The sequence below is a fragment of the Salvelinus fontinalis genome, chromosome 31, assembly GCF_029448725.1.
Source record: "Salvelinus fontinalis isolate EN_2023a chromosome 31, ASM2944872v1, whole genome shotgun sequence".
Lineage (NCBI taxonomy): Eukaryota > Metazoa > Chordata > Actinopteri > Salmoniformes > Salmonidae > Salvelinus > Salvelinus fontinalis.
In genome coordinates, this window is record NC_074695.1 from 43177650 (window position 1) to 43241910 (window position 64261).

At 42.4% G+C, this 64261-nt stretch overlaps 2 protein-coding genes across 4 annotated transcripts in view; both read left to right on the forward strand.

The window, feature by feature from the left end:
* The window catches only part of LOC129830313 (prestin), a 10738-nt gene extending 1415 nt beyond the window's left edge, over window positions 1–9323 (forward strand). The window contains exons 4-17 of one of the 3 annotated variants that reach the window (XM_055892794.1): window positions 1–36; window positions 208–372; window positions 459–611; window positions 779–861; window positions 1026–1173; window positions 1297–1410; window positions 2795–3241; window positions 3373–3479; window positions 3624–3693; window positions 3798–3887; window positions 5041–5184; window positions 5301–5355; window positions 7644–7762; window positions 7909–9323. The exon at window positions 1–36 is cut by the window's left edge and continues 113 nt beyond it. In XM_055892794.1, coding sequence (XP_055748769.1) covers window positions 1–36; window positions 208–372; window positions 459–611; window positions 779–861; window positions 1026–1173; window positions 1297–1410; window positions 2795–3241; window positions 3373–3479; window positions 3624–3693; window positions 3798–3887; window positions 5041–5184; window positions 5301–5355; window positions 7644–7762; window positions 7909–7938 — 1761 coding nt within the window. In that variant the 3' untranslated portion in view covers window positions 7939–9323. The other 2 variants (XM_055892795.1, XM_055892793.1) reach the window with 2 other exon arrangements.
* Window positions 9324–32664: 23341 nt separating this feature from the next.
* On the forward strand, window positions 32665–59309 carry LOC129830314 (monoglyceride lipase-like). The gene is made up of 8 exons (XM_055892797.1): window positions 32665–32884; window positions 34477–34621; window positions 46859–46965; window positions 48657–48793; window positions 54295–54405; window positions 54658–54747; window positions 57037–57252; window positions 58175–59309. Exons 2-8 carry the CDS (start codon window positions 34497–34499, stop codon window positions 58295–58297), a joined length of 909 nt encoding a protein of 302 aa, XP_055748772.1. The 5' UTR covers window positions 32665–32884; window positions 34477–34496; the 3' UTR covers window positions 58298–59309.
* The last annotated feature ends 4952 nt before the right edge of the window (window positions 59310–64261 follow it).

The following is a 64261-nucleotide window of genomic DNA, read 5'->3' on the forward strand; positions in this document are numbered from 1 at the left end:
GCAGTACAACTTACCTTCCTTTGTGGCCTTATACAGGTGAACACACACACACACACACACACACACACACACACACACACACACACACACACACACACACACACACACACACACACACACACACACACACACACACACACACACACACACACACACACACGTGTCTTAGGATGACAGGCTAGGTATGTTACTTGTCCCTCTCTACAGATAGTGTTGTTCTTGATGAGAGGAGGGGATGTGTGTCGCTGGCTGTCTCAGCCCCTGGTGAGCGGCTATACCACGGCGGCGGCCCTTCATATCACCATCTACCAGCTGCCTCTACTCTTTGGCATCTCAACCAACAGACACAGCGGTTTCCTGGCTGTAGGCTGGGTGAGCTTTGTTTGTGTGCGTGTATAGGAGACAGAGAAAGTGTGTGTGTGTCCCTGTCTTCATCAATGTGCCCTGGTGTGTGTCAGACGCTGGTTGATGTGCTGTCTAGAGTGACTAACGCAACGCCTGGGACGCTGGTTGTCTCCGCCGTCTCCATGGTGATCCTGGTGGGAGGAAAGATGCTGAATAGACTCTTCAAGACCAAGCTACCCATGCCCATTCCATGGGAGCTGGTGCTGGTAGACACACACACACACACACCCACACCCACACCCACACCCACACCCACACACACACACACACACACACAGTCAGACATGAGTCAGAATTGCATAAAGGTCTTTCTGTTGAAGACTGTTCCAGTGTGATGACCTCATCTCCTCTGTCCTCTTCATTTTATCCTCAGATAACTCTGGCCACCTTCCTGTCAGTGCAGTTGGAGTTGTCAGGACAACATAGTGTCCAGGTAGTAGGACACATACCCACTGGGTTAGTCCTACTGTCTCTCTTCATCTGTTTGTGCCATGTCAAATGAATTTACTTGTGACATAAAACTTGAGTTATTACCGTGTTATGTTCACAGGCTACATGGGATGAATACAAAAATATGATGAAACTACCAGTATGTCCCCTCTCTCTTTCCGTGGCTCCAGCCTGTCTCCCCCAGCCCTCCCCTCTCTAGCCCAGGCCAAAGAGCTGTTTGGTCCTGCTCTGTCCCTGGCTGTGGTGGGCTTTGGCTTTACCTCCTCCATGGGCAGAATGTTTGCACACAAACATGATTATGCCATAGACAGCAACCAGGTAACAGAGAAATGAGCTCTCACATTGTCTCCTAACGGACTCACTATATTCACTCCACTGTTGGGAGGACCAGTTTCTCTCTCCCGCTATTTCACTGCTATAATTGGTCTCTTCCTGCTGTAGGACCTGTTGGCGATAGGACTCTGCAACACAATTGGAGGGATGTTCCACTGTTTTGCCGTCAGCGGTTCTTTGTCACGCAGTACGGTCCAAGAAAGTATTGGGGTGAAAACCCAGGTAGAGTTTCCTTTTTTCCTTTTAAAGCTGGAATTTGGAATATTGCTGTGCTTCCATTCCGTCACAAGAGGTGTTGAGCGATTAGGAGTTAGATGGGGTTGAGGTCAGGGCTCTGTGCAAGCCAGTCAAGTTCTTCCACACTGATCTCGACAAACCATTTCTGTATGGACCTCGCTTTGTGCATGGGGGCATTATCATGCTGAAACAAACTGTTGCCACAAAGTTGGAAGCCCAAAATCGTCTAGAATGCGATTGTATACTGTAGCGTTAACATTTCCCTTCACTGGAACTAAGGGGCCCGAACCATGAACAACAGTCCCAGACCATTATTCCTCCTCCACCAAACATTACAGTTGGCACTATGCATTGGAGCAGGTAGCGTTGTCCTGGTATCCACCAAACCCATTCAGACTGCCAGATGGTGACGCGTGATTCATCACTCCAGAGAACGCGTTTCCACTGCTCCAGAGTCCAATGGCGGCGAGCTTTACACCACTCCAGCCGACACTTGGCATTGTGCATGGTGATTTTGGGCTTGTGTAGCCTACCACTTCGCGGCTGAGCTTTTGTTACCCCTAGACGTTTCAACTTCACAATAACAGCCCTTACAGTTGACCGGGGCAGCTCTAGCAGGGTAGAAATTTGATGAACTGACTTGTTGGAAAAGTGGCGTCCTATGATGGTGTCGCGTTGAATGTCACTGAGCTCTTCAGTAAGGCCATTCCACTGCCAATGTTTGTCTATGGAGATTGCATGGTTGTATGCTATATTTTATAAATCTGTCAGTAATGAGTGTGGCTGAAATAGCCAAATCCACTAATTTGAGAGGGGTGTCCACATACTTTTGTATGTCATTCTCATTGAAAGGAAGTCGAAGAAGTGGTAGATCTGTTCAATGTGCACGATGTCTATGCTTCCCGTTTCTATGTTTTTGCATCTTTTACTTTCGATGTTATACACCAGCTTCAAACAGCTGCAGAATACAAATTGTTTTGGTTATGGAAAATATATTTCCCAGCAGTTTAGATGTTAAAATGATTCTCTACACTATATACTTGCTTGTTTTGTCACATAAACTGAAATTGGGCGAAGTATTCACATTTTTGCAACCAGGAAATGGCAGAGATATACACATCTTCAAGGAGAATGGATTTGTTCTTTGTGATAGACATACTGTAGGATTGATACAGATACAGAAATGTAAAGTCTGGCTCTGGAATTGAACCCTGGTCTGCAGTGGGGAATATGTAGTCCATAGTTGGCTGTGTGCTAAACACCGACACGGGGTAAAGTCTTAATCTCACATCTTCCCTCACTTATATGTATCTCCCTCTCTTTTGCTCTCTCTTTTCTAATCTCTCCCCCTCGCTCCTCCTGTCCACAGGTGGCTGGCCTTCTCTCTGCTCTGATGATGCTCACCATCTTGCTGAAGATTGGACATCTCTTTGAGCAGCTGCCAATAGTACTCAAGTCATTTATAACACCTTCTACAATCCCTTCTCTAACACTGAAATCAGATGTTTTGTCTGTGGTTGCGTTCATTTGTTTGTTTTGGTGTTCATATGCTTCTGTTTCATTCTCTGCCTTTGTGTTTGTAAGTGTTTATACTTGTTGCTCTGTCTCTATGTGTGTGTGTGTGTGTGTGTGTGTGTGTGTGTGTGTGTGTGTGTGTGTGTGTGTGTGTGTGTGTGTGTGTGTGTGTGTGTGTGTGTGTGTGTGTGTGTGTGTGTTACAGGCAGTGTTAGCAGTGGTCATTGTGGTAAATCTGCAAGGGATTCTGGGTCAGTTTCGGGAAGTCCCAGTGCTCTGGGCATCTGACCGTTTGGACCTGGTACGTCAGCCTCCATATAACATCATCCATTCCGTATGCCTTCAGTCATTCTGATGATCCATCACTGATCACCCCAGATAGGCCTCTAATCCAGGGCCTTTCCTGTGTCCCTCTCCCCTCTCTCCCTACAGCTGGTGTGGGTGTTCACCCTGATCTTCACCCTGATTTTCAACCTGGATCTTGGCCTGGCTGCTGCTCTGGCCTTCTCTCTGATCACTGTCGTCTACAGGACTCAACTGTGAGTGTGTCGGTCACTCGTTAGGTGGTGTGCATGTTATGGGATTCGCAGAACACCTATGGTAGCCATTCATGTCTGTTCTGTCTCATTTTGTCTTTTTGTATTCACTCTGTCTGTCTGTCTGTCTGTCTGTCTGTCTGTCAGCTCCCACAGTGCAGTGCTGGGTCATATTCCTGGGACGGACTGCTACAGGGACCTACGTCTCTATGCTGAGGTAACCTTTAGGATAGCCATTGAGAAACCTTTCACCTGAACTAACTAACCAGTCCCTGCTGTGCTGCTGATGAACAACACCCTGGCCTGCTCTGTGTTTCACAGGCCAGGCCGATCCCTGGAGTTTCTGTATTCTCCTGCTCCAACCCTCTGTACTTTGCAAATGCTGAGCTGTTCTTCAGCTCTCTCAGAAAGGTAGGTAGGCAGGCTACATGCTATGAGACGTAAACTACAACTCAACCCAGACAATATAGCATGAACTACAACTCAACCCAGACAAGATAGCATAAACTACAACTCAACCCAGACAATATAGCATAAACTACAACTCAACCCAGACAATATAGCATAAACTACAACTCAACCCAGACAATATAGCATAAACTACAACTCAACCCAGACAATATAGCATAAACTACAACTCAACCCAGACAATATAGCATAAACTACACCTAACCCCAGACAAGATAGCATAAACTACAACTCAACCCAGACAATATAGCATAAACTACAACTCAATCCAGACAATATAGCATAAACTACAACTCAACCCAGACAATATAGCATAAACTACAACTCAACCCAGACAATATAGCATAAACTACAACTCAACCCAGACAATATAGCATAAACTACAACTTAACCCAGACAATATAGCATAAACTACAACTCAACCCAGACAATATAGCATAAACTACAACTCAACCCAGACAATATAGCATAAACTACAACTCAACCCAGACAATATAGCATAAACTACAACTCACCCCAGACAATATAGCATAAACTACAACTCACCCCAGACAAGATAGCATAAACTACAACTCACCCCAGACAAGATAGCATAAACTACAACTCAACCCAGACAATATAGCATAAACTACAACTCACCCCAGACAATATAGCATAAACTACAACTCAACCCAGACAATATAGCATAAACTACAACTCACCCCAGACAATATAGCATAAACTACAACTCACCCCAGACAATATAGCATAAACTACAACTTAACCCAGACAATATAGCATAAACTACAACTCAACCCAGACAATATAGCATAAACTACAACTCACCCCAGACAATATAGCATAAACTACAACTCACCCCAGACAATATAGCATAAACTACAACTCACCCCAGACAATATAGCATAAACTACAACTCACCCCAGACAATTTAGCATAAACTACAACTCAACCCAGAACCACCGCATTCCACTGTTTGTTTCTGCATCGTTGTGCATTCCTTCACGTACTTACTGTAGGTTGACAGCTGTAACTCATGCAATGTGAAAGTCTACGAACATTAGCAAGTGTGTGTGGGTGTGTGTTTTTGTGCAAACAGTCTGTGCAGCGTGTCCAACTGGAGAATGCAGCCCTCATTGAGAACCAGCCCTTACCTCAAATGTCAGGCGCAAGGCACTGTCTGGTGCTAGAGTTTAGCTCAGTCATCTTCATGGACTCTATGTCAATCAAAGCACTATGTAAGGTGAGCCCAAACAGTCATTACCTGAACCAAATAACAGCGAGTATGAGACAGGGAAAGGGAACATGAGATACTCCATAATGTGCTGTGTAACACAGTGTGTTTTTCCATTGTGGCAGGTTGTGGAGGAATTGAAGGAGCAGGGGGTCAGTGTGTTTCTGGCTGCTTGCCCAGGTAAATTCCCCTCAAACTTCTTGCTACTGCCATAACAACCTCACCTACTTATGAAACTCCCATGTCTACCCTCAAAACATTGATTGATGTACTCTAACATATACAGTTGAAGTCGGAAGTTTATATACACCTTAGCCAAATACATTTAAACTCAGTTTTTCACAAGTAAAATTCCCTGTCTCAGGTCAGTTAGGATCACCACTTTATTTTAAGAATGTGAAATGTCAGAATAATAGTAGAGAGAATGATTAATTTCAGCTTTTATTTCTTTCATCACATTCCCAGTGGGTCAGAAGTTTACATACACTCAATTAGTATTTGGTAGCATTGCCTTTAAATTGTTTAACTTGGGTCAAACGTTTCGGGTAGCCTTCCACAAGCTTCCCACAATAAGTTGGGTGAATTTTGTCCCATTCCTCCTGACAGAGCTGGTGTAACTGAGTCATGTTTGTAGGCCTCCTTGCTCGCCCACGCTTTTTCAGTTCTGCCCACACATTTTCTATAGGATTGAGGTCAGGGCTTTGTGATGGCCACTCAATACTTTGACTTTGTTGTCCTTAAGCCATTTTGCCACAACTTTGGAAGTATGCTTGGGGTCATTGTCCATTTGGAAGACCCATTTGCGACCAAGCTTTAACTTCCTGACTGATGTCTTGAGATGTTGCTTCAATATATCCACATATTTTCCTGCCTCATGATGCCATCTATTTTGTGAAGTGCACCAGTCCCTCCTGCAGCAAAGCACCCCCACAATATGATGCTGCCACCCCTGTGCTTCACGACTGGGATGATGTTCTTTGGCTTGCAAGCCTTCCCCTTTCTCCTCCAAACATAACGATGGTCATTATGGCCAAACAGTTCTATTTTTGTTTCATCAGACCAGAGGACATTTCTCCAAAAAGTACGATCTTTGTCCCCATGTGCAGTTGCAAACCGTAGTCTGGCTTTTTTATGGCGGTTTTGGAGCAGTGGCTTCTTCCTTGCTGAGCGGCCTTTCAGGTTATGTCGATATAGGACTCGTTTTACTGTGGATATAGATACTTTTGTACCTGTTTCCTCCAGCATCTTCACAAGGTCCTTTGCTGTTGTTCTGGGATTGATTTGCACTTTTCGCACCAAAGTACGTTCATCTCTAAGAGACAGAACGCGTCTCCTTCCTGAGAGGTATGACGGCTGTGTGGTCACATGGTGTTTATACTTGAATACTATTGTTTGTACAGATGAACGTGGACCCTTCAGGCGTTTGGAAATTGCTCCCAAGGATGAACCAGACTTGTGGAGGTCTACAATTTGCTTTCTGAGGTCTTGGCTGATTTCTTTTAAAATTCCCATGATGTCAAGCAAAGAGGCACTGAGTTTTAAAGTAGGCCTTGAAATACATCCACAGGTACACCTCCAATTGACTCAAATTATCAGAAGCTTCTAAAGCCATTACATAATTTTCTGGAATTTTCCAAGCTGTTTAAAGGCACAGTCAACTTAGTGTATGTAAACTTCTGACCCACAGGAATTGTGATACAGTGAATTATAAGTGAAATAATTTGTCTGTAAACAACTGTTGTAAAAATTACTTGTGTCATGCACAAAGTAGATGTTCTAAACGACTTGCCAAAACTATAGTTTGTTAACAAGAAATTTGTGGAGTGTTTGAAAAACAAGTTTTAATGACTCCAACCTAAGTGTACATAAACTTCCGACTTCAACTGTGTATTTCGTATTGTGAAATTCGGCACGGGACATTCGTCTTATACCTCTCAGGACATTGATTGTACTGTTTTTGGTGTAAGATGTGATGGCAGCTGCAGTTGTTTTATAAATCAGTTTCAGATTGTAGGGTAATGTGCTTGTCAGTTTCAGATTGTAGGGTAATGTGCATGTCAGTTTCAGATTGTAGGGTAATGTGCATGTCCATTTCAGATTGTAGGGTAATGTGCATGTCCGTTTAAGATTGTAGGGTAATGTGCATGTCAGTTTCAGATTGTAGTGTAATGTGCTTGTCAGTTTCAGATTGTAGGGTAATGTGCATGTCCATTTCAGATTGTAGGGTAATGTGCATGTCCATTTCAGATTGTAGGGTAATGTGCATGTCCATTTCAGATTGTACGGTAATGTGCATGTCCGTTTAAGATTGTAGGGTAATGTGCATGTCAGTTTCAGACTGTAGGGTAATGTGCATGTCAGTTTCAGAATGTAGGGTAATGTGCATGTCAGTTTCAGATTGTAGGGTAATGTGCTTGACAGTTTCAGATTGTAGGGTAATGTGCTTGTGTGTTACCTGTGTCCTGTAGACAGGCTGGTGATCAAGCTGCAGGCCCAGGGCTTCGTCCCAAACACTCTGCCCAGGTCCTGCCTCTTCCCGTCAGTGCACCACGCTGTCCAACACTGCCAGATATCACCTCCCCTGGCTGTGAATATGTTCACTCTTTCTATATGCGTTGATACTGGCATTGCTACCTCGTGTCCTATGTCTACCAGTGTGTCTGTTAGAATTAGTCTGTCTGCTTTGTGATTGTTGTCTACCTCTGCATTGATGTTGTTCTTTTGCTCCTATAGGACCACAACACAGAGCTGAGTGAGTGTTGATGTGCAGCCTGCAGCTCATGGAGGGGATGGGAAAATGCCACTGTGGAATTCCTGCCTCAATCAGAATATGCAGTAGACTGAACTCCCAGCTCAAGCTGGCGTCGGCGATAGGACTATGAAAATGCTTTCCTTTGAGCTCCATCGCTAACCTTTGTGGTTCAACGTCTTCTTTTGAGCTATGAAAAGACAGCAGAGGGATTGGAGCCAGCCGGAGTCCGTCCGTCTGTCTGTCTGCCTCTGTCGGTCTGTCTGTCTGCCTCTGTGTGCCTGTCTTCCAATCTCTAAAACATGTCCAGGTCTAACCCCCCCTGCTCCATGATTAGAGGTGTCTGTGTGGGTTTAATGGTTGGGTGTCTCTCCTGCACCTCCTCTAATGAGAGCAGACACTCATAGGAAATGGGTGAGCTCGGCTGATGTCAATCAAATCAAATTGTTTTAGTCACATGCGCCAAATACAACAGCTGTAGACCTTACAGTGAAATGCTTGCTTACGAGCCCCTAACCAACAGTGCAGTTTCAGAAAATACGAGATAAAAGTAAAAAATAATTAAAGAGCAGCAGTAAAAAATAACAATATATACAGGGGGGTGCCGGTACAGAGTCAATGTGCGGGGGCACCGGTTAGTTGAGGTAGTATGTACATGTAGGTAAAGTTATTAAAGTGACTATGCATAGATGACAACAGAGAGTGGCAGTGGTGGGGAGAGGCGGGGGGGGGACAATGCAAATAGTCTGGGTAGCCATTTGACTAGATTTTCAGGAGTCTTATGTCTTATGGCTTGGAGGTAGAAGCTGTTTAGAAGCCTCCTGGACCTAGACTTGGCGCTCCGTCACCGCTTGCCGTGTGGCAGCAGCCTTCAGAATTGACTGTCATTCGTTCTTTGTGTCATCGTTTCAATTTCTATTGCAGGCCAACTGTACTACTGGCATTGCCTGGGTGGGGTTGTGCTACACAGAAATAAATCATGACTGACTGACTCGCACTCTTGTGACAATGTAGTTCTGGAGGGCACAAATTAAATGTCATTCAGGAGGGTACATTTGGATGCTTTTCTCAACCTCGGTCAGTGACAGGTTGTACAGGTTAGGACTTCAATCCACATGCTGATAGCCCACTACGGTTCGGTTGTGAACTACGAGACCATACTGCCAGGTCTTTCATTCCGCTGTGTGTTTTAGAAGAAATGGAAACAGAAGTCGTACCCTATAAAAGCTTTCATCGGAGCAATATGACATCTTGGGTTCAATTCTTTGTTGCACACAGAATGGTTTATTCTTTTTCATTATAACCGTACTGTATCGTTGTGTTTCGCCATGTCAAATCTTTGTAAGCTTACTCTGTCTGCAGCTCCACTAAAACATGAAGCTCTTGCAGTTTCCATGGCGATGGATTACATTTGAATGATTGACAGGTACAACACCCCCCTGTTTGAGTACCTATCATTCTTTTCCCAAGAGAAGCTGTGTGGACAACACTTCTATTAAACTCGATGTGATCCCTTGAATACCGAGGAAAGTAATACCGTTAAAACATATATCATCAAGCTTCAGATGAGATTAAATTACTATTAACTATGAATAAATGTTAAATATCTACTGCATATCAGAAGAGGGAAGGAAAAGAGTACAATAGTACAGCCCATAGTTTAACTTAAGTGCAAATGGAGGGACAGAATAACTGCCTATACTGTATATAATAAGTCTAGCAGAGACCATAAATAAAGACATGGTTTATATAACGGGCTCTGCAAGAGGTGTGAACTGGAGGTCAAAGGTCACCCAGGGGTATTTTTTTTGACCCCTATCAAAAAAACCTGTTTCAATGGAAGTTCAGTTCAAAACATTAGAATAACCAACAAACTCCAACACAACAGGTTCATTATTCTTCCCTCATGGTCCCCTAGTATCATTATTGCAGCCATATCTGTTTTTCCACACAACCAGGTCATACACCATTCACGCAGGGTAAGCAAAAACAAGCGTAATATTCCTGACTTAACTGAATTATGTCCTCTCTCTAACCAGGCCCAGATAAAACTCCTCAGACACCTATTTCTAAAGGCCTACTCTCTCACTGACTTGTAGCGTCAACAGCACACCTGTCTGTCCATCTCGACTGGGATAAAGTGATTGATTGGGACTTTGCTCTCCTCCTCCCCACCTGCAAGAGTCTATCTGTGTTTTGTCTTCGTTCAAATTCTGCTGTCAGAAGATACTTGGACAAAAGGGAATACTCCGTGACAGAGGAAGTTAAGGGGGAAACCAGAGGACTTTCTATGAACAGAGGATCTCAACCGGATTAATAACGGAAGAATGACCCCTCTCTAACTCATACAAAGACTCAGACACGTTGGACACAGATTCATCAAGTATTTGGGTTACCATATTTGGACATCCTGAAAACTGATGTACAGACCTGCAGTAGACTGACCTTGAAGGAGAGGAACATCTTTCCACAAGTTGAAGCTACATCAAGTGGGATATTATTGCTGATCATCGAGGATCAACCTGAAGCCAGTTTCTGTTGAGACATAAGACTTTTAAGTCATAAGGTCACAACACATCAGAGCACAGGGAGAGAGTTGGTATCCGACAAGGTTGAAGGAAGTATCAGAGGTGACCTCTACACAGACGGGGACTCTAGCGGGTCACACAGGCCCAACTATGGAGGAGAGAAGGCGTGTGGGCTATCGCACACACAGAGAGGAGCTGGATAAAGGAAAAAAAGTTCCCTGTCTCTGAAAAACTCAGAGAGTCAATGAGGTAAGGTAACGTTAACCTTGAATACAACAAAAATAACCTACAGAACCAGTCAAAAGTTTGGACACACCTACTCATTCAAGGATTATTCTTTATTTGTACTATTTTCTACATTGTAGAATAATAGTAAAGACATCAAAACTATGAAATAACACATATGGAATCATATAGTAACCAACAAAGTGTTAACCTGTCTAGGATCAGCGTGGCGCTAGCGGCACACCCCCCCCCCCCCCCCCCCCCCCCCCACTGAAAAACCAGTGCCGCGAAATTCAAAAAAAATATTTTTTTTAAATATTTAACTTTCACACATTAAAGTCCAATACAGCTAATGAAAGACACAGATCTTGTGAATCCAGTCAACATGTCCGATTTTTAAAATGTTTTACAGGGAAGACACAATATGTAAAGATGTACATCTATTACCTAAAAACACATTAGCATAATCCACCATCTTTTATTTGTCCACCAACACCAGTAGCCATCACCAATTCGGCTAAACTAAGATATTTATAGCCCCTAACCAACAATATCCAACAATATCAGATCCTGTGAATACAGACAATATTTCAGATTTTCTAAGTGTCTTACAGCGAAAACACAATAAATCGTTATATTAGCATAGCACATAGCACATAGCAGCCCAGCATTGATTCTAGCCAAAGTGAGCGATAACGTCAACATCGCCAAAAATATATTAATTTTTTCACTAACCTTCTCAGAATTCTTCAGATGACACTCCTGTAACATCATATTACACAATGCATATAGAGTTTGATCGAAAACGTTTATATTTAGCCACCAAAATCATTGTTAGACAATGTGAAATGTAACTCAGCTGGTCAGAATATGTCCTTGCGCCACTTAGACAGTGATCTACTCTTATACATAAATACTCATAAACGTGACTAAAAAATATAGGGTGGACAGGGATTGATAGACAATTTAATTCTTAATACAATTGCGGAATTACATTTTTTAATTTATCCTTACTTTTCAATACAGTTTGCGCCAAGCAAAACTACGTCACAAAAACAAGGCGTCCTAAGCCACTAAAATGTTTCGACAGAAACACGATTTATCATAATAAAAATGTCCTACCTTGAGCTGTTCTTCCATCAGTATCTTGGGCAAAGGATCCTTTCTTGGGAGTAATCGTCTTTTGGTGGAAAGCTGTCCTCTTGCCATGTGGAAATGCCAACTGCGTTCGGGATGAACTGAAAAGCGTGCCCAACTATTCACATCGTTTCAAAAATAAATGTCCCAAAATCACACTAAACGGATATAAATTGCTATAAAACGCTTTAAATTAACTACCTTATGATGTTTTTAACTCCTATAACGAGTGAAAAGATGACCGGAGAAATATAACAGGCTAAACTAACGCTTGGAACAGGAGGGGGTCGGTGTCCTCCACGCGCGTTACGCAGCAAGAAAAGACTTGCTAGCTACAGGGTTTTTTCATTTATAGGGCCTGTGAACGCGCAATCGACCCCATTGGAATCGTCATCACGTAAAGGCATCCAGGGGAAGACGTAAGAAGTGTCCGTATAGTCATAGCAATAACAGTGCCCTTTTAACTGACTTCAGAACAGTGGCCAACATTTCTGAAATCTGACTCCATGTCAGGGAAATTGCTGTAGAATGGGCTCTGTTCCACTTAGAGACAAAATTTCAACTCCTATAGAAACTATAGACTGTTTTCTATCCAATAATAATAATAATATGCATATTGTACGATCAAGGATTTTGTGGGAAGCCGTTTCAAAAATTACCCAATTAGCATAAATAGTCTCAACAGCGCCCCCATCCCCAACAGGTTAAACAAATCAAAATATATTTTAGATTCTTCAAAGTAGCCACCCTTTGCCTTGATGACAGCTTTGCACACTCTTGGCATTCTCTCAACCAGCTTCACATATGCTGAGCACCTTTGGGCTGCTTTTCATTCACTGCGGTTCAACTCATCCCAAACCATCTCAATTGGGTTGAGGTCGGGTGATTGTGGAGGCCAGGTCATCTGATGCAGCACTCCATCACTCTCCTTTTTGGTCAAATAGCCCTGACACAGCCTAGAGGTGTGTTTTGGGTCATTGTTCTGTTGAAAAACAAATGATAGTTCCACTAAGCCCAAACCAGATGGGATGGCGTATCGCTGCAGAACGCTGTAGCATCCATGCTGGTTAAGTGTGCCTTGAATTCTAAATAAATCAATGACAGTGTCATCAGCAAAGCATCATCCACACCTCCTCCTCCATGCTTCACGGTGGGAACCACACATGTAGAGATCATCCGTTCAGCTACTCTGCGTCTCACAAAGACACGGCAGTTGGAACAAAAAATCTCAAATTTGGACCCATCAGACCAAAGGACAGATTTCCACCAGTCTAATGTCCATTGCTCGTGTTTCTTGGCCCAAGCAAGTATCTTCTTGTTATTGGTGTCCTTTAGTAGTGGTATCTTTGCAGCAAATTGACCGTGCAGGCCTGATTCACGCAGTCTCCTCTGAACAGTTGATGTTGAGATGTGTCTGTTATTTGAACTCTGTGAAGCATTTATTTGGGCTGCAATTTCTGAGGCTGGTAACTCTAATGAACTTACCCTGTGCAGCAGAGGTAACTCTGGGTCTTACTTTCCTGTGGCTGTCCTCATGAGTGCCAGTTTCATCATAGCGCTTTTAGGTTCTAGATAACCTTTTTTGTAGACCATTCATTTCAAACTAACTACTTCATAAATTATAAAACCCTACATGTAGCCTCTCTCTCTTAGGTACATATGCAGTGATGATAACCGGCGTGACAGATCGCTTGGCTACAGATTCTAACTTCACGATGTGGGACAAGTCGCGGAGTCGCGGCGCGGGTAAAAGTGGCAGCGGCCGTGACTTTCATGTTCGGCCTCTTTCAGGTAATTGTAACCGAGCGTCAACTGAATGTCACAAGACTGTGTTTGCCTACTGAGCTAAAGCCTCTGCATTAACTCTGTCAGCCAAGTCTTTAGGTCTCAGGCAAGGTTACTCATCACTACTCATCTCTGAACTACAGTACCTGTGTTACACTAGCAGTGACTGTATGACAGCTACTCCCGTGTGTTTGTGTGTGTGGAGCTGGTTCAGCTTGTGTGTGTAGATGCTCCTGGGGCTGGTTCAGTTCGGCTATGTGGTGACCTACCTGTCTTAGCCCGTGGTCAGAGGGTACACCATCGGAGAAGCCATCCACTTCATCGTCTCTCAGCTCAAGTACACATTTGGTATCAGTCCGAAACGCTACAGCGAACCATTCTCCCTGATCTTTGTACAATAGACACACATAGGAAGACACACATTGTGACCTTGGGTTCTATCTGACATTTTGGTCCAAAGTTAGTTGATCTTTAGGTGGTCATTTACATGTGTCATATGGCAGATGCTTGAAAAAGTACCTTTTACGACGAAGAAAATGAAAAATCGGAACGTTTTGCCTGTGCAGATAGATAACTTTTAACTTGGTGCTATAAAGTTCTATCTGCAATCCAATCACACAATGCTGGGTTGTCAATCAAAAGCAATTGTAAGGTGATATACTTGTTGAGTCATGAAAGAGGAAGACATCACTTAAACTGTTCTGAGACTTGAAAAATACTCAGTATCTTAAAGCTATACATTACGTACGTAGAACCTTATAGACCCAAGCCCTTGATTATTCATGTCATAGGTTCTGGTCCTGTTTTAAACCACTTTTTCAGAAGAATGGCCATAACGTAAGCTCTTTATGGTTAAAACAAATAAATACAGGTGTCTTAGAGCATGTTTAAGGCCCTTAGGAGAGGCATTTCTGTTTTTGTCTTGTTCTATACCAATACGAAAACCTCCATGAAAGGGGATTTTCCCAAAAATTAAAAATTTACCACATGTATTGACAACTGTTACGACTTCCGCCGAAGTCGGTCCCTCTCCTTGTTCGGGCGGCGTTCGGCGATCGACGTCACCGGCCTTCTAGCCATCACCGATCCACTTTTCATTTTCCATTTGTTTTGTCTTTGTTTTCTACACACCTGGTTTCAATTCCCCGCATTACATGTTCATTATTTAACCCTCTGGTTACCCACATGTTTGTGTGCGTGTTTGTTTTATTGTAAGGCTGTATCTGACGGCTGGTATTATTGTTGCCGGGTTTTGTTGTTACGCCCGTTTATTCGTGGTACCGGTATTTTTTCCTGCACCATAGTATTGTGTTTGTACTGGTGTTTTCTTTATTAAATACCTTGTCCACGCATCTCAGCTCTCCTGCGCCTGACTCCTTTCACCAGTTACCCACAGCCTTGACAACAACTAGCAAGTAGTTTACTGACTTTGTGTGTCAGAGACCAGAAAAATACATCAGTTTCTCATCCAGAGCTAAGCTAGTTATGCATAGGATGTACTGTATTTGTCATATATTTGATGATGTGATTCAAAAGAAGGAAGGGTATTCCCTTTATTATAATCATTAAATGTCTGTACTTTTATATTGAAATCATTTTAACATTCTGTGGCAGGTAGGATCTTATGGCTGAACCCAGATTGACATTTCAGAGCCATAAGGTTCTACCTTCAATTGCACCCCTGTGGTTATGAAAGAAGAACTCATTACAAAACAATTCTGATATCTGGGATGTGAAACATGTCATGATCAAAATATCTCAGAACTATGCTTTTTTACACAGATAGAACCTTATAGTCCCAAGGTTTCGACACACTGATGTTGTGCCCTCTATGGGTGAAGGAAATACACCCCCCTCTAGACAGTGATAGAGGTGCGCAATCTATTGCCAGAAACCAACATAGGTACCCTGGTGGTGAGCCTGGTGTCAATCGTTGGCCTCATCATCGTCAAGGAGCTCAACACCTAGCTGGGGAAAAAACTGTCAGTACCCATTCCCTGTAGAGGTGCTAGCGGTGAGTCACAATCCCACTCCTCCTACACCCAACAGAGGACAATAGATTACTATAGTTCCCACCCTGAAATAAATTGGTGTGTGCACAAACAATGGATGACGAAGTGGAGTAGGACAAAACCTTTTTCCGTAAAACAAAGAAATACAGCCCAAACATTATTTTGTCCATTTCTTCTGTGGGTTCAGTCATTGACGTCTGTCTGTCTGTCGGTCGGTCGTCAGATCATCAACGTCACGGTGATCTCCTGGCAGGTCAACCTTGAGGATGAGTATGAAGTGGAAGTGGTGGGAGAGATCCCATCTTGGTGAGGAGAAGAGTATTATACTGCACACACATAGAGATACACAACCACATAGATACGCACCCACATAGATATGTAACCACATAGATATGTAACCACATAGATATGTAACCACATAGATACGTAACCACATAGATACGTAACCACATAGATACGCAACCACATAGATACGCAACCACATAGATACGTAACCACATAGATACGCAACCACATAGATACGCAACCACATACATGCATAACCACAAAGTATCACAGCCATAACATCCCAGATACTCAGTCACATAGTCTAACTACACAACCACTCACACAGAGGACAGTATACCTAGCTACACAATCACCAAACTACAGTACACAACATCATGATCACACAAAGATATCTACAGTTGAAGTCGGAAGTTTACATACACTTAGGTTGGAGTCATTAAAACTCACTTTTCAATCACTCCACAAATTTCTTGTTAATAAACTATAGTTTTGGCAAGTCGGTTAGGGCATCTACTTTGTGCATGACACAAGTAATTTTTCCAACAATTGTTTACAGACATATTATTTCACTTATAATTCACTGTATCACAATTTCAGTGGGTCAGAAGTTTACATACACTAAATTGACTGTGCCTTTAAACAGCTTGGAAAATTCCAGAAAATTATGTCATGGCTTTAGAAGCTTCTGATAGGCTAATTGACATCATACGAGTCAATTTGAGGTGTACCTTTGGATGTATTTCAAGGCCTACCTTCAAACTCAGTGCCTATTTGCTTGACATCATGGGAAAATCAAAAGAAATCAACCAAGACCTCAGAAAAAAAATTGTAGAACTCCACAAGTCTGGCTCATCCTTGGGAGCAATTTTCAAATGCCTGAAGGTACCACGTTCATCTGTACAAACAATAGTACGCAAGTATAAACACCATGGGACCACGCAACCGTCATACCGCTCAGGAAGGAGACGCGTTCTGTCTCCTAGAGATGAACGTACTTTGGTGTGAAAGTGCAAATCAATCCCAGAACAACAGCAAAGGACCTTGTGAAGATGCTGGAGGAAACATGTATCTATATCCACAGTAAAACGAGTCCTATATTGACATAACCTGAAAGGCCGCTCAGCAAGGAAGAAGCCACTGCTCCAAAACCGCCATAAAAAAGACAGACTACGGTTTGCATCTGCAGATGTGGACAAAGATTGTACTTTTTGGAGAAATGTCCTCTGGTCTGATGAAACAAAAATAGAACTGTTTGGCCATAATGACCATGGTTATGTTTGGAGGAAAAAGGGGGAGGCTTGCAAGCCGAAAGTGAAGCAACCGTGAAGCACGAGGGTGGCAGCATCATGTTGTGGGGGTGCTTTGCTGAGGGAGACCAGAAAAATGCTATGCTACCAAATACTAATTGAGTGTATCTGAACTTCTGACCCACTGGGAATGTGATGAAAGAAATAAAAGCTGAAATAAATCATTCTCTCTACTATTATTCTGACATTTCACATTCTTAAAATAAAGTGGTGATCTAACTGACCTAAGACAGATAATTTTTACTTGGATTAAATGTCAGGAATTGTGAAAAACGGAGTTTAAATGTATTTGGCCAAGGTGTATGTTAACTTCCGACTTCAACTGTATGCTTGTTTCTCTTCCCCAGTCTACAGCCCCCTTGTCCTGCCTACAGCCTCTTTGTTTGGTCAGGTTATAAATGATGCCCTCGCTCTGTCTGTGGTTGGCTGCGGCATTGCCATCTCTCTCGGACAAATCTTTGCCCTAAAATATGGCTGCAATGTTGACAGCAACCAGGTGAGAAACACTGTCAATGACCGTGTGATTGGAAATCCTTCTGGGTACCCTGGTGGTGAACCTGGTGTCAATCGTTGGCCTCATCGTCAAGGAGCTCAACACCCAGCTGGGAAAAAAACTGTCAGTACCCATTCCCTGTAGAGCTGCTGGCGGTGAGTCACAATCCCACTCCTCCTACACCCAACAGAGGACAATAGATTACTATAGTTCCCACCCTGAAAATTAGACCAAATGAATGGCAGGGAGAGAAAATTGGTGTGTGCACAAACAATGGATGACGAAGTGGAGTAGGACAAAACCTTTTTCCGTAAAACAAAGAAATACAGCCCAAACATTATTTTGTCCATTTCTTTTGTGGGTTCAGTCATTGACGTCTGTCTGTCTGTCTGTCTGTCTGTCTGTCTGATCATCAACGTCACGGTGTTCTCCTGGCAGGTCAACCTTGAGGGGGAGTATGAAGTGGAAGTGGTGGGAGAGATCCCCTCTTGGTGAGGAGAAGAGTATTATACTGTACACACATTGAGATACACAACCACATAGACCACACCCTCTCTCCCAAACGCCTGGAAGGGATGAGAGAGCCAAGCCTATGGGCAGCACACACACTTACACCAACTGATTAATGGACTGCTGAATGTATATTTTGTATCTTGCTCTGCTTGCTCTTTTCCATATTATGTCTATCTCTAATAAGCTACCCAGGAAAAGGCTGAAAATAGCCCATATTAATTTATGTAGCCTTAGAAATAAGGTTCATGAAATCAATAACTTGCTAACATCAGATAACATTCATATATTAGCCATTTCTGAGACTCACTTAGATCATTCATTTGATGATATAGCAGTCGCAATACAAGGATATAACATATATAGAAGAGACAGAAATGCTTATGGGGGAGGTGCCTAGAAGGTCAGCATCCCGGAGTCGCTCGTCACTGTTGACGTTGAGACTGGTGTTTTGCGGGTACTATTTAATGAAGCTGCCAGTTGAGGACTTGTGAGGTGTCTGTTTCTCAAACTAGATGTACTTGTCTTCTTGCTCAGTTGTGCACCGGGGTCTCCCACTCCTCTTTCCATTCTGGTTAGAGCCAGTTTGCGCTGTTCTGTGAAGGGAGTAGTACACAGCGTTGAACGAAATCTTCAGTTTCTTGGCAATTTTTCGCATGGAATAGCCTTCATTTCTCAGAACAAGAATAGACTGACGAATTTGAGAGGAAAGGTCTTTGTTTCTGGCCATTTTGAGCCTGTAATCGAACCCACAAATGCTGACACTACAGACACTGAACTAGTCTAAAGAAGGCCAGTTCTATTGCTTCTTTAATCAGAACAACAGTTTTCAGCTGTGCTAACATAATTGCAAAAGGGTTTTCTAATGATAAATTAGCCTTTTAATAATGGGCCTCTGAACGCCTATGTAGATATTCCATTAAAACTCTGCCGTTTCCAGCTACAATAGTCATTTACAACAATAACAATGTCTACACTGTATTTCTGATCAATTTCATGTTATTTTAATGGACAAAAACTGTGCTTTTCTTTAAAAACAAGGACATTTCTAAGTGACCCCAAACTTTTGAACGGTAGTGTATGCGTTATGGCTTTTCAGCCATATCGTGGATCAAGAGCTATCTATCTAATAGAACAGAGGGTTTTCTTTAATGATTGTGTGGTGTACCGCAGGTAAGCTTTCTAGGCTCTACTCTTTTTTATTTTTACTAACGACCTGCCATTGGCATTAAAAAAAGCATGTGTGTCCATGTGTGCTGATGAACCAACCATATACGCATCAGCAACCACATCTAATGAAGTCACTGAAACCCTTAACAAAGATTTGCAGTCTGTTTTGGAATGGGTGACCAGTAATAAACTGGTCCTAAACGTCTCTAAAACTAAGAGCATTGTATTTGGTGCAAATCCTTCCGTAAGGTCTAGACCTCAGCTGAATCTAGTAATGAATGGTGTGGCTGTTGAATAAGTTGAGGAGACTAAATTACTTGGTGCTACCTTAGATTGCAAATTGTCATGGTCAAAACATATAGATTCAATGGTTGGTAAGATGGGGAGAGGTCTGTCCGTAATAAAGAGATGCTCTTCTTTTTTTGACACCACACTCCACAAAGCAAGTCCGACAGGCTCTATTTTTTTATCTTATCTTGATTATTGTCTAGTCATATTGTGCTGCAAAGAAATACCTAGTTAAGCTGCAGCTGGCCCAGAACAGAGCCGTACGTTGTAACGTAGATGCAGGGAGTCAGGAAGTAAATGCAGTTGGTGAGTTTAATAACAAAACAGGAGAAGCGTACAGAGTATGAAAAACAAAACCAATACTGCCTGAAGACTGAGGCTACTGAGGGCTAAATAAAGGGGAAGTAATCAAGGTAATGATTAGAGAGAGAGAGAGAGGAAGGGGGAGGAATGGTAGAGAGGGATAGGGGCGAGATGAAGGTGGAGAGGGGTCTTAGATTTGATTTCAAGTTCATATATTGTTTTTTCCTCACAGAGATGATAGGATCCCACACTCTTAGAAAAAAAGGTGCTTTCTAGAACCTAAAAGGGTTCTTCGGATGTCCCTATATGAGAATCCTTTGAAGAACCCTTCTTGGTTCAAGTTAGAACTTTTTGGTGTTCTATATAGAACCCTTTCCAAAAAGGGTTCTACCCGGAACCCTTTTTTCTAAGAGTGCATAGTAGAAACAGAAGTCTCAGGGTTAAAGTGAGAGCGTGTGGTGAGGGAGGAAGATGTGTGTTAACCGGTGTTTGTTTTTCTCTGTCTGTCCCCTTCCCTCTCTCCCTAGCTGGTGTGGATGACCACTCTGGTTCTGACCGTGCTCTTCAAACCTGACCTATGCCTGGCAGCCTCCATTGCCTTCTCGATGCTCACAGTCATTTTCAGGACCCAGCTGTGAGCACACAATCACACACAATCACTCACGCACGTCCGCACGCAGATACAGACAAGCACGCGTGCAGACGCGCTCACGTATTCCCAACCACTATAAACCACAGCCCACATGAACTCCACTCTATCTCTGACAGACTCCACCTGACCACGAACATCCAACACTACTCATTTTAATTCACCCCCCCCCCTCATCATTAAATCATTCATATAGTAATTTTAACAGATTTAAAGGGACTCAATGTCTCATCTGCTCCACTTACTGTGCTAACTTACATGTTAAATCCCTATGCCTGTCTATTTGTCAGTTTCAGGCCAAAGTACTCCTCTTCTAGGGCAGGCCCCTGAGACTGACATCTACAGACCAGTGGAGGATTATAATCAGGTATGCGTCCATGGAAACAAGATAAATATGTAAATATACAATACATATTCAGTTTCTCTCTAATCATACGGCCACTCAATCTATGGGAAATCTTTAACTTGTAGGTACCAGGGCTATGTCTGTGAAGGTGTTTCACTTACATTTTCGGCAGTATATTAAGTGTACTTTAACTCCAGGTTGAAGTATCCCCTAGGTACATATCTAGGATCAGCTTCCCCTCCCCCAATCCTACCATTAGTGGGGATAATGCAAAATTGACCCAAAATCAGCATCTGATGTGTAATGACACAGCAACTCTGTGTAATGATGTATATCATCGTATCTTTAGCCAACTTGGTCTCAGAGCATTTCGTATTATTCTGTATGTAAATCTGAGACACTCCATTTGGTATGATATGTTACGTATCGAATGTATTCATTTGTGGATGTCCATCATCCAAATTTAATTTTTATTTAAACTTTATTTATCTTGGTAAATCAGTTAAGAGCAAATCCTTATTTACAATGACGGCCTACCCCGGCCAAACCCTAACCCGGACGACGCTGGGCCAAGTCCCGCCCTACGGGACTCCCAATCACAGCCGGTTGTGATACAGTCTGGAATCAAACCAGGGTCTGTAGTGACACCTCTAGCACTGAAATGCAGTGCCTTAGACCGCTGCGCCACTCGGGAGCCCTTATATGTTACGAATTGCAAAACGTATGATATGTTACGAATTCCTATTTGTTGTGGCTAACGTTAGCTAGGTGGCAAGGTGGCTAACGCTAACATTATATAGCTGGCTGGTTGCCTGGTATGGCTCTTAATTAGAGGCAGGTGTTTGGCGTTTTCCTCTAATTGAGAGTCATATTTAGGTAGGTTGTTTCACAGTGTTCGTTGTGGGTGGTTGTCTCCTGTGTCAGTGTTTGTCGCACCATACGGGACTGTTCGGTTTGTTTTGTACATCATCATTTTGTGTAGTCTATTTTCCCTGTTCGTGCGTTCTTCGTGTTTAATGTAAGTTCGTCGTCCAGGTCTGTCTACTCCGTTTGTTGTTTTGTTAGTTTATAGTGAAGTTCGTGTTTTCGTCTTTTCTTTAAATAAATTATGTATTCACAACCCGCTGCGCCTTGGTTCAATCACTACTCCTCCTCTTCGGTTGTAGAGGAGGAGAACCGTAACGGATGTAGTGTCTTAGACCGCTGCGCCACTCGGGAGGCTCCATCCACAAGGTTTTGAATGCTTATCAACTGCCTTGCACAAAGTATCAAAATACTACCCAGGACTCTTAAAGAATTTCATTTAAATGTTAATTGTATTTTTTGATCACAGAAACAATAAGAAAATATGGAGATTATTTTTTTGAAATGTTAATTATATAAAATAGCCCATGTAATCATCTGCCAGAGAGCAGCCCCAATCGGCCCGAGCCCCAGGTAATACATTTAGGCCAGATAACTCTCACCGGAATCGGCCCGAGCTCAATCCCCGCATCCTAGCCATAAGTAATACTACCAAAGGCGGCCCAGACTCGGGCCACATGACGTCGGCCAAGTCTGACTCTCAGCCGAGTACCCCGACTCTCAGCCGGAATCGGCCCAGATCCACTGTGCTAGCTGGGAAGGGTTAGCTAACATGCTAAGTCGTTGCAAAGTTGTTTATTAATTAGCTAAAATGCTAAAGTTGTCCTCAATGAGATTCAAACACCTTGGGGTTGCTAGACGTTTGCATTATATGGCCTCCCATCCACCCCGATGAACCACCCTCCTTTCGTTTTTGCCTTAAGTAACCTTCTATCTTATGAAACCATACCAATCGTAACATATCATACTCATTTGAGTGTCCCAGATTTAAGTTTACTATGTTACGTACAGTCTATGAGACCAGTCCGCTTTTTAAGTCTATTATAACAAGGGGTGCGTTTGTAAATTCACTTTGGAGTGACTGAGTGCGATCAGAGTGCGCTCGTAAATTCAGACCGTTGTCAGATTGTCCATTCGTAAATTCAGACCGTTGTCAGATTGTCCATTCGTAAATTCAGACCGTTGTCAGATTGTCCATTCGTAAATTCAGACCGTTGTCAGATTGTCCATTCGTAAATTCAGACCGTTGTCAGATTGTCCATTCGTAAATTCAGACCGTTGTCAGATTGTCCATTCGTAAATTCAGACCGTTGTCAGATTGTCCATTCGTAAATTCAGACCGTTGTCAGATTGTCCATTCGTAAATTCAGACCGTTGTCAGATTGTCCATTCGTAAATTCAGACCGTTGTCAGATTGTCCATTCGTAAATTCAGACCGTTGTCAGATTGTCCATTCGTAAATTCAGACCGTTGTCAGATTGTCCATTCGTAAATTCAGAGCGTTGTCAGATTGTCCATTCGTAAATTCAGAGCGTTGTCAGATTGTCCATTCGTAAATTCAGACCGTTGTCAGATTGTCCATTCGTAAATTCAGACCGTTGTCAGATTGTCCATTCGTAAAATTCAGACCGTTGTCAGATTGTCCATTCGTAAATTCAGACCGGTGTCAGATTGTCCATTCGTAAATTCAGAGCGTTGTCAGATTGTCCATTCGTAAATTCAGACCGTTGTCAAATTGTCCATTCTTAAATTCAGAGCGTTGTCAGATTGTCCATTCGTAAATTCAGACCGTTGTCAGATTGTCCATTCGTAAATTCAGACCGTTGTCAAATTGTCCATTCGTAAATTCAGAGCGGTGTCAGATTGTCCATTCGTAAATTCAGAGCGTTGTCAGATTGTCCATTCGTAAATTCAGAGCATTTCGCTCTCGGACCGTTAAGAGCGCACACTGGACGTTCTGGCCAAGGAGTAGGGTTGATCCCAGCATTCTGACCAAACAATGCAGTCAAGCAGGTTAAAGGTTAAATAAAATAAAATAAATAAGAAAGCACCCAAGCTAACTGGCTAACGTTGGCTAGCTTGCCAGCTACTTCCAGACACAAATGAGAGAACACTTCACTCTGACCATTTTACTCGCCCTAGCAGAGCTGGTTAGGCTGTTTTCATGTTTTCCAGAGCATTGGTGACTGCAACTGTGCTGCTGTCAACAATTTAAATACGCTTTTTTGTCGACGTTTAATGACACCGGCCATATTCAACGGGTGTTGAGCATTCGTAAATGAATCAGTTATTTTGCACTCTGGCACACTCAGACGAGAGTGCTCTGAAATCGGAGGAGTGCTCTGAAATCGGAGGAGATAACCAGAGCAAATTTACGAACGCGCCCAAGAGCATTGCTATAAGGTACCATTCTCTCTCAAGTGAAGGAGGTCCCTGCCACCCTCGGACAAGGTGAGGTCATAGGTCAAAGGTGACACAACGATGACACTACTCAATACGAGCCAAGAAATCAGAACACTGCAATTACTATGCACTACACAAGGAATTAATATGCACTATACAAGCATACTTTGACAAACTAGCGAAACGCCTGACCAGTTTTTCTTACATTTTGCTGTGTGCATATCGAGAGGTTGAGAGGTATTGTTAAAATGTCATCCATTCCTCTCTCCACCCCCATTATGCTGTCATGTTCCACGGCAGGAATGGAAAGAAAGATGGTAGAACGTCTCACTCCCTTGCTATTGTGTCTGCAGCGTGGCATTAACGTCACTAAATGAATCTCCCGAAAGAAGAAAGCGGAGGCCAAGAGATTGAGGAAGGAAAAGAAAGAGGCCAGGAAAGCCAAAAGAAAAAAAGAAAAAGAAGAACGCCCAAGAACTGGTGAGGAGGAGTGACACTGAAAAGATAGGGAGAATACCAGTCTGTTTGTATAGTGTGATCCACTAATAGGGTCTAAGGTTAGGAGAGTATTGGATTAATATGCAGGTAATGTGATGAGTGGGTGTCTACTGAAGGATCCTTCCATGTGTTCTCCTGTCCAGGAGGTGGAGCCAGACAATTCAGAGAAGGATATGGAGAAGGATCAAATCATGTCAAACCTAATGTTATTTGTCACATGTTTAGCAGATGTTATTGCGGGTGTAGCGAAATGCTTGTGATGCAATGTGAGATGCTGTCTGCCTGTTGTCATTGCAGATGTCATACAGGTTGAGTAAGATTCAATAATGCTTTACTGCTATGACTGCAAAAATGCTATGTTCTCAAAACGAGACACACAATATTTTTTTTTTTGAAGGAGCAGTCTCCCTCGCTCTGACCCCGACATTTGGCCTCTCTCTGGTGCTGTTTCAGATCCAAAGGGACTACGGTGATATCGGTGGGGAGGTAGTGGATGTCAGAGTGAGGGTTACATTTTCAATTTACTATTATCAAAACCTTCATGCTGAACATGCAGCATTGTAACGGTAATGCATTCTGTGGATGCGGAAAATAGCATTGTTTGTGTGTGTTTCCCATAACGTTTTTACAGCTATTTACTTTGATTATCTTATGTAATTAGGGAAATTGCTTATCATGACTGATTATACAGGCAAAATCACTAAAGCGGCCAATGTTTATCTAGGAATGTTGATTAACCATAATTAGGAATGTTGAATCCATCCTCTCACTCTTCTCCTCTTCCTTCCTCTATCCCCCTACATCTGTCCCGCTCCCACCCTGTCTCTATCCCCCTACATCTGTCCCGCTCCCACCCTGTCTCTATCCCCCTACATCTGTCCCGCTCCCACCCTGTCTCTATCCCGCTACATCTGTCCCGCTCTCACCCTGTCTCTATCCCCCTACATCTGTCCCGCTCTCACCCTGTCTCTATCCCCCTACATCTGTCCCGCTCTCACCCTGTCTCTATCCCCCTACATCTGTCCCGCTCCCACCCTGTCTCTATCCCCCTACATCTGTCCCGCTCCCACCCTGTCTCTATCCCCCTACATCTCTCTCTCTCTCTCTCTCTCTCTCTCTCTCTCTCTCTCTCTCTCTCTCTCTCTCTCTCTCTCTCTCTCTCTCTCTCTCTCTCTCTCTCTCTCTCTCTCTCTCTCTCTCTCTCTCTCTCTCTCTCTCTCTCTCTCTCTCTCTCTCTCTCTCTCTCTCTCTCTCTCTCTCTCGCTGGTGTTATTGCGAAACTGGAAAGATGAGGATTCGTCTGTGAGAAAGTCACTAAAGTGTGTCTCTTCTCCTCAATCCACAACGCTGTGCTTTACTGTCAGACAGACAGGGCCCAGATGGACAGTGATGACAAGGTGAAACACACACGAGCACGACACGTGCACACACGGACGCCCCCATTCTCATCAACGGGGCTGCAGTGGAGCAGGTTGAGAGCTTCAAGTTCCTTGGTGTCCACATCACCAACAAACTAGCATGGTCCAAGCACACCAAGACAGTCGTGAAGAGGGCACGACAAAACCTACTCCCCCTCAGGAGACTGAAAAGATTTGGCATGGGTTCTCAGATCCTCAAAAGGATCTACAGCTGCACCATCGAGAGCATCATGACTGGTTGCATCACTGCCTGGTATGGCAACTGCTCGTCCTCCGACCGCAAGACGGGTAGTGGGTAGTGACAGAGGTTAGTGCGAACGGTCCAGTACATCACTGGGGCCAAGCTTCCTGCCATCCAGGACCTCTATACCAAGTGGTGTCAGAGGAAGGCCCTAAAAAATGTTAAAGACTCCAGCCACCCTAGTCATAGACTGCGCTCTCTGCTTCCGCACGGCAAGCGGTACCGTAGCGCCAAGTTTATGTCCAAGAGGCTTCTAAACAGCTTCTACTCCCAAGCCATAAGACTCCTGAACACCTAGTCAAATGGCTACCCAGACTATTTGCATTGCCCCCCCCCCCCCCCTCTTTTACACCGCTGCTACACTCTGTTGTTATTATCTATGCATGGTCACTTTAATAACTCCACCTACATGTACACATTACCTCAGTTACCTCGACAAACCGGTGCCCCCGCACATTGACTCTGTACCGGTATCCCCCTGTATATAGTCTCGCTATTGTTATTTTACTGCTGCTCTTTAATTACTTGTTACTTTTATTTCTTATTATTATCTGTATTTTTTAAAACTGCATTGTTGGTTAGGGGCTCGTAAGTAAGCATTTCACTGTAAGGTCTACACCTGTTGTATTCGGCGCATGTGACTAATCAAATTTGATTTGATATTTGATTTGAAGTACATGCATGCACTACAAGCGCACACACACACACTCACAATTGCTCACATTCTTTTACAGTTTATAACCTGTTTATATTGTACAAAACATTAGAAACACCTGGTTAAAGGTTAAAGAAGGATTTTTAAGCCTTGAGACAATTAAGACACGGATTGTGTGTGTGCCCTTCAGAGAATGAAAGGGCAAGACAAAATATACGTGTCTTTGAATGGGGTACGGTAGTAGTTGCCAGGCGCACCGGTTTGAGTGTGTCAAGAACTGCAACTCTGCTGAGCTTTTCACGCTCAATAGTTTCCATCTGTATCAAGAATGGTCCACCACCCAAAGAACATCTGGCCAGCTTGAAATGGCTGTGGGAAGCATTGGAGTCAACATGGGCCAGCATCCCTGTGGAACGCTTTCGACTCCTTGTAGAGTCCATTCCCTGACGAATTGAGGCTGGGGGAAAATGGGTTGTAGCTCAATATTAGGAATGTGTTGTACACTCAGTGTATAGACAAATGGTTCTTTACAAAAAATGTGTTTTGTGGGGTTTAGCTTTTGGTTGCTGGCAGCTCTGTTTTAGTGTTTAGTTGCATGCATGGCTCTTTTTCAGTTCCACAGGGAGATCTTACATGTTTATGGTAGTTGTTCAGGAAACACAGTCAGGGAACGTTTTACGAGTGATCGGTCAGGTTATACTGATAAATGCTGAAAACCCTTATCTGAAACAGTCCAGTGGCTCTATTTGATCAAATCTAACACAATGGTAAGGTAGCGATATATGTTCAGGGGTCTGTCAGAAATACTTTTGCTATTTTCACAGACGGAATTATGAGTGCAATAGCTGGCGGTGGCTCGAAAGGGCTGGGTTTTGATTAACAAACAAGTTTTATGACGGGCTTTGCGTTGTCATCAACTACAATTCAACTGGAGGCATGGAATATACTTGTCCTGGTCCATTGTGGCATCCTAGTCCATTGTGGATTGATACTACAGTTTATTAAATAGTATAAGCTACTGTAAAGAGTAATAGCAACAGTAGGTGGTAGATCAGCTTTAATATTGCAGATAGATTGTAGCATCCATCAATTTAATTGTCTGCATCATGTCGACTTCCAGCTTATCCATACTGTACACATTTTACGGACACAAATCTATTTGACAATAGATATATTTTGTTTGTTTTTCGTTTTTGCCATATATTTTCTATTTGCCATATATTTTTAACTGTTTTGTTTCACCAAAGTTCTGAACCTATTCACATTTTACAGACACAGTATATTTTACATGAGTTGTCTTGTTGTTATTAGTCCCACCCTTTAGCTCCATTCAACCCCTACCATCTATCTCTTAAATGAAACTGGTACACTCTTTTATTTATCACCATTTTCTTTAAACAAACTGTGGTCTTTAATGCAGGGCCGACAGACAAGTTCCTCACATCCAGTGTTTGCTCAATAACCTTTTGGAGTGTTGGCAGTCAACATTGTTGTAATTGGCTTCAACGAGCCTAGCTTACATGTCTATACACATCACACTTCTCCTAAAATCAAAAATGCCAGGCTCCAGTAAATTGTATCGTATGTGTGAGGCACGTTCTCAATAAGCAAAATATTACCTAGGCCTACCGTTGATACTGCATTATAGGACTGAATAATTGAAATAAGTTTGGAGGAGCTCGTCTTTGGTAACCTGAGGAGATGGGTTCTTTGAAGATGAGGATGGATACTTGAACAAGAGAAAATGAAGTACGCAGGTAGACATATGTGTGTATGTTTTAGGATGTGCAGTATACTTTCAATTCAATGGACTCATTTAAACACCTTTTATGGATAGGCTACTTTGCAAGGCAAGGATAAAAAAGACAAGATGCATTGCTGTTGAACCAGCCTTAGTAGTCTAGGCCTATGTTAAGGGTAGCCTATGGAGGGATTGATATTAGTAGGAAAACAAGCAATCTGTTTTTTAAAACGACAGCTATACTTGAAAGGTGAAATGAAGTAGCATATGCAGGTATGTGAATAGTGAATAATGACAAAGCACGAGGGCAAAAAAATCTACAAATTATTTCAAAGCATTCTCAGTAGACCATTTAAAACCACTTTGTTCATAGGCTATTTGGCTAATGGCCAGCATAAAAAAAGTACCCATGAGATGGGATTGATTAAGGGGAGATTGATTAAGGGGAGGGTATGGTATAAAACACAAGGAAAATGTAGATATATGTATCGATACCATTCCATTCAATCAATTCCAGACATTACTATGAGCCTGTCCTCCCCAATTAAACAGCCACCAGCCGCCTGAGAGACGTACTTATTAGCAAGTTCAGAATGCTTGACATTCATACTTGTGTACTCATATTTTTGGACACTGAAAGAAAGTAAGAAAGAAACAATGTATCACAAAGAGACACACGGACCTTGAGACACCTAGATCGATGTACATTGAAACAAAATAATATACTTCGATGACTTTCCAACAACCAAATAGATACACCTTTGGGTAAACTTTTATATTGAAAGATATTTACATATTCTGTGCTAAATAAAGGATTGTATATTTATTGTTTAAATTGTGTATGTAATGTATTTTAAGAGATTTTGTTTAACAAGTCATATTTTTGTTTCTCAAAAAGAGGGGACTATTTTGTTCCACTGGTCCTGGGGCCCTTGTTAAGGTCAACGGAATTTGAAATGTAGTCAAATAAAAAAAGGCCCATAATAGTGTCAATCAAAATAATGACTGAATGTTCAATATTATCTGCATGTGCTGTGTCATGTAGTTTTAATTGACTGTAGTACAGTACCAGTCAAAGTTTGAACACACCTACTCATTCAAAGGCTTTTCTTCATTTTTACTATTTTCTACATTGTAGAATAACAGTGAAGACATAAAATATATGAAATAACACATATGGAATCATGTAGTAACCAAAAAATTATTAAACAAATCAAAATATATTTTAGATTTTAGATTCTTCAAAGTAGCTACCCTTTGCCTTGATGACAGCTTTGCACACTCTTGGCATTCTCTCAACCAGCTTCACCTGGAATGCTTTTCCAACAGTCTTCAAGGAGTTCCCACATATGCTGAGCACTTGTTGGCTGCTGTTCCTTCACTCTGCTGCCCAACTCATCCCAAACCATCTCAATTGGGTTGAGGTCAGGGGATTGTAGAAGCCAGGTCATCTGATGCAGCACTCCATCACTCTCCTTCTTGTTCAAATAGCCCTGACACAGCCTGGAGGTGTGCTTTGGGTCATTGTCCTGTTGAAAAACAAATGATAGTCCTACTAAGCGCAAACCAGATGGGATGGCGTATCGCTGCAGAATTCTGTGGCAGCCATGTTGGTTAAGTGTGCCTTGAATTCTAAATAAATCACTGACATTGTCACCAGCAAAGCACCCCCACACCATCACACCTCCTCCATGCTTCACGGTGGAAACCACATATGGGGAGATCATCCATTCATTTCCCTACTCTGCGTCTCACAAAGACACGGCAGTTGGAACCAAAAATCTCAAATTTGGACTCATCAGACCAAAGGACAGATTTCCACCGATCTAATGTCCGATGCTCGTGTTTCTTGGCCCAAGCAAGTCTCATCTTCTTATTGGTGTCCTTTACATTTTTACATTTACATTTTAGTCATTTAGCAGACGCTCTTATCCAGAGCGACTTCCAGTAGAGTGCATACATTTTATTACATTTACATACTGACAAGGATATCCCTACCGGCCAAACCCTCCCTAACCCGGACGACGCTATTCCAATTGTGCGTCGCCCCACGGACCTCCCGGTTGCGGCCGGCTGCGACAGAGCCTGGGCGCGAACCCAGAGACTCTGGTGGCGCAGCTAGCACTGCGATGCAGTGCCCTAGACCACTGCACCACCCGGGAGGCCATAACCACTTTAGTGGTGGTTTCTTTGCAGCAATTCGACCATGAAGGCCTAATTCACACAGTCTCCTCTGAACAGTTGATGTTGAGATGTCTGTTATTTGAACTCTGTAAAACATTTATTTGGGCTGCAATCTAAAGTGCAGTTAACTCTAGTAAACTTATCCTCAGCAGCAGATGTAACTCTGGGTCTTCCATTTCTGTGGTGGTCCTCATGAGAGCCAGTTTCATTATAACGCTTGATGGTTTTTGTGACTGCACTTGAAGAAACTTCTTCAACTTCTTGAAATGTTCCTTATTGACTGACCATGTCTTAAAGTAATGATGTACTGTCATTTCTCTTTGCTTATTTGGGCTGTTCTTGCCATAATATAGACTTGGTCTTTTACCAAATAGGGCTATCTTCTGTATACAACCCCTACTTTGACACAACACAACTGATTGGCTCAAACACATTAAGAAGAAAAGAAATGACACAAATTAACATCTAACAAGGCACACCTGTTAATTGAAATAGATTCCAGGTGACTACATTATGAAGCTGGTTGAGAGAATGCCAAAAGTGTGCAAAGCTGTCATCAAGGCAAAAGGGTGGCTACTTTGAAGAATCTCAAATATAAAATATATTTAGATTTGTTTAACTCTTTTTTTGGTCACTACATGATTCCATATGTGTTAATTCTTAGTTTAGATGTCTTCACTATTATTCCACAATGTTGAACAAAGTAAAAAGAAAGAAAAACCCTTGAATGAGTAGGTGTGTCCAAACTTTTGGACTGGTACTGTAGCTAAAAGCTTGTGATCAGGATGCAGAAGCATGATGTACAGGGAAGTTGTTTTCTCACGCTCTACCACCGAAGGCAGCGTTCGTTCGGAGTGTCAACACCATATGCATGCTGCCTATGTCTCATAAAGGAACAGTGTCACAAGAAAGTGTTACAAAAGACTGTTTCCGTATTCTTACCCATGCATTAGACTAAAATATCCACATCCAAACCCATGTACACCATTCCAGGGCATCATAATTACTTTACTTTTCTCCTTTATGTACCCTAATGTTTTCTTACTATGTAACGTACCTTTCACAAATAATGGTGACCAAGACAATAATAGCGTCAATGCAAAATGCAGGGCTCGCAAGTTTCTCAGCATATCTTGGAAAGACATGCCTTGGTGGAAGTATCGGGTCTGCTTAGAAAAACCTGTACAACCACATTGAGGTGTTCAAGCGATCAATTGGTATGGTGCTTAACAGGACTTTCTCTTTCCCCCTCTCTCTGTGTGGGAGTCTCTCTCCCTCTCTCGCTCTCTCTCTCTCTATGTGTATGTGTGTGCTTGCGCAAGGCATGTGTGTATGTGTATGAGAAAGAGAAAGAACATTCCATTTCCATAGAAAAAAGGCTGACTAATGTTCCAGAGCTGCACAACCGTAACAATCTGTAATTGAAACGGGATAAATCCAGTATTTGAACATGAACATTTAACAACAAATGTTAATTCTGTTTATTCTGGGCCTCTGGCAAAACATAATCTATTTTATTCACCCATTATCTGTTTTCCCATAACCTCTAGCTAATACCAGCTCTGCTCTGGACATGCAGAACACATGCGGAATGACAGATGCAAAAAAAATATATATATAGACAGAGAAGGAGAGAGAGAGAAATTGAAATGAGAGAGCGAGAGAGAGGGGGGCGGGGAGACCCCGTTTGGGGCTCAGCAGAAGGACAGAGCGGGTAAAGAGGAGGTCTAGTACTAAAAGGTGCCTCCGCCACTGGGAAACGGGTTTCAGTCAGTGTGTATTGATGTTTCCTCGCGCACGCCTCTCCACATTCTTCAGCCTACGAGCGAGCGGCCACGCAACATCAGCAGAGAGCGCGGAGAAGGCAGAGCCGTCTGTGAGAAAGCGCAACTTTACAGACCTTTCAGGACATAAGGTTGGTCAACTTTTTTTGGACATTCATCATCATTAAAAAAACAAGTCCTGCATGCATTGCTTCCCTGCTCAGCCTCTGAATACTGTTTCAACAGATAAAATGTTGCTCCTTATAACAATGTGACAAATGTGACAGGTATGCCAATTACATCACAAAAATGTCACGTTTCGTTACATTGTTATAAGTAGCAACATGGTTGTTGAAACAATATTCAGAGGTGGACGGGGGACCCATATGGCCCAATGTAAATATCACATTCAGCCTGTCAAAAATAACATCAAAGGGTTTCTGTCATTTCTGGTTAAATATTTGACACAGCTACAATGGGGGAGGGAGGTAGAGGTTTTTTTGTAGGCTATTTTACGCCACTTATGACAGCGCCAAAGCTGGCAGTGTGAGTCGACAGTGTCACATCATGTCCCTTGAGACTTTAATCTATCTAGGCCCTATCTACCAATATTTATATCAGTGGCACTGCCATCAATACATCATTGACTCAAAGGCTATTCCAAGGCGCACATTGGATAAAATGTACCTTTGGTATCACAAGCCTACATAAACTTGACGTAGGTTATTATTAGGCAATAGCTGAAACTAGACCTCCGGAAATAGCGCGGTCTATTTTTACTGACAGACCCTTTTCCACGACATTCATTCTAGCCTACATTCTGTCTTATCTAACTATGCTGTTCAAGTATACACACCTGAGTTGATTAACCGTTCACAGGATTGGTTAACTCGAGATTGCTAGGGTCTCCACCGAGCTAGGTAAATCTGCTTTTAGTTTTAATGCACTATGTTGCCGGAACAAAATTCAAAATACATTTTCATCTTGATGTTCCCGTGCCGTTCTGCAATTTTAAGTATTGATTGGGGACTTATTTGTGGAGGAATGTAACTGTTTTTCTGGTTGATTTGTGATGTTTTATTTGTGATTCCCATGACTGTATTTTTGTATTTTAATGTGTATACGTTTGGGTATAATGTGTAGGCTTAAATTGTTGTTGTATATACACGTTTGTAAAAGAGTGTTACCTAGTGTTACGGAGTTCAGTTTGATAGATAATCAACTAGCTGGGCTGTTCCCTGGACCCATTATGTAGGGGTTGTACAATGCTATTGAACTTGACAATTGTGTCTGTCTTTATTCTTTAATCTAACATATCATACAAGAACACCTAGGTCTCAATATGTTTCCCCTGTTAAAATAAAGGTTCAATAAAAACTCACTCACCTTGACTGCACTGTAGCCTGTTGTTACTGTAACATAGCCTATATGGCAACCCATTTGCACTTGCCTTTGCCATAAAACTCAGCTGCGGCACATGGAGGGGGTGGGGGTTGTAGTGGAGGGTGAATGTGACCACAGTCATCTGGCGAGAGGAGATTTGAACTAGGTTTATGGTTCCTTGACTTATGTCGCTGTATCAAATTGAAAACATTCCTTTGGAGCCGCTGAGTTGCTTTCTGCTGAGTGCCAGCCGGAGAATTATTGAAAAATAGCGAACAATGAATGTCTTGGTCACTTTTCGCTGGTCTGTCATATCTGTACAGCATCGACCTACTATCCGTTCTCCCTGTTTATGTTGCAGCGTGGGTCCTAGGCGTCTACATGCCCGAACCAGGAGATCCGCGGCGGACTCCGCAAGGTGTCTCCTACGCCGACCTGAAGCACTTCGTCAACGCCGATGGACAGCACTTGTTCTGCCGCTACTGGGAGCCAGAGGCCCCCCCAAGGTCAGTGGATGAAATGTTATGTGAGGTGTAAAACCGGACATGTATGGTTTGCTAGAGACTGTGATAGATTCAACTAAAATAGAACCTAATGTTCTCCATTCAGTGATTTATATGCTCCTGTGCTTGCCCCCTGCTCCCTCATCCCATAAAACCCATCTAAAATGGAACAGATTCCACTACATCAGAGAGTTGGCCCTGGAAACAGAGAGGCCCACACAACATCTGGACTGTAGTGTCACACCAAACCATGGAGCCTGCAGTGTAACAGACTCACCCTCGCTCTGGTTTCATTTTACATTTGAGTAATTTAGCAGAGTGAAGAAGGGCACATCAACATATTATTCACCTAGTCAGCTCAGGGATTCAAACCAGCAACCTTTCAGTTTCTGACCCAAGGCTCTTAACCACGAGACTTTTTAGTTTTCTATAAACCACCACTAGTGATGTGATCATGTTCCTTGTTTGTGGGCGTATTGAGAATCTGTCTCGCATCACACACACAACTCCTGTCATATAGGCTAGGCTACAACATGTCACTGCGCTATTCTTTTGATAAGAATGGCGTCGGAGAAGATGGTTGCCGTTTTACGGTCTCCTAACCAATTATGCGATTGTGTGTGTTTTTTCGAGTTATTTGTAACTTATTTTGTACACCGTCTCTTATGGCCGAAAAGAGCTTCTAGATATCAGGACAGCGATTACTCACCTCATACTGGATGAAGACTTTTTCTTTAACTAGTCGGACATGAAGGATTTCCTTCAGACACTCGACAAGGCCCAAATCCACGTGATTCGCATGAGAAAGAGACAGAGATATTGGGGACGTAGGTCGGGGTGCCTTGAAAGGATTTGACAGCAAGTGGATAATCTGCCTCCACCATCAGTCCTACTAGCCAATGTACAATCATTGGATAACAGAATAGACAAGCTATAATCACGAATATCCTACCAACGGGACATTGAAAACTGTAATATATTATGTTTCACCGAGTCATGGCTGAACGATGACATGAATAACATACAGCTGGCGGGGTTTACACCGCCTCCGGTAACACAAGGGGTGGTGGTATGTGTATACTTGTAAACAACAGCTGGTGCACAAAATCTAATATTAAGGAAGTCTTAAGGTTTCGCTCGCCCGAGGTAGAGTATCTCATGATAAGCTGTAGACCACACTATTTACCAAGAGAGTTTTTATTTATATTTTTCGTAGCTGTCTATTTACCAACACAAACCGATGTTGGCACTAACATCTCTCAATGAGATGTATAAGGCAATACGCAAACAGGAAACGCTCATCCAGAGGCAGCGCTCCTAGTGGCCGGAGAATTTAATGCAGGGAAACTTAAATCCATTTTACCTAATTTCTACCAGCATGTTAAATGTGCAAGCAGAGGAAAATAAATCTAGACCACCTTTACTCCACAAAGCTCTCCCTTACCCTCCATTTGTCAAATCTGATCATACTTTTATCCTCCTGATTCCTGCTTACAAGCAAAAGCTAAAGCAGGAAGCACCAGTGACACAGTCAATAAAGAAGTGATCAGCTGACGCATTTGCTAAGCTACAGGACTGTTTTGATAGCACAGACTGGAATGTGTTCCAGGATTATTCCGATGGCATTGAGGAGTACACCACATCAGTCACTGGCTTCATCAATAAGTGCATCGATGATGTCGTCCCCACAGTGACTGTATGTACATACCCAAACCAGAAGCCATGGATTACAGGCAACATTCGCACTGAGCTAAAGGGTAGAGCTGCCCCTTTAAGGAGCGGGACTCTAACCCGGACGCTTATAAAAAAAAAACGCTTTGCCGTCCGAAGAACCATCAAACAGGCAAAGCGCCAATACAGGACTAAGATTGAATTGCAGTACACCGGCTTCAACACTTGTTGGATGTGACAGGACTTGCAAACTATTACAAACTACAAAAGGAAGCATCTCCACAAGCTGCTCAGTGACACAAGGTTACCAGACAAGCTAAATTACTTCTATGCTCGCTTCGAGGCAAGCACCACTGAAGCATGCATGAGAGCATCAGCTGTTCCGGATGACTGTGTGGTCACGCTCTCTGTAGCCGCTCTGAGTAAGACCTTTAAACAGGTCAACATTCACAAGGTCGCAGGGCAAGAAGGATTACCAGGATGTGTACTCCAAGCATGCGCTAACCAACTGGCAGGTATCTTCACTGACATTTTCAACCTGTCCCTGACTGAGTCTGTAATGCCAACATGTTTCAAGCAGACCACCATAGTCCCTGTGCCCAAGAACACTAAGGTAACCTGCCTAAATGACTAACGACCCGTAGCACTCACGTCTGTAGCCACGAAGTGCTTTGAAAGGCTGGTCATGGCTCACATCAACACCATTATCCCAGAAACCCAAGACACACTCAAATTTGCATACCGCCCAACAGATCCACAGATGATGCAATCTCTATTGCACTCCACACTGCCCTTTCCCACCTGGACAAAATGCTATTCATTGACTACAGCAGCATTCAACACCATAGTGCCCTCAAAGCTCATCACTAAGTTAAGGACCCTGGGACTAAAAACCTTCCTCTGCAACTGGATCCTGGACTTCCTGACGGGCCACCCCCAGGTGGTAAGGGTAGGTAACAACACATCTGCCACGCTGATCCTCAACACAGGGGCCCCTCAGGGGTGCATGCTCAGTCCCCTCCTGTACTCCCTGTTCACTCATGACTGCATGGCCAGCCACGACTCCAACACAATGATTAAGTTTGCCGGCCAACTCAACAATGGTAGACCTGATCACCGACAACAATGAGACAGCCTATAGGGAAGAGGTCAGAGACCTAGCCGTGTGGTGCCAGGACAACAACCTCTCCCTCAATGTGATCAAGACAAAGGAGATGATTGTGGACTACAGGAAAAGGAGGACCGAGCACGTCCCCATTCTCCTCGACGGGGCTGTAGTTGAGCAGGTTGAGAGCTTCAAGTTCCTTGGAGTCCACATCACCAATAAACTATCTTGGTCCAAACACACCAAGACAGTCGTGACGAGGACACGACAATACCTATTCCCCTCAGGAGATTGAAAAGATTTGGCATGGGTCCTCAGATCCTCAAAAAGTTATACAGCCGATCACTGGGGCCAAGCTTTCTGCCATCCAGGACCTCTATACCAGGCGGTGTCAGAGGAAGGCCCTAAAAATGGTCAAAGACTCCAGCCCCCCAGTCATCGACTGTTCTTTCTGCTACCGCACGGCAAGCAGTACAGGACCTCGAAGTCTTGGTCCAAAACGCTTCTTAACAGCTTCTACCTTCAAGCATTAAGATTCCTGAACAGCTAATCAAATGGCTACCCAGACTATTTGTATTGTCCCCCCCCCCCCCCCCCCTTTTACGCTGCTGCTACTCTCTGTTTATTATCCATGCATAGTCACTTTAACTCTACCTACATTTGCATATTACCTCAATTACTTCGACTAACCTGTGCCCTGTAACGCTCGTCTTTCTCCTTGTCTGTAGAGGAGCATGGATCGGACCAAAACAGAACGAATGAACGAACGAAAACAGTCCCGTGTGGCACAAACACTGACACAGGAACAATCACCCACAAACAAACAGTGAGAAACAGTCTACCTTAATATGGTTCTCAATCAGAGGAAACGTAAAACACCTGCCCCTGATTGAGAACCATATCAGGCTAGTTGAATGAACCCAACATAGAAACACATAACATAGAATGCCCACCCAGCTCACGTCCTGACCAACTAAACAAAGACAAAACAAAGGAAATAAGGTCAGGAACGTGACATGCCCCCACACATTGACTCTGTAGCGGTACCTCCCATCCTCACCGCGGTCTAGGTGCTATATAAGTCCCATATTTTATTACTATTATTATTATTACCACCATCTGTCCCTAGAGTACCGCTAATTTAATTACTTCTATTAACAGTAGTGCGGGTCAGTTTATAGTAGTGTACTTTCATAGTAGTTTGTTTAGCATGAGCTATAGTTTAGACTGAGCATCTCATATGGAGGTTGGAAAAGCAGATAGAAACATATTTTAGGGCATTCTGGCATTCTGTTTTCCCCTTTATGATAAGAGATTCTGTGAGATTCAGCCTCAGGTTTTAATGATTGGAATCAAATAAATGCCTGTTTACAACATCAAATTCATGCAACTTCTGCCATATATATCCTTTGATGACATCGCTTACTGGGCATTTAGAGACGAGAGAGTGAGGGACTGATGGTGGAAAGAAGTAGGTGAAAGGTGCCGGGAGAGGGGAGGGTACCTTTACAATGATTGACAGATCTTTCAATAAATAATCTGGGAGCTGTGAACCAGTGAGACCTGGCTGTCTTTGTATACACAGGGCCGTAGCTACATACAGTGCCTTCAGAAAGTATTCATACCCTTTGACATATTCCACATTTTGTTGGAATAGCCTGATTTAATAATGTTTTAAATTTATGTTTTTTCTCACCCATCTATACACAGTGGCGTATAATAACAAAGTGAAAAGGTGTTTGTAAATTTTTTTGTACATTTATTGAAAACGAAATACCGAAATATCTAATTTCATAAGTGTTCACACCCCTAAGTCAATACTTTGTAGTAAAATCTTTTGCAGAGTTTAAAGCTTTGAGTCTTTCTGTGTACATATCTAAGATCTTTCCACGCCTGGATTGTGCAACATTTGATCATTATTCTTTTCAACATTTTTTTAAAGCTCTGTCAAATTTGTGGTTGATTATTGCTAGACAAACATTTTCAAGTCTTGCCATAGATTTTAAACTATATTTAAGTCAAAACTGTAACTTGGCCACTCAATAACATTCACAATTTTCTTGGTAAGCAACTCCAGTGTTGATTTGGCCTTGTGTTTTAGGCTATTGTCCTGTTGAAAGGTGAATTCATCTCCCAGTGTCGGATGTGAACCAGATTTTCCTTTAGGATTCAGGATTTTGCCTGTGCTTAGCTCTATTACGCTTTTTATCCTGAAAAACTCCCTAGTCCTTAACGATTACAAGCATACCCATATCATGACGCAGCCACCACTGTGCTTCTAAATATGGCGAGTGGTACTCAGTAATTTGCCCCAAACATAGCACTTTTGTATTCAGGACAAAAAGTTAATTGCTTTGCTACATTCTTTGCATTGTTACTTTATTGCCATGTTGCAAACAGGATGCATGTTTTGGAATATTTTTATTCGTACTTCCTTCTTTTCACTGTAATTTAAGTTAGTATTGTGGAGTAACTCCTATGTTGTTGATCCATCCTCACTTTCTCCTATAACAGCCATTAAACTCTGGAACTGTTTTAAAGTCACCATTGGTCTCATGGTGAAATCCCTGAGAGGTTTCCTTCTTCGCCTGCAACTGAGTTAGGAAGGACACCTGTATCTTTGTAGTGACTGGGTGTATTGATACAGCATCCAAAATGTAATTAATAACTTCACCATGCTCAAATGGATATTCAATGTCTGCTTTATATATTTTTACACATCTACCAATAGGTGCCCTTCTTTGCGAGGCATTGGAAAACCTCCCTGGTCTTTGTGGTTGAATCTGTGTTTGAAATTCACTGCTAGACTGAGGGACCTTACAGATAATTGTGTGTGTGCGGTACAGAGATGAGGTAGTCATTCAAAAATCATGTTAAACACTATTATTGCACACAGAGTCCATGCAACTTGTTAGGTGACTTGTAAAACACATTTTTACTCCTGAATTTATGTAGGCTTGCCATAACAAAGGGCTTGAATACTTATTAACTCAAGACATTTCAGCTTTTCCTTTTTAATTCATTTGTAAACATTTCGAAAAACATGATTCCACTTTGACGTTATGGGGTATTGTGTGTAGGCCAGTAACAAAAAAATCTCAAATTAATTAATCTTAAAATTAGGCTGTAACATAACAAAATGTGGAAGGGGTGTTAATAGTTTCTGAATTCACTGTATGATGACACCGAGGTCCGGACCTCTGTAATTTTTTACATTTAAAACATATACACTATCGGTCAAAAGTTTTAGAATGCTTACTCATTCAGGGTTTTTCTTTATTTTTACTATTTTCTAAATTGTAGAATAATAGTGAAGACATCAAAACTATCAAACAACACACATGGAATCATGTAGTAACCAAAAAAGTGTTAAACAGATCAAAATATATTTTATTTTTTAAATTCTTCAAATTGCCACCCATTGCCTTGATGACTGCATTGCACACTCTTGGCAGTCTCTCAACCAGCTTCATGAGGTCACCTGGAAGGCATTTCAATTAACAGGTGTGCCTTGTTAAAAATACATTTGTGGAATTTTAATCCTTCTTAATGCGTTTGAGCCAATCAGTTGTGTTGTGACAAGGTAGGGTGGTATACAGAAGATAGCCCTATTTGGTAAAAGACCAAGTCCATATTATGGCAAGAACAGCTCAAGTAAGCAAAGAGAAACGACAGTTCATCATTACTTTAAGACATGAAGGTCAGTCAATATGGAATTTTTTTGCGACTGCACTTGAAGAAACTATCAAGCGCTATGATGAAACTGGATCTCATGAGGACCGCCACAGGAATGGAACACCCAGAGTTACCTCTGCTGCAGAGGATAAGTTCATTAGAGCTACCAGCCTCAGAAATTGCAGCCCAAATAAATGCTTCACAGAGTTCAAGTAAGGGACACGTCTCAACATCAACTGTTCAGAGGAGACTGTGTGAATCAGGCCTTCATGATCAAATCTCTACAAAGAAACCACCACTAAAGTACACCAGTAAGAAGACGAGACTGGAGTCCAAATTGGAGATTTTTGGTCCCAACCATTTTTTGGTCCCAACCAGTCTTTGTGAGACGCAGTGTGGGTGAGTGGATGATCTCCACATGTGTATTTCCCACCGTAAAGCATGGAGGAGGCGGTGTTATGGTGTGGGGGTGCTTTGCTGGTGACACTCTGTGATTTATTTAGAATTCAAGGCCCACAGCATTCTGCAGCGATACGCCATCCCATCTGATTTTGGCCTAGTGGGACTATCATTTGTTTTTCAACAGGGCAATGATCCAACACACCTTCAGGCTGTTTCATGGCTATTTTACGAAGAATTAGAGTGATGGAGTGCTGCATCAGATGACCTGGCCTCCACAATCCCCTGACCTCAAACCAATTGAGATGGTTTGGGATGAGTCGGACCGCAGAGTGAAGGAAAAGCAGCCAACAAGTGCTCACCATATGTGGGAACTCCTTCAAGACTGTTGGAAAAGCATTCCAGGTGAAGCTGGTTGAGAGAATGCCAAGAGTGTGCAAAGCTGTCATCAAGGCAAAGGGTGGCTATTTGAAGAATTTGTTTGGCAATTTTTTGGTTACTACATGATTTTATATTTCTTATTTCATAGTTTTGATGTCTTCTACTATTCTACAATGTAGAAAAAGGTCAAATTAAAGAAAAACCCTTGAATGAGTAGGTTTTCTAAAACTTTTGACCGGTAGTGTATATATATATATTTACTCAGTTGGGGTCTCAACTTACTGTTGAGAGTTAGAATAGTAGAATTTACTCTATTGTTATATGTCACTTATCGACACACACTCAATTAGCCCATTTCAGTTAATATTTTTTAGATTGGTAAATTAGTCTAGTTAGTTCAGCCAGCTATCTAAACTTGTAGTAATCATGGCCGAATTACCGACTGGGTAGCCTAAAGTCTGGCAGATAGCGATATTGAGTCATTTAATTATTATTATTTTATTGTTTTGCGGGTAGATCAGCTTTAATATTTCAGATAGATTGTGGCTTCCATCAATGTAATTGTCTGCATCATTGTCAATCCCTCATATTTTTTTTTTGTAAATATGTATATATAAAATATATTTTCCTTTATTTTTTCCCCTAACCCTACCACCCCTCCCCTAATTGGAGTAAACGAATGGACAACAACAGTTAGGCATCTAATTCCAGCTTATACATACTATTTGCATTTTATGGACACAGTATATTTTACAATAGTTATCTTTTGTTAGTTTTTAGCCCCATCTATCTCTGAAGGCCATCCCATTTTGATTTCTATTTGCCATATATTTTTAAACTTTGCTGTGTTGTCGTTTCATCTTACCGTCCAATGGCATTGTATGCAGCCAGCTATACACTCGTATCCCCCGTGGACCGGTTTGTACATAAAACATTCTCCATGCAGGCTACAAAGGAGTCAATTTCCTCCTTAACTTGATTTAATGGCGAGAATGTGAAAAAACGAGGGGAGCAAGATCCGGAAGAAGCATTAGCCACTATAGCATGGTGGTGTAAAATAATGTTTCATAAAGAAAGTACGCATATTTTCACAGTTTTTTTTATTTTTTTGCCTACGAGTGTATAGCCGGCTGTACACAATGCCTTTGGATGGTAAGATGAAACAACTTAATATCGCCATCTGCTGGCCTTTGAGCTACTGACCGGGCATGCAGGGAAGGTGCCTAGGGCCACCAGAGCTCTAGGGGGCCCCATTTATTTTGTTTGTCTCTCTCACTCAGACATCATATTAAGTCATGGCAAAATGTGTAGAATTGCAGGAAATGAGCTTTAAAACTGCAAAAACAGTTGTTCTGTAAAGCAAACTTATTTGTTTACCTTTTTGTTAATAAAATACCTTTTCCGCTAACAGATCCCTTCGTAACAGATCCCTTCGTATGCAATTATTGGTTTTTAATCCCGGTGCTGAGTTAATGTGAGTTAAGGTGTAGTGGCTAATTGTATAGCTCAGGGGTTGTAAACTATTTTGGGCCCATTTCGATATCTGAAAATTCTCGCGACCCCAACCATGGGAAAATAATTATGTCATTAAGTAGGTATTTCTCCTCAACTCGCTATCACATCCTTTTAATGTGGGGCTATGACAGTCAGTTGCAAATCAGTCTTACATAGTGTATCTTATCTCACCACCACTAATGAGATGGGTGGGCTTGATGCATGTCGTGTTGAAGCTTCTCAAAATCAGGGAGGGAGGTCGACAGTGCGCACCTCATCCCTGCTGTCACGTCCACCCTGGATGGATATTTGGTTTTAATACAGACGAGAGCACTGAATCCAGCGTCACACAGATATGGCGAAAGAGTTTTATGGTACTTTCAAGAAAACGGTGAAAAATACAAGGCCAAATTATGACATCAGTGATCTTCAGGCTGGAGAGTCAGGGCTCTAGAAAGAGGCCCGAGTTTCCGAGTTGGAATTCTGAGTTGGGTGACCTTCCAAAACGATTTCTCCCAGTCGGAGCTTGTTTTGATTGAGTTTGATCTTTTAGATTTGAGTCATTTTCATTTAGATTTTTAAGGTTAACCCCATTACAATGATTTTGAGACACAAAGACGATATTATAATATATGTGTTTTTGTGTATATTATTTTCTCCAGGATTTGGGAAAATCCCACACAAACCCATTTTCATACCCCCCCCATATGGGGTTGCGACCCCTAGTCTGGGAACAGCTGGTTTAGCTAAAAGGCTTATGTGTTTATAAAGCTAATAGGCAATGTGTTTGTAGATCGACTCCGGTGAATGAAGCTACAGCAACCAATGTGATAATGGCTGGGGACATTTTTGCTTGTTTATGATGTTCTCCAAATATAATTGTATAATTTTTTAATTGTATAGAAATGCAGTAAATGAGCTTCAACTTTCTAAAAATGTCTTGGAAATTTGAAGAATTTCCAATCCCCCCTGTCTAGACCTCACTAAAACTCAGACCCCGGCTACAGCCCTGGCTCCACACACATGCATGCGCACGCACAAACACACACAGACTAGTGGTTAGAGCGTTGGGCCAGTAACCGAAAGGTTGCTTGTTCAAAATCCAGAGCAGACAAGGTGAAACATCTGTCCTTGAGCAAGGCACTTAAACCTAATTGCTCCAGGGTCATCATTGATAATGGCAGACCCTGGCCGTGACCCCGCTCTCCGAGGGCGTCTCAGGGAGAGTTGGGATATGCAGAAAACACATTTACATTTCACACATGCGTATTAATACGCACTTATAAACTGGGTGGTTCGAGTCTTGAATACTCTGTGTTGCGTCGTACTTCAGAACAGCCCTTAGCCGTGGTATATTGGCCATATACCACACCCCCTCTGGCCTTATTGCTTAAATAACGCACGGTGTAATTGCACGGTATAATTCCATGAATATGAAGTTCATCCTTACGTGCCTTATAGTTGAGCTGCTTTTGAAAGCAAAAGTCGAATTGAAAACATTATTGGCATTGTTGAATTCGATTTTCATAATAGCAAGCTAGGATGATGGTTTGGTTACCATGGCAACTAATGTGGTTATCTAGCTAGCTAGTAAACTTGATAGTTACTTCAGTGGATGTTGGCACATTTCTACTGGCAAATGAATACATTCTAGCGGTAAATACAGTATGTCAATTTATAGCCATGGTGTAAAAGGGATAACCAACTCAGGGCTCTATGCGTTCTCTGGAATATAATAACTCTGTCGAAGGTCAGTTCCACTCCTTTCATGTCGTGCACTATTTACCTGAGAATGCATAACCGCTCGTTGACTATCCCTTACACAGTGCATGTGTGAAATATGACAAATATAAACACCCACCAAATGATGTATTATTAATTACGCACGCACGCGCACACACACACGCACACGCACACACACACACACACACACACACACACACACACACACACACACACACACACACACACACACACACACACACACACACACACACACACACACACACACACACACACACACACACACACACACACACAGTTAAGAGGGTCATTACACTATGGATGTTGATGTTTGGAGTCAGGATTACAAGACTTCCCTACCAAACAAGGCAGGCTTGAATGTTTGTCTTACTGCTTCTTTTCCTCACTTCCCTTCTCTCGGGCTTTCTCACTGTCTATTACTCTATATTTTCCGTGATCAAAGTGGAAATTACATCTGTATCAAGACATGCTTATTTGGCACTTCTGGTTTTAGCAGGATTCACTTGCGCTGTCCTCAGTCCCCAGCCCTGCCGTAGTCAGTTAAATTAGGGGTTTGACCCTGAAGTGGTGAGCGGCTCAGTTTCTTAATCTGATTAAGACGCCTGTGTTCAGGCCCTGGCCCATTCACAACCTCAACCTCTATCGCTCCCTCCCTCCCTCGACCACACACGTACAGATTGATACGCCGTACAGAGTGACTAGTCAGAGTTCAGTCTGCATCTCATGAAGATGGCTGGTTGGCTTGTTTAATGCTGTGTCGAAAACGTTATGTTATTTCGGGCTGGATGCAGCATTTGGGTCGAAGCCACATTCTGTGAGACAAGTGGGTTTCAAATTCCTTGGAGAGAGAGGAAGAGGGCGAGAGAACGAGAGAGGGAGGGAGCGGGAGAGAAAGAGAGAGGGAGAAAGTGAAAGGGAGAGAGAACATTTCAACTCCCCACTCCCATTCCCAAGACACTGAATATACTCGCCACAATCCACTGAGATAAGCTCTATAGAAGCCCTACTGTCCCATGTGTGTCGGGAACATTATGTTCACACAAAGGCGTACTATGAGCGGCTCCTCAGCCAACAAGTGCACGGCAATCTCTAGCTAGCCGGAGGCTCTGAAATAAGAATGAGAGAATGAAAGAGAGAGAAACTGGAACAGAGAAACCACTAATGAAGCTTGATGAACAGCCTCTCTCTCTCTCTCTCTCTCTCCCTCTGTTCCATCTCTCTCAATCTCTTCCATTCACTCTCCTTCTCTGAAAACGTTCAGGCTAATTGCATCTGACTGAGAGATTCACTCCGTTTTGTAGACTGGTTATAAACAGGAACCAAAGCCTTACTGGCAAGCTGGGTTGGTTCGCCGCTCTTTCCCATGGCTATGTGTCTGCGATTGGAGATTCCAACCTCTGTCTGGTTCCAGTTAACTCTGCTGCTCCGTGGGCAAACAAGGGTGTGGTGCGGTTCAGATAACTGCTTTCACTGAAAGACAAGATGTGGAATGTTTTATTATGACGAAACCCCTCGATGGGCGATCAAGAGGATGTTCTCACAGAGTTGTTGATATGATCACTATCTAGCCACCGGATGAGTGGACTCAAGTCCCAACCACGTGCTTCCGATAGAGGGATCGCCAACTCAATTAGCGACAATCCAAAATAATCTGAGTGCCCTCGTCAGCTAATTGCAACACTGTTTTAATATAGTACAAGAGGTGTGCATGAAATGTGACTGACTTCACTCTTCTTCCTTGTGTCCTGCAGGGCTCTGGTGTTCGTGGCACATGGGGCAGGAGAGCATTGTGGGCCGTATGATGAGATCGGCCAGACCCTGAAGGAGCAGTCCCTGCTTGTCTTTGCGCACGACCATGGTGAGCCAAAACACGCTGTAGCGGTGTTGTAGTACTCGAGTCCAGGACTCGGACTTGACTCAGACTCAAGTCACAATTGGACTCGACCACTTGTGACTCGACCACTTGTCAGAACAACTCTCTCTCTCTTTTGCGTAATTCAATATACTAGCTGCAACAGTAAATGTTAGATAGCTGTATTATCCTTTTAGCATTACAAATGTGCAACTGTAATGAAATATGACTTTAACAAATGGTTGGAAAGCAACTTTTGGCACTACCAAGGGACTTGGGCATCGACTTGGACTCGAGGCTTAGTGACCTGACTACATCACTGCCATGCAGCGCTTCTTAGTAGAGCCACAGAGCTAGCACTTAATATTACGGTACAGAGATTGCCACCAAAAATACTGGAGAAGTCCTACCCATTGCAGCCACATAATTTACTGCTAGTAAAATACCCGTGGAAATCTTACCATAGACAAATGTGATGCCACGGCGTAATATGTTTGTTATCGCTAGAACAGTTTGTACGTTTTAGGTTTGAGTAGGAACGGTGACTGAGTGAGTGTCACCCAGTCTCATAGTGAAGTAGAGCAGGTCCCAGTTGTGTTGAGCAACAGCTCTAGAGTCAACGCCAAATGAGAGTAGGAACTCTGTTTCCCTGTGATCTAATGAGTGACAGATCATAGAATGTCTGTGTACAGCACTCCACAGACACCTCTGGGAATGTCATCTTCATTAATGATTCATATGGTATCAAAGTAAAACTTGACTTATTAACATGGATTTTTTTCCCAAGGTTATTATACAGTAACGAGAATGATGTTAATAAATGTTGTGTTAAAGAGATTTGTCTTTATTTTGTCCATGACAACAACAAAATTCTATTCAATGATTTCCATTGCGTTTCAAAGTAATTACAGAAATATTGAAATCACTAGGTGAGAGGGAGATTTTTTGACACATACAAGCATGCACACACACACACACACACACACACACACACACACACACACACACACACACACACACACACACACACACACACACACACACACACACACACTTCACAGCAGAAGAAAAATGAACGGCATCCCGTGACTGACAGACACCAATGGGCTTCCATTGCTCCATTATCAGTGGAAGCTATTATGGGGAGAGAAACAAGTGAGAGAGAGGGGGGTGGGGGGGGGGGGGGGGGGGGGGGTGGAAGGATGGAAAGTGAGAGAGGGTGAACGGCACATGTTCTGAATGTTGAAACTGTAGCTGGTGTCGTGGTGCCATGGCAACGCACCTTTTACATAGCTTCAGCAGCATGTTCAGAGTAAGGTGTTGGAAGGTAATGGGAGGGACAGCTGGCATGATAACATAGGATGGATTGGCACGTACGGAGATGGAGAATGGCTGTCCCTCTCTGTCTCATGTGGCTCATCTGTCCAGAGAGTAATGAAGGGTAGAGTGGGAAATGTATTCCTCTATTGTCTCTGTCAATTACAATGGTGCCTTATCCTCATCTCTCTCTCCCTCTAAATCTCTCTCTCTCCCTCTAAGTATATATATATCCCTCTAAATCTATCTCCCTCTTGCTCTCTCTCTCCCTCTAAATCTCCCTCTCTCTCTCCCTCTGAATCTCTCTCTCTCTCCCTCTATATATATATATATATCTTCCTCTAAATCTGTCATTCTCTCGCTCTTTTTCCCTCCATCAGTTGGCCATGGCCAGAGTGAAGGAGACCGGATGAATATTAAGGACTTCCAGGTGTTTGTCAGAGACTCCCTCCAGCACATTGATCTGATGAAGGGCCGACACCCCGACCTGCCTATCTTCATCATCGGACACTCTATGGTACGGTACATTCTGTAGTCTGCTCGCTGACCGAACACTGGGGCCACTCTGTGGTACGGTACCCTCTCTAGTATCTTCCTTGTCAAAACACTGGGGTCACTTTCATGAACTAACACTCGCACTTGATTTTTTTTGCCCCCTTACTGGCTCAGACTTTTTAAAATTCTTACTAGCTCTGACTTTGCTGATAGCTACTGTATTGAGGGAACATGTACTTACCATGCCTGGGATATGTGGTTGTCCCACCTCACTGTATTAAGATGAATGTACCAACTGCAAGTCGCTCTGGATAAGAGCATCTGCTAAATTACATTTAAAACCTTCTCTAGTTTATTCCTTGTCCAAACACTGAGGCTGTATCATTGCCAGCGGCTATGGTGTTTACCTCTCAACACAGGAGAAACAGTTCTCAGAAGTCATAGGGCCAGGGTTAGTTTGAGGCTATGTCCATTACACAAACATTATACAAGGACTTCGTTCAACACACCTACACTCGGTGTGACTCAGATGACCACAGATGCTCTGACATCACAGCTCGTGCGTCTATGCTCGTGGGAAACGGTGTCCTTTGAAAGTCTAGCTATGTAAATACCAACAGGGCCAAGTCAGGCCTTAAAAGGGATTACACATATTTAGCATTACAGGCCTCATTTCCCTTCCCTGCTGCTCTGCCTCTGTTTGCTTGTTCTGCTCTTCTATGACTGATCTCTGCTGTAAAGCGCCTGAACAATGGAAACCGCCTATAGCCTATATGTCGAGATCCTCGTTGTGATAACATCCTTTAGATTCTCTCATGCACCACCAGCTGTGCACAATTAGACAGCCTTCCCTTAGGTTTGACATGCAGTTCAAGTTAGATTACTTTGCTTTACTAGGAGCGGAATGTAGGCAATTTTACTAGAGTAAATGTTTAAACAGGGCGTTTAAGTTATTGTAATAGAAAAACCTGTGGAGTGAGGTACGGCCTGGCATTTTACAGGCATGTGGGCCCGTTTCCCCGACACAGATTAAGCATAGTCTAAGACTAAAAGTTCTCAGTGGGGAAGCTCCATTTAAAGTCTTTTTTAGTCCAGGACTAGGCTTAATCTGTGTCCAGCAAACCAGCCATGAATGTACAGTTGAAGTCAGAAGTTTACGTACAGTTAGGTTGGAGTCATTAAAACTCGTTTTTCAACCACTCCACAAATTTCTTGTTAACAAACTATAGTTTTGGCAAGTCGGTTAGGACATCTACTTTGTGCATGACACAAGTCATTTTTCCAACAATTGTTTACAGACATATTATTTCACTTATAATTCACTGTATCACAAATCCAGTAGGTCAGAAGTTTACATACACTAAGTTGGCTGTGCCTTTAAACAGCTTGGAGAATGCCAGAAAATTATGTCATGGCTTTAGAAGCTTCTGATAGGCTAATTGACATCATTTGAGTCAATTGGAGGTGTACCTTTTGATATATTTCAAGGCCTACCTTCAAACTCAGTGCATCTTTGCTTGACATCATGGGGAAATCAAAAGAAATCAGCCAAGACCTCAGAAAAATTATTGTGGACCTCCACAAGTCTGGTTCATCCTTGGGAGCAATTTCCAAATGCCTGAAGGTACAATGTTCATCTGTACAAACAATAGAAGTATAAACACCATGGGACCATGCAGCCGTTATACCGCTCAGGAAGGAGACGCGTTCTGTCTCCTAGAGATGAACGTACTTTGGTGCGAGAAGTGCAAATAAATCCCAGAGCAACAGCAAAGGACCTTGTGAAGATGCTGGAGGAAACAGGTACAACAGTATCTATATCCACAGTAAAATGAGTCCTATATCGACATAACCTGAAAGGCCGCTCAGCAAGAAAGAAGCCACTGCTCCAAAACCTCCATAAAAAAGCCGACTACGGTTTGCAACTGCACATGGGGACAAATATCGTACTTTTTGGAGAAATGTCCTCTGGTCTGATGAAACAGAAATAGAACTGTTTGGCCATAATGACCATCGTTATGTTTGGAGGAAAAAGGGGGAGGCTTGCAAGCCGAAGAACATCATCCCAGCCGTGAAGCACAGGGGTGGCAGCATCATATTGTGGGGGTGCTTTGCTGCAGGTGCACTTCACAAAATAGATGGCATCATGAGGGAGGAAAATTATGTCGATATATTGAAGCAACATCTCAAGACATCAGTCAGGAAGTTAAAGCTTGGTCGCAAATGGGTCTTCCAAATGGACAATGGCCCCAAGCATACTTCCAAAGTTGTGGCAAAATGGCTTAAGGACAACAAAGTCAAGGTATTGGAGTGGCCATCACAAAGCCCTGACCTCAATCCCATAGAAAATTTGTGGGCAGAACTGAAAAAGCGTGTGCGAGCAAGGAGGCCTACAAACATGACTCAGTTACACCAGCTCTGTCAGGAGGAATGGGCCAAAATTCACCCAACTTATTGTGGGAAGCTTGTGGAAGGCTACCCAAAACATTTGACCCAAGCTAAACAATTTAAAGGCAATGCTACCAAATACTAATTGAGTGTATGTAAACTTCTGACCCACTGGGAATGTGATGAAAGAAATAAAAGCTGAAATGAATCATTCTCTCTACTATTATTCTGACATTTCACAATCTTAAAATAAAGTGGTGATCCTAACTGACCTAAGACGGAATTTCTACTTGGATTAAATGTCAAGAATTGTGAAAAACTGAGTTTAAATGTATTTGGCTAAGGTGTATGTAAACTTCCAACTTCAACTGTATATGAAAAGGCCATGCTTAGAACCCATGTCCGATGCCATTAGACTGTAATGTACGAACAGTGTCAAATTGGGCATTTCCTGTGTTGGGGGCAAATTCCACCACCATTATTATCGACATTAAAGCCCCGAATCCTGTGGTCTCATTCAACACAAATGGCATGTTTCAGATTACAGAGGAGAATCTTAATCCAGAAACCGGCTAGTCCAGATACATGTGGTCCCAAATAATCCTTTACTGCAGTACATGCACTGGCCGCTGATGAATTTATCATGAATCTATCACATTTTAAAATGTGATGATCTAGTTTCGTTGGTGGAGTTTAAACACTTGATCAATGTATAGAAGAAGAGTGTAATTGTTTTTAGGCCAGCTGTTTTTAGTCAAGATGTTTGTGTTTTTAATGTAATTGTTGTACTGTATGTGTGTTTATAGTTTTGTTCAATGTTGTGTTAGTGTATGTAAGTTGTTTTGTCTGCTATTGGACCAGGTCTCTCTTGGAAAAGAGATATTATCTCAATGAGAAAAAACTTTTATAAATAAAGGTAAAATATATATTTTTTAAATAATGAAACAAGGCGAGACCCAGATGCAGACACAGGAGGCTGATGGTTGGAGTCTTACAATATTAGGCAAGAGAATAGTTGTGGACAGTCAAAATGGTCAAAACCAGTTCAGAGTTCAAAAGGTACTGAAGGGCAGGCAGAATCAAGGTCAAGGCAGGCAGGATGATCAGGCAGGTGGGAAAGTAGTCCAGAATCAGGCAGGGGTCAAAACCAGGAAGACTATCAAAAAGAGAACGGGAAAAACACGCTGGTTGACTTGACAAACATACAAGACGAACTGGCACAGAGAGACAGGAAACACAGGGATAAATACACTGGGGAAAATAAGCGACACCTGGAGAGGGTGGAGACAATCACAAGGACAGGTGAAACAGATCAGGGGTGGCAGAATTGACTGGTGACCCTCACTGCCCTCAACAACAAAGTCCAGTGTACCCTCTAATCGGAGCTAAACCTTGCCCACACTGTCCACTCTTCTACTGACCATTCAATGCTGTTCTGATTAGTGAGCAATACAGACCCTTGCTCCTTACTGGCCAAATCCTCCCTCCATTCGTCCTTCTCCTTCCTGTATTTCCTGACCCATTCCTTCCCCCTCTCCTCGCCTGGCTCTGTACGTCTGGCCCTCTTCCATGTCCCACTTCTTCAGTGCTAGGCCTTTATGTAATGTCAGTATGTTAGCTCCTTACATAACCACAATCAGAGTCTTCATAGTGTGAGGGGACGCAACACAATGCAAGTATTCTTTCCCTCAGTGCAAGAGGGGATGAGCTTGTCTGTGTGTTTCTGGTGGAGGCCTCTCTTGGTATAATCAATTCCTTAAAGAGCACCTCTGTTCCCCTCGCTCACCCTTCCTGCTCAACCCTCCAAAGGCCCCTCTCTCTCTCTCTCTCTCTCTCTCTTTCTCTCTCTCTCTCCATTCATTCTTAGCCTCATCAGTCAGGAGCCGTTACCCCAGAAAGCCTTTCTTGGTATGGGAAGGCCGTGACCCAACATGGCCCGTTTGGTGCCGATATCACTATCAAACCCTCCAATAACAGCTCAGAACTAGCAAGGAAGATTCCCTCAATTCACTGCAGTTCACTCGCTGTTTGACCAGTCAGTTGAATCAGGCTGAAACTAACCCTGGATGGGATTTGACAAAACAGAATAAGCATTACTCAATCAACAACTTGTTTGTGGTCTCTCGATTAGTTAGTATAGATATACATCGAGATAGCCTACATAGAGACACATTTATTCAATTAAATTGTATGGTTATCGCTATATAGATTTAGCCGTGTTTGCGATGTTCAGTGCATTTGTCTTTCATTTCATTCGCTGGTGGGAAATGTTTTTCTCAACAGCCCATCTCTTTAGAGGCTCACTCGATAGAGGCCCCCACTCTCATGAATATTCAAACATCTGACAAAGAGAGGGCAGACAAACACTGTTCAAACAAATTTGCCTCCCAACAGCCCTCCACAATTATCCGTGCCAAATTGATTGATTCTAGGAAGCCGTTGCGTAACTCCTAATTAGTTTACCCTCGCGTATTTGACTTAAAGGAAAAGTCCACCCAAAAACGATCTTTTGATTTTTGTTTCGTTAGTCCATTGTTTTGTTCATATAGTCCCAACATGTGTTGCATGTCAGCACTCAAGTTTTCAAGATATATTACTTTCAAAATACAGAAATTCACTGAGTACACTAAACTCTTTCCATGACATAGACCAGGTCAATCCAGGTGAAAGCTATGATCCCTTATTGATGTCACTTGTTAAATCCACGTCAATCAGTGTAGATGAAGGGGAGGAGACAGGTTAAAGAAGGACTTTTAAGGGGGGGGTGCAACTCAATATTAGGAAGGTGTTCCTAATGTTTGGTATACGCAGTGTATAGCCGGTATCAGCCGTACACGGAGATCTCTTTTCTTTCATGTTATTCAATTGTTACCATGCACCTGCAACAAAGATAGTGTAAGGGTCGACGCTGGTAGAGACAAAGGTAGCTCAGATGTGCGAGAGTGCCTTTTGAATTGTGTTCCTGTATTTTGAAAGTTATAGATCTTGAAAACTTCATTACTGACATGCAAAACATGTTGGGGTATCAGCAATGGATTAATGAAACAAATACCAAATGATAGTTTTTGGGCGGAGTGTTCCTTTAATTCCTTTAAATCACAAAAGACGTCATCGTTTCTCTTCCTTTTTCTTCAGGGTGGAGCCATCTCAATTCTGACGGCGTGTGCACGGCCGAACGACTTTGCCGGCGTGGCTCTGATCGCTCCTATGGTCAGGGTGAACCCAGAGTCTGCCACGCCCTTCAAGGTGGGTTTTGCCCATAGAAATAGGCTTTACTTCCTGTCCACCCATTACCCACCTATTCTTTAACGGGGATGCCCGTTCTAGGAATTATATTTCTGGGGTTTCACCTACACCCAATCCCCTCACATTTAGCCTGTCACCAATGTTAACCACTCCATACCATGTTATTAATCCCTTTTACAACCACTGACCTGAGCTGTATTAGCTCCCTACATGCCTTTGTAATCTCTGTGGTTGTTCCTCTTTGTTCTTCAGGTGTTCCTGGCTAAAGTCGCAAATCAGATTGTGCCCAGTCTCTCTCTGGGCTTCATTAAGTCTAAATGGATTTCACGGGACCAAACACAGGTAAGTCTGGTCTATGGAATGTGTGTGTGTGTGCATCCTCAGTGCCTACACACACACACACACACACACACACACACACACACACACACAGCGTTTTAAAGGCTGCTCCACAATAGAGGCTTGACTGAGATCCAGATCGTCCAGCTCTCTGTTTTGAACCAGTCCGGAATTGGCGACAGAGAGAAACATTTTCTATTTTTTTCCAGCTATTTTCCTGCAATTCTGGAACGGTTTCCATGGAGCTGAGATAAAATGTTGCAGTGTGAAAACTAATTTGTTGCACTTCCACGCATTTTGCCATGGCTATTTCTGTGTTCTTATGCTCAAACATTAATATAAAACCAATGGGGATCCCAGTCGGTGCCCCTAGGTACGTACCCTGCGTGCCCCGTCAGTAATCCAGCCATGCCAAAAATACTCCTAAATTCATGGTTTTGGGACTTTTCGATTCTCCCCGACAGTCTAGCTTTCATTTTGGGGATTTCTAGTTGTCAACGGTTATATTATTAAAAAATATATAAATCAATTGTATTTTCTACATTCAGTGCTTTCAGAAACTATTCATACCCCTTGACTTAATCTACATTTTGTTGTGTTAAAGCCTGAATTCCAAATGGATTTTTAGCAAATGTAAGTAAAATGAAATACAGAAATATCTAATTTACATAAGTATTTACACCCCTGATTCAATACATGTTATTATCACCTTGTGCAGTGATTACAGCTGTGAGTCTTTCTGGGTAAGTCTTGCACACCTGGATTGTACAATATTTGCACATTATTCTTAAAAGAAATCTTAATGCTTTGTCAACTTGGTTGTTGATCATTGCTAGACAGCCATTTTTAAGTCTTGCCATAGATTTTCAAGCCGATTTATTAAGTCAAAACTGTAACTCGGCCACTCAGGAACATTCAATGTCTTCTTGGTAAGCAACTCCAGTGTATATTTGGCCTTGTGTTTTAGGTTGTTGTTCTACTGTAAGGTGAATTTGTCTCCCAGTGTCTGTAAACTGAATCAGGTTTTCCTCTAGGATTTTGCCTGTGCTTAGATCAATTCAGTTTATTTGTAATCAAAAAAATCTCCCTAATCCTTGGCGATGACAAGCACACCCTTAAGATGATGCAGCTACCACCATGCTTAAAAATATGAAGAGTGGTACTCAGTGATATGTTGTGTTGGATTTTGAAGTTTTACTTTACTTTATTGCAAACTGGATGCATATTTTGGAATATTTGTATTCTGTACAGGCTTCCTTCTTTTCACTCTTGTTATTTAGGTTAGTGTTGTGGAGTAACTACAATGTTGTTGATCCGTCCTCAGTTTTCTACTGTCACAGCCATTAAACTCTAACTGTTTTAAAGTCACCATTGGCCTCATGGTGAAATCACTGATCTGTTTCCTTCCTCTCCGGAAACTGAGTTAGGAAGGTCTCCTGCATCTTTGTAGTGACTGGTTGTATGGATACACCATCTAAAGTTGAATTAGTGACTTCACCATGCTCAAAGGGATATTCAATATCTGCTTTCTGTATTTTTACGCATCTACCAATAGGTGTCCTTCTTTGCGAGGCATTGGAAAACCTCGCTGGTCTTTGTGGTGGAATCTGTGTTTGAAATTCACTGCTCGACTGAGGGACCGTACAGATAATTTGGTTGTGTGAGGTACAGGGATGAGGTAGTCATTCAAAAATCATGTTATACACTATTATTGCACGCAGAGTGATTCCATGCAACTTATTATGTGACTTATGCAAATGTTTACTCCTGAACTTATTCAGGCTTCCCGAAACAAAAGGGTTGAATACGTATTGACTTAAGACATTTCAGCTTTTCATTTGTAAAAAATATTTGAAAAACATAATTCCACTTTCACATTATGGGGTATTGTGTGTAGGCCAGTGACACAATCTCAATATAATCTATTTTAAATTCAGGCTGTAACACAACAAAATGTGGGAAAAGTAAAGCGGCGTGAATACTGAAGGCACTGTACTTCCTGTCTAGTTTTAGTCATTTAAGTTTACACCGAAAGCGTTTTTCTGTCCCGGAAATGTATTTAGAAAAAGGTCTAAAGTTTGTATTTTGGTGTGGCGGCAACAATTTAGCAGCGACCCACCGCCGTGAGTGTTACATACTGTACAATGATTGTATTCAGGCCATATCTTATACAGTAGTATGCACATCATGGGTCAATATTGAGAAAGCCAAACGCCCTATGGGTTACTATCAGTGAAACATCTAAGGGAAATGCTCAGTGGTCACTCAACAGCCTCTTCCTTTACCCTGCAGGTTGAAGCGTATGACACTGACGAGTTGAACTATCACGGTGGGATGCGTGTGTCATTTGCCATGCAGCTGATAGGCGCATCGGAGCGGATCGAGAGAGAGATACCTGCCATCACCTGGCCCTTCCTGCTTCTCCATGGCGACGTGGACAAGCTGTGTGACATCGGAGGGTCCCAGATGATGTTTGACCAGGCCCCGAGCGCGGACAAGAAGATCAAGGTGGGCACTAGCACCAGAGCCATATATTTAGATCAAATATATTTAGATAAATATATAGTATGGTTAAATATACACTACCGTTCAAAAGTTTGGGGTCTCTTTAGAAATGTCCTTGTTTTTGAAAGAGGCCCATTATCAGCAACCATCACTCCTGTGTTCCAATGGCACGTTGCGTTAGCTAATCCAAGTTGATCATTTTAAAAAGGCTAATTGATCATTAGAAAACACTTTTGCAATTATGTTAGCACAGCTGAAAACTGTTGTCCTGATTTAAAGAAGCAATAAAACTGGCCTTCTTTAGACTAGTTGTGTATCTGGAGCATCAGGATTTGTGGGTTCGATGATCAATTAGCCTTTTAAAATTATAACCTTGGATTAACTAACACAACGTGCCATTGGAACACAGGAGTGATGGTTGCTGATAATGGGCATCTGTACGCCTATGTAGATATTCCGTTTAAAAAAATCAGCCGTTTCTAGCTACAATAGTCATTTACAACATTGACAATGTCCACACTGTATTTCTGATCAATTTGATGTCATTTTAATGGACAAAAAATTCACTTTTCTTTCATAAACAAGGACATTTCTGAGTGACCCCAAACTTTTGAACAGTAGTGTATGTCTCTGACTAGCACTGCACAGGCCAAAACAGACATGTCGACAGACCTGAATAGCCCAGACACTGAGTCATACAAACTGATATAGACAAACCAGTATATTTAGAATGGACACCATCTTATCTGCTCTTGAACTTCAATATTTTTATTTTCTTTCTCTGTTTGTTTAACTGGCTGTTCCAAGTCCATACATCATCATCACTTGTCACACTAAAGAGAGAGGGGGAACAGAGAGGGTGAGAAATAGGGAACACAGAGAGGTAAACAGACAGAGCTAATCGTATGTGTGTTCTCTCTCTCAGGTGTATGACGGAGCATACCATGCCCTGCACCATGAACTCCCAGAGACTGCGGCGTCAGTGCTCAAGGAAGTCACCGGCTGGATCTCCGAGCGTCTCCCTGCGTCTCCTTCTCAGGGGTCCTAGTCTCCTCTTCCTCTGCACCCCCCCCCCCCCCCCCCCCCCATCCCAACCAACCCCGCCCTCCATGCTGTATTACCACTGTGTGAACCTCAAACCTTTCTACATTTGTACTGACCATTTGCAATACTAATGCCAACTTGTCAGTAATCTTTGGACCCCTAGGGCCATTGTAGGGAAGTCCTGATTTCCTAGGCTCTACATTAGGGGCAACAGCTGTGCCCCAGATGCCAGGCGACAGGTCATAGTACATATATCAGCCATGTCTCTCTGTACTGAGTTCAAAGAGAGCCATGCTGAGAGCTGGACCAAGCGCAATTCACAGAGGCATTTTTGTCATTTGTAACCACGGTGATCACCAGGCCGACAGAAACGTGTTGAATTCCCCCCATGCTGCGGTGCTCCCTTTTGTGTGTTGCCGTGGAGACAACTGGCCTTTGTTCTCCTCTCCATATCTCAGATCTTCTGTTCATAGAGTCAAACATCTTGGACTCGTTTGAACGCCCCAGACTGCTGCCCCCAATGGTTATTTGTCAGAACTGCAGGGTTTAGGTGGCTGCAGCCCAAGACAGAGAAGCTGCCCGTTACCATGGCAGCATCTCAGAAAAAAAAAAAGTTGAATCCATTGGAGCGCCACTGTAAAACGAGGCATGCTGTGACCCATTATACAGTAGATGCTGTGTACAGACAAAGGCATCACTTCGCTGCAGTTGTCTCTGCATTTATGAAGATGACAGGGCCTTAGTGTACCACCTGCAACATCAACATTTATGGGTGTTCCCCATAGTCTGCATTGGACTAATACAGATTATAATGTATTGTTATGAGTGGAAAGCCCACCTATCTTGTTACATTTATGATTGATGGCTTACTGACCAATCGGATGAAAGCTTTCTTAAATTGTTTGCACGCTGGTTTGATCGTCAGATGGCCCCGGCATGGAACACATAGTTATTGTGCTGGAGCTAGTCCGTCTTTGTGTGGTTAACAAACTGTCAATAAACAGCAGAAGAGAGAAGGTCGTGGTTTCCTTCTTCCCACGCCAACATCAACCAACGAGCAGCTGACAGAAATAAGACGGGACTTATCAGGTACGGTACAGTAGCTGGCTAAGCTAACTCTTGGTGACGTTAACTGTGAAGCCAACTTACTGAAGAGGCTAGCTGGTCAACTCTAAGGAGCCAACACAGCACTGGTGTCGGAAGTGCTTCATTCATACTTTTGTTTTATTTTATACTTTTATTTAAAGGTTCCGAATAGTGAAAATCATGTTTTTCATCAAATATTCAGATGAAACCAGTTCATAGTAGGTTGACCCAAGTATGAAAAATGACTATCTGGTACATTGACAAAGTTTATCATAGAGTTACTGGTCCCCCCATGTCAAACGCTTGGATTCAGGAGGCAGGCGGTACTTCCGCTTTATGCAACATCAGTAAAGCCAAACATTCTATACACCAATGGTAGTGTCCTGTAATCTTAACTAATTTAAATATGTAAATACGCCTTAAAACCGTCATCACATGTGCATATCATACAGCTTTGTTTACAAACCGTAAGATCGCTTCAAGCAGAACGTGAAAGCGAGTCAGACTTGAGCCACAAATATGATGACTTGCAACTCGACTTTGACACCAATGACTCGTGACTTAACTTGGACTTTAGCCTTTTGACTCGAACTGACTTGATAACCTCCCCAAGCCCAAATGTTAAAAATGATGCTATTAAAAAAGTGTGCAGCGCATCAATTAACAAGTTCAGATTACAGTTTGAATCGGACAGCAGTCAATCAAATTGTGGCAGCTGAGAAAAGGTTGCGCGGCAGTGCAGAGGAATGTCGGTGGGTGAATTCAGTCGGCACCTTTGGAAAGATGATACCCCAAATTATTATTTTCGGATATAAAGACTACGCTGTAGTCAACAAAAAACGGATTGCAACTTGCAAAAAATGCGGGAATAAAATTACAGACGGAGGAGCAACAACTTCCAACTTTGTTCGACATTTGAAGCTGCACAAAGAACGATAAGTCGTGGCTAATATAGCCGACAGCTATATATAATTTTGCTTGTGTAGCATGTAGGCTAACGTAACGTTAAATCAATGAACCTCCACACAGTCAGTCAGTGCGGGAACGTGATCATTGCACCCAAGATTGAGTTACAACTGGCTAGGCAGTTGGTAGCCTAAATCCTGCCTGATGTTACTGCTGTTCCTGAAACCATTGACATACAGCCTACTGTAACCACACACAGAAAGGGTGTGTGTGTGTGTGTGTGTGTGTGTGTGTGTGTGTGTGTTGGGCGATTGTGTACAAGCCTACATCGCCCGATTGCGATCCTCGATAGTCGATCGCTATGGGGGGTCTTTCTCATGGCTACCAATGTATTTCCATGGAAATATGTTTCTTTGGAAAGTAATAAATATATATATTTTAAAGCATTCATGATTTGCGTAAATGTAATATACTAACTATTACTCTTGTTAAAATACGAAATGGTATTACATTTGGTGAAGAGCACATTATGACCTGTTTAGGACTCGAAACTCAAATTTTAGGACTTGAGACTTGACTCGGACTTGCCTGTCTTGACTTGGGACTTGACTTGGGACTTGAGTGCTAAGACTTGAGACTTACTTGTGACTTGTAAAACAACGACTTGGTCCCACCTCTGCTGGTAACTAACCACTTCATCTGTGTTGTGACTTTTAGCTAGCAAGCTACTTACCAGCATGCTGGAAAAAGCACAATGTGTTGTAACTGGATGCCATAGTGTTAATTTAAAATGGAACTGACAGCCTTTAAGCAACATGAACACGTATTAAATCTGTTCATATGCTCCCCAGGAAGAATATTACACTTTTTTTTTTCTTCTGACAAGCGAGCACTTACATATGTTAATTTTCACGTTTTGATAAATTCATAGAAGGTTTGGGAATGACATATAGTAAGGCATTTGGGGAAATTACATAGCAATATAGAGTGGGAAAACGGCTGTGCGTTTGGACAATTAATAGGTACGGCAGTAAATAAAACCGAATAAAAACATCTAGTCCAGAACGGGAGTCTATGCATTAGATAAACCTTCTCAAATGTTTTCAGCTAGTTGGCCGTCAAAATTGCACTAATAAACGATGGTGAATAGTAGCCGGCTCCAATGCATGCTTGTCCCAACCCACGTTTTGACAACTGAATGGGAACTTGCCTGCCCGCTCATTTGATCGATACCAAATACATTTGACTGACAACTAAGAGATCTGCTAAATGTGGATAACAGTCATTCAAGTTCAGCATAACTAGCAAGCAAAGCGATTCACATATTGGTAGTAAACCAAATGACACCTGCACCTTTAGCTGTAGCCACCGAAAAAAGTCGGTCACTCACTGTTAAGAGAATTTTGTTCTCAATGTTCATAAACTGAACTTCAATTAAACTACTCTGTCTGTTACTAAGAATTTATAAGGTTCTTATTGAAATGAAACAGACAGAGGCCAGTCTACAATAGTCAGCAAAGTTTATTTACGAGAGCTCTCCCGTGCATAAACAAAAACGGTCCTTTTACACTATTCTCTTGACCTACGCACATACATACACACTAATATTTGGATTCTCTCTTTTTCTCCTCGAGTCTCACCAAAGTTTATTGCCACACAGCTGACAGTTCCAGTCCCCCCCAGATACGGGAAATCTGGAGGGGCTCTCCCTGTCCTATCTTATCTTCCCAGAGTTATAGCCGGGTCGGTTCAAACATAGTTTAATGATCCACTTTGTTTTCTTTAGGCACACACATACATTCCTCTCTTCCTAGGTACATGCTACATAACCTCTTTCTTATGAACTAACATTATTAATCAATGTAGAAAAACAAGGTAGAATTCAGTTAGTTATAGTTCTACGTTAAATGTATACATAATTTAGTCATTATTCATAAAAATCATAACACTCACCCACTGCTCTAATGACATCCTCCCAGCAGCTAGCTAGCTAACGTTAGGCAGCTAACATTTTAGGTGGCTAAATAAATAGCTAGCTACATAAATACAAACTCTAGCCCAGGGGTGTCAAACTCAATCAGAGCACAGGCCATACTGAAAAAACACAAATAATTAATGGGCCAGACTTAGCCTATTGTTATAAAATAACATGAACCTATGACCCAAACTGGCCATTGTTTATAAGAAAAAAATAAGGCCCTTAATAATGCCCACTTATGTACACAGGATGCTGTATATACAGTTGAAGTCGGAAGTTTACATACACTTAGGTTGGAGACATTAAAACTCGTTTTTCAACCACTCCACAAATTTCTTGTTAACAAACTATAGTTTTGGCAAGTCAGTTAGGACATCTACTTGATGCATGACACAAGTCATTTTCCAACATTTGTTTACAGACAGATTATTTCACTTATAATTCACTGTATCACAATTCCAGTGGGTGAGAAGTTTACATACACAATGCTCTATGCTTTCCTTATTAATACGTTTTGAATAAAGTAATATCCTGATTGGTGATTGACCTTGTCTCTCATTGTTGGTTAGAATTTCCACCACACTAGTCAGTTGTACAACTGAATGCCTTCAATTGAAATGTGTCTTCTGCATTTAACCCAACCCCTCTGAATCAGAGAGGTGTGGGGGGCTGCCTTAATCGACATCCTCGTCTTCGGCGCCCGGGTAACAGTGGGAATACAAATATATTTTATAGAAAAGATACGCCCTTTTAGTCTTCTTCACAAACAACAGATGTATGGAATGGGTCACAAGGTGAAACTTGATATATGAGAAAGGAGTATAACGCCAGATAGCATTTGCTATGAAGACTCATCTTATTGTTTAGTCTGGCAGCTAAGATGAGGCTCCGATCTCTTTCCTGGTACTACATAGCACAGAAACGACAATTCATTCTATGGCATAAATCAATTGTCAACTCCAGATACTCCTATCTCAAGTAAAACCCCTTCATGACCACACACATGGAGAAGCTCACTGAGGGGAGTGAGCCTCTAGGTCATACACTCCCCCAGGACCGGTGCAACATCAGAGATGACATACAATGGTTCCAGACACTACACCACATATCTTTTCTCAGACCTTATCTCCCCCAAGGAGGGAGTGACTGGCTCACAGACATTGTGGATACAAGTAAGTGGTACCCCATCAATCACTCCATCCCTTCACATGGTTTAGAATAGGTAAAGACACATTCACATATGAAGACAATGTTCCCTCCTGTCCTCTTCTCTTTCTGATATTCTGCCTAGCACCAGAGATGTGTGAAAGACAAGCCTGACTTCTCCCCTCTCTGGGCCCCAAGTGACTGAGCCCCAGCTGAGGGAGGAAGTGTAACGCTCGTCGTTGGAATGAGAAGAGATGTCGGACCAATACGCAGCGTGGTAAGTGTCCATATTCAATTTATTAACTGAACACTAAGAAATACAAAATAACACCGTGAAATACAAAATGAAAAGGAAACAGTCCCGTATGGTGATAACACAGACACAGGATACAACCACCCCAAAACACAAAGAAAAACAGGCTACCTAAATATGGCTCCCAATCAAGAGACAACGACTGACACCTGTCTCTGATTGAGAACCATAGTAGGCCAAACACATAGAAACAGACAACCTAGACATACAACATAGAATGCCCACCCACATCACACCCTGACCAAACACAACATAGAAACATACAAAGCAATCTATGGTCAGGGCGTGACAAGAAGTGCAACTGCCAACACCAGAGTCCGAAGGGATACATTCTAATAACAAGCATATCGTATATGCATATTATGCAGATGAGACATCTTAATTATCTATGTTACCTAACTAATTCTGATTCTTCCGACACACTAGGTATTCCCTTTTCCCTTTCCCTTTTTTACTTTCAAAGTCTTAGCTAGCAGTCATCATCATGAATCAAGTCGACAATATACTGGCAAATCCTTTTTAATCCTTGTCATATGACA

What these genes read in the sequence shown, in the direction of transcription:
- LOC129830314 (XM_055892797.1), top strand. Translation starts at nt 34,497, where the DNA reads ATGCCCGAACCAGGAGATCCGCGGCGGACTCCGCAAGGTGTCTCCTAC. An exon ending in TCATCATCGGACACTCTATG is followed by an intron (nt 48,794 to 54,294) that starts GTACGGTACATT and finishes CTTTTTCTTCAG; the next exon opens with GGTGGAGCCATCTCAATTCT. An exon ending in TTTCACGGGACCAAACACAG is followed by an intron (nt 54,748 to 57,036) that starts GTAAGTCTGGTC and finishes TTTACCCTGCAG; the next exon opens with GTTGAAGCGTATGACACTGA.